Source organism: Phyllobates terribilis, unplaced genomic scaffold, assembly GCF_046119375.1.
Source record: "Phyllobates terribilis strain yellow unplaced genomic scaffold, ASM4611937v1 Scaffold_1__5_contigs__length_1240528914, whole genome shotgun sequence".
Lineage (NCBI taxonomy): Eukaryota > Metazoa > Chordata > Amphibia > Anura > Dendrobatidae > Phyllobates > Phyllobates terribilis.
This window is the reverse complement of record NW_027362761.1, coordinates 42,351,745-42,423,833: the sequence shown is the minus strand read 5'-3', so window position 1 is coordinate 42,423,833 and position 72,089 is coordinate 42,351,745. Positions and strand designations below refer to the sequence as shown.

The window sequence follows — 72,089 nt, the reverse complement described above, 5'->3', positions numbered from 1 at the left end:
TCCTAAGAGAGTCATCAGCAAAGCATTCAACAGAGCAAATCAACAAGACAGGAGGGACCTACTGAAACCAAAAAACAAACAAAATGGTAACAAGGATAAAATTCAGGTGATTACCACGTATAATAATCAGTGGCATAACTTTAGGTTTCTATTAAATAAGAACTGGAGCATACTATCTTCTGATCCTAAGCTCCAATGCATTGTTCCCCACAGACCGCTACTAACTGCGAGAAGAGCCAGAAATCTACGCGACAATCTAACAAGAAGTCACTACACAAGACCTTCTACGAGAACAGGAACAGGTACGTCTCTTCACGGATGCTTTCCTTGTGGAAATTGTTCAATCTGCCAGTTTATGCCAGTAACAAGTATCTTTGTCGAACAGGCCAAAAATAAAGAATATGTCTTAAAGAACTACATCAATTGCCGTACAAGCAACGTGGTATATGTCCTTACATGCCCTTGTGGAAAGAACTACGAGGGACAAACGTCGCAAGAACTACACGAAAGGATACAGCACCATTTTTCAGATATTGCTTTGGCAGAAAAATACCGAAAGAAAGGAAAGACCGTCTCTACTGTCGCTGAACACTATTTGGCGTGTCATAACAGTCGACTGTGGGGCACAAGGATTGTGGGACTGGAACAGGTCATTCAAAATATCAGAGGGGGCAATGTATCATACCCATTATTACGAAGTGAATCGCGCTGGATTTTTAAATTGAACAGCGTAGCACCAAATGGGATAAATGAAAATCTCCTATTTACAGGGTTTTATAAACGATAGGTAATTTTTGGATGTATGTACAGTATATGCACCCTTTATATTGGTATTTTGGCAGTACCCCTGTCTCTGTAGATATTCGTCGCCAGGCTTCTTCCCAGTTTATGCATCCGTGGCATATGAGCAGACTGCACCATTCTTCAGCTTCTGTACATGATGGTATTTTTCGTTCTTTCTTTTATTTCTCTGTATCTCTTCTAGCACATTTTTACATCTTTATTAGCGATCTGGATTGTATATTCAGTGGACTAATTCAGTAGCTCTTTATAATATGTTATAGCCATAACATATTTTTACTCAATCTATGTTTTCCAATCTCCACAGTTCAGTGGGGTGAGAGAACATTTTATATTTTGCAAATTTCTGAATATTTTTAGTGCATTTAACATGTTCAAGAGATCTGATTGCTCAGTTATGGGTTTCTACAGCAATACTCTTGTTGTATAGTACAATTTGATATGATTTAAGTAGCCCTATTTTTTACCTTGAGTTGGCTAAAGTGTTTTCAGATCAAAAAATCTCACTGTGACCAGTGGATTTGTACTGAATTGCGCCGTTATCTCTATATAATATGCATTTATTTAACCAGGAATGAATATTCCTTGGACACTTTTTTTTGTGTCTTGGTTCCCAGGGGTGTGTTTATATGTATTACACGCGTCTGGTTTCTGAGCTCAGAAACAAAAGTTGAGGGAACAAATATTCCTTGAATGTGTCTTGATTCCCGGGGGTGTGCTCACATGCGTTGCACACTTCTGGTCTCTGAGCTCAGTGACAAATGCTGAAGTAACAAGTGCGGCAGCAGTCAGGATGCAGTGACAGTGATTGCCCATAGGGGGTGAGTTGTGTGTTGATTAACACACCATGTGATCTGAATTTTTCATTTATTATTTAATCACATATGGTATAAATACCATGACTTGTATAATGTGGGGCTCATACCCCTGAGAAAGCCTGAAAAGGCGTAAGGCGTTGGGGTGTAAGGGGGAAGACTGGGGTGTAAGTACTTTCAGAACAAGGGATCCGGAACTGCCGGGGCCGTACCTCTGGTTGCAGGGGGAAGACAGACTGCGAGCACAGGAGTCAGGTGACTGGGAAGCTGGGGGTGTGTCCAGAGTGAGAGCTGGGAGGTCAGGAGACCGGGAAACTGGGGGCATGGCTAGACAGATGGGGAGACGAGGACTTTTGCGCGGGAAAGCGGCAGGAGGGTCCCGCTCAGGAGAGCAGTGTGAGAGGGTCCAGGCTCCTGGCTCCAGTACTTGGAGCAAGATCCGAGTGCAGTGGACCGGAGGAGTCAAGCCGACTAGAGGGAGAAGAGACGCAGGTTCCATGGAGCCGAGCATGTGAGGTGCTGTGTTATGGACTAGGGGCTCAGCAGGTAAAACAGGAGACCGCCCGCTGCCGCCAGAAGACGAAGCACGAAGCATTGTTTGGGCGGGGAAGCCTGAAGAAAGCAACACCGGTATCAGCTGGCAACTGCCTTGTGGAGGATATGAGTCAGCTAAGTGTAAAAACTGTCGATTACAACCGGTTCGACTCTGCTACATCTAGTTAAACTGTGAACTGTCAGTTATAGACTTTTACCTGCTACTTCCCTTGTGTTTCCCCATATTTTCCCCTGTTACTCCCTGTGTGGGGATTGACCCTGTTATCATAAACCTCCCCTGTTTATTAACCCTGTATTGGCTGCTCTGTGTTTCTGTGTCACTGCATCTAAAGTACCCGTGTTACAGGGGTTTCCCTTTTGTATCTTCAGGTTTCCACTCTTTTCTATTCACAGGTTGCTACAATGCCAGTTTATTCCATATATCTCTAGACACTCAATAGTCATGGGTGGTAGATAGGATCTGATTATTAATCTAGAAAAGGACCAAGGGGTACACTACTGGTCTAGGGGTATATTGATACTTGTATAGCTATAATATTTATGCTGTATAGTCCTGCATTAGAGTCGCACATGTGATATGTATTTTGAATGCATGACAGTTATACTTACATGCCCTTTTTAACATGTTATATGTACCTTAATATGCATGTTTGTTATACTGGTATGCAGGAGGCATTTGTTGCAAAAACCTGTATGCACAACCAACTTGTCATTTGTACTTGCAATCTTGTGATTAGTGGCTTACACAGAGGTGGAATCTTCACATGTACTCACACTTCCTCATAGAGGTTGTTTCTTTTTAATTGGTTTTTAATGGTGTCCATATGTTTACCTAATAAACTTTGTATATACTTTTTGGTTAACTCATGGTTTTATGGGCTATATTTATTGGTACTATAGAAATATTTTATGTTCTGGTGATTTATATTGCACTATAGTAGGTTACAGTTCAGGAGTTTCATTTGTGGGTGCAATTGCACGGAACATTCTTGTATACCTTTGTAGTATGCTGACCTTTCCTTTTGATTCGGCTACATGCAGGCATCGGGCAGGTTAGTAATGCAGATTAACGCCATATCTGCAGATTGAGGCTATGTGCCCACGATGCAGAAATACTCCGGATTTTTTTCCTGAGCGTTTCTGCATCTCCCTGGCAGAAAAAACGCATGCGGATTTTACATGCGTTTTTCCTGCCAGGGACAAGCGGAAGTGAAGTGTTCTTCACATGCATTTTCGCATGCGGGTTGTCAAGCGCTTTCCAAGCGATTTTAGCATCACTTGGAAAGTGCTTGACAACTTGGTCACACTATATAAATCCATGCAACCGGCATGGATTTATGTAGTGTGACCGAAAGAATGGTAAAAAATAAAATATATATATATACTTACCTTCTGATGGCCCCCCGGAGTCCTTGTCTCTGCTTGCCGGCAGCTCACGGTACATTTAAGGACCTGCTGACGTCAGCGGTCGCGTGACCTGTCACATGACTAAATGACGTCAGCGCAGGTTCTTTAGTCTACCGCGAGTTGCCAGCAAGCCAAGACAAGCCGAAGGTAAGTATAATATTTATTTTTTAATTTATTCTCTTTTTTACAGGTTCTATGGTACCCGGGTCCGGAGGAGAGTCTCCTCTTCTCCAAACCCGGGTACCATCCGCACATTGAAACGCATGGATTCCGCATGTACAGATCCAGTGATGCGGATTCCATGCGTTCCAATGCAAGTCAATGGCAGCGAAAACGCAGCGCTTCCGCAAAATAATTGGTGGTGCTGCGTATTTTTCCGCAATGATAATCCGCAGCGGAAATTTCCGCAGCATGTGCACAGCACATGGGAATTATCATTGGGGAACATAGCAGACCTTCTACCAAGCGTTTTTTAAGCATTTCTGCAGCGGAATTGCCGCTGCAGAAACGCTTAAAAAACACATAGTGGGTGCACAGCCTAATAGCATTTTTTTCTGGTGACAGGTTCCCTTTTAACAGAAGGATACAAACAATTTTGTCTGTGTATATCTGTTCAATTAGCTCAGATGTGGGCAATTAATTTTCCCAAGGGGCCACATGAGAGACCATGACTGTTGTGTAGGGTTCGACCAATAGGCTGAAATTAATTCTGCTCAATATTAATATCAACATATTAATTATAATTATTGTTTTATATTAATTGCATCACTTAATATTGAGCAGACTTAAGTATACTAACACCCCCTTATATACTGTATGTGTTAGAACCCTCCTGTTTGTCTTTTCCATCTTGTGTTTTGCGGTCACGTGACCACCTGCCTTTATATTCCAGCTCCGCCCTTCTGGCTGTGCTGGACTTCAGTGTTTGACTGTTTCTCTAGCCTGGTGCTTCGGTGCCTTTCTCTGTCAGTTCGCTTGGTCCTTCTGGGACCTCTAGTACCTTTTTGTTTGTTGTCTTTTTGTGTTCTGCAACAACTTCTCTGTTTAGAGGGTGTCCCATTTTTGTTCCAGTCCTTAGTTCTTTTAGGGACCCCTCCCCTTATGCTATAGGTCTTCGTTCAGACTAGAAGAGGACTAAGGCGGGTCTGTTCGCTAGGAACAGGCAGCTTAGTCTTACTGTAGGGACAGCTTTCCCCTATCTTTCCTTAGTACATGTTGCAGATCATAACAGTATGAGCATGCTCACAACCCCTTTTATACAGCATGAGTCCACATACAGCCCCCCTATATAAAGTATAAGCCCATACTCAGACCCACTAAATACAGTATGAGCCCACAAAGCCTCCCTATATACAGTATGAGATCACACACAATCCCCCCTATATTCAGAATGTTCCCCATAGACACTCTATATAAAGTATGAGCCCCCACAAAGCCTCCCTATATGTAGTGTTAGCCCTCATAACCCACCTTAATACAGTATGAACTCCCATACAGCCCCCCTGTATACAGACATACAGTACAGACCAAAAGTTTGGACACACCTTCTCATTTAAAGATTTTTCTGTATTTTCATGACTTTGAAAATTGTACATTCACACTGAAGGCATCAAAACTGTGAATTAACACATGTGGAATTATATAGTTAACAAAAAAGTGTGAAACAGCTGAAAATATGTCTTATATTCTAGGTTCTTCAAAGTAGCCACCTTTTGCTTTGATGACTGCTTTGCACACTCTTGGCATTCTCTTGATGAGCGTCAAGAGGTAATCACCGGAAATGGTTTTCACTTCACAGGTGTGCCCTGTCAGGTTTAATAAGTGGGATTTCTTGCCTTATAAATGGGGTTGGGACCATCAGTTGTGTAGTGCAGAAGTCTGGTGGGTACACAGCTGATAGTGTTAGAACCTTGCTCTTAGGTTTTTTCCTTTGCTGGTCACATGACCTTGTTGGCCTATTTAATCCTGCTCCGCCCTTCTGGCTTTGCTGGACTTCATTGTATAACTACTTTCTAGCTAGCCTGTGCTCTGTATCTGCTCTGTTAGTTTGCTTGGTCTACGGACCTCTGTGTTCTTTATATTTTGTTTGTTCGTCTGTCTGCTACTATTTCTGTTAGGAGGTGTCCCATTTTCCTCCCAGTCCTTAGTACTTGTAGGGATTCCTTCCCCACATCTATAGGTCTCCGTACAGACTAGCTTAGGACTTTAGCAGGTCTGATCGCAGGATCAGGTCCCCTGTTACATCGTAGGGATCAAGCTGAGTTCTATCGTAGGGACAGATCTCCTCTCTTTCCTTAGCTCTGGTAGCAGAACATAACAGATAGTCCTACTGAATAGACTGTTAGAATTTGTATTATGGCAAGAAAAAAGCAGCTAAGTAAAGAAAAACGAGTGGCCATTATTACTTTAAGAAATTAAGGTCTGTCAGTCCGAAAAATTGGGCAAACTTTGAATGTGTCCCCAAGTGCAGTTGCAAAAACCATAAAGCGCTACAAAGAAACTAGCTCACATGAGGACCGCCCCAGGAAAGGAAGACCAAGAGTCACCTCTGCTTCTGAGGATAAGTTTATCCGAGTCACCAGCCTCAGAAATCGCAGGTTAACAGCAGCTCAGATTAGAGACCAGGTCAATGCCACACAGAGTTCTAGCAGCAGACACATCTCTACAACAACTGTTAAGAGGAGACTTTGTGCAGCAGGCCTTCATGGTAAAATAGCTGCTAGGAAACCACTGCTAAGAACAGGCAACAAGCAGAAGAGAATTGTTTTGGCTAAAGAACACAAGGAATGGACATTAGACCAGTGGAAATCTGTGCTTTGGTCTGATGAGTCCAAATTTGAGATCTTTGGTTCCAACCACCGTGTCTTTGTGCGACGCAGAAAAGGTGAACGGATGGACTCTACATGCCTGGTTCCCACCGTGAAGCATGGAGGAGGAGGTGTGATGGTGTGGGGGTGCTTTGCTGGTGACACTGTTGGGGATTTATTCAAAATTGAAGGCATACTGAACCAGCATGGCTACCACAGCATCTTGCAGCGGCATGCTATTCCATCCGGTTTGCGTTTAGTTGGACCATCATTTATTGACAATGACCCCAAATACACCTCCAGGATGTGTAAGGGCTATTTGACCAAGAAGGAGAGTGATGGGGTGACCTGGCCTCCACAGTCACAAGACCTGAACCCAATCAAGATGGTTTGGGGTGAGCTGGACCGCAGAGTGAAGGCAAAAGGGCCAACGAGTGCTAAGCATCTCTGGGAACTCCTTCAAGATTGTTGGAAGACCATTTCCGGTGACTACCTCTTGAAGCTCATCAAGAGAATGCCAAGAGTGTGCAAAGCAGTCATCAAAGCAAAAGGTGGCTACTTTGAAGAACCTAGAATATAAGACATATTTTCAGTTGTTTCACACTTTTTTGTTAAGTATATAATTCCACATGTGTTAATTCATAGTTTTGATGTCTTCAGTGTGAATGTACAATTTTCAAAGTCATGAAAATACAGAAAAATCTTTAAATGAGAAGGTGTGTCCAAACTTTTGGTCTGTACTGTACATTCACACAAAAATGTGCTCTAATCTTTGCTATGTGCACTGACGCTCTGCCCAGCAGTCGCGATGTAGTGACATCATCATCACGTCTGCTGTCTGAATCGCATATGCTGAATGATGGAAGAAGGAGCTGGAGTCTCCCTCCTTTACCATTTTATTCACTGTTCTTTGCATCCTGAGGATGCAGATAGGAAAGAAATCGGGACACCGAATGTGGTGCGGCCTATGGGCCAGTGTTTTCAGCCCTTTGGCTGTCTCAGTCTGTGGGCCAGACTGTAACAGCCAGAGAGCCAGATGCGGCCCACAGGCAGCTCTTTACGCGTGAATGTATTAACTACATCCCATTCTTCCCATCTATACATTTTCCTACCTTCATTATATAGGAGTGTGGCAGGCTGAGAAGATGCCGAATCAACAATGGGTTACTAAGTTATGGTTTTAGATGTGTTATATGATTTGTGTTATTTATTTGATAAAGATGTTTGCTGTGTGTATCCCTATGGCCGTTATTGTATGTCGTTTCTCCTATAGGCTCTGCCTTAGGCTGTCTCTGGGATGCGAGAGGTCTGCCCTCTATACAATACAATAGGTAGGGATTTAGTTTGCACTACAGTACTTAAACATTAGATAGTTAATTCAGGGATTGCATCATTAGCTGGGAGGAACAGTTTTTACAGAAAACAATTCCGGGTTGCAGACAGTGAGTTGGAGGGAGTGAGAGAGACTTAGGCAGTGAGATTGCCAATCGGGGAGGTCTGTGGCAAGGCCACCCCAGTTCTGGGTTCCTGAACCGAATAACAAACCGGTGCAGGTCCTCTTCCATACCAGAGGGAGAAAGAGCGGAGTGTGGAAGACTAAACAGGAAAACAGATTCCAAGAGCAGTTACAGCAGTGAAGAAAATGTTTTAATGGTGCAAGTTATCAGAATAGAATGAGGACACATTGGATGCTCGATCTGGACGCCGGCATAGTCCTGGGCTTACAGCCTGTCAGAGTTGCTTAAGGTGAGGTCTCCATATCCCTTATAGGGAGATTTTCAGCTGGTTCGCAGAAGAAGTGGAAGTTGTTGAGTCTCAGGACAGGACGAGGACGAACACTGGGAAGGCACATAACCAAGGGTACTTCACTAACTAAAGACCATGTCTTAATCTGTATGCTGCAGCCTTGTTTGAAGTCGGTTCCGGTCCCATGGACACTAACAGTGAGTACAGAAAATCCTCCATTACACCACACACTCCTTTCTTGGTCTTTAACAGAAGAAGGGGCACTGTGCGAAGAGAATAGAGTTTCGGCCCACAGTGTGTCAGTAGCGGCCCTGTGTGCTCCCCCCTTCAATTACATGCTGCTGTGTCATACGATCTTCAGTCTGAAGACCAGTCCAGTTCATGTGCTAACGTGTAGACACAAAGTCAGGCTCTTTTCTGTGTACCACAGGATGACATCCTCACCTATCAGGTCTCTTCTGTTGGATCTCAGATTACTCCCTCCATTTCTTGCTGGAGTGCTGCTTCAATTGTAGAATAGCAGTGGCCATGTTGATGACACAAATCACATGATATCACAGACATCAAATTACATTTATTTTAGGACCTTACAAGGTTTATGACATCACAAGTGGTGCACGACAGGTCCTAAATCTAAAACAGCCAGTCTTGTTTCACTTCTACCTAAGAGCTTAAAGAAGCTTTGGCATGCCAGAGCCGGTGTGTCACTCTCCACAAGGAGAAACGTTACCCCTTAGACCTCAGTCCAGAGAGGCTCTCACCTAGCCAAATCAGTTCTCATACTTTGCACTGACGAGGGCCAACAGCCCAAAACATTGTGTCTGCAAATTGAGATTCTGATTTGGCTATTATCCTAAGTCATATTCAACGACTCGTTAAAGGGTTGATTGTGTGTCACGGGTGTGTCAGAGGTGACAGACAGTCGCCCGGCAGTGGTTTGCAGGAGGTCTCCACGTTTGGCAATGCAGACATCTGCCTAGATAGGAGGCTGTGTTTAGGACCCAGCGACTACCTCCCTTTAGTCTGGGTGTATATATACCTGGTGTGTCTAGGAGGGCGTCGCCAGTTATACTCATTTCTACTTGGAACTTAACTGAAGCAGCATCATGTCCTCTCTGGAGTCTTGAGGCCGTGTGCCCTGTTGGAGTTCTTCTAAAGCTGAGTTGTTGTTTCCCTGTGTTGTCTTCCCCTTTTGTCTTTAGAGTGCTAGCAGAGATTGACTAGTGCTCATCTCCTTCCACCCCCAGCTGTAGCCTTATGCCAGGGATAGTAGGGCGAGGCACATGATCGGCCACAGCTGCAGAGGCTGTATAGGGATGTTAGGGGGAGACAGGGTGACGCTAGTCCAGATTAGGAGGTCACCTCTTCCCCCTTTCCCTAGTGTCTGGGCTCCCTTTCCCTTTCCCCTCTGTGTTGCACTCACACCTGGCGTCACATTATAACCGGCTGAGCACGTTTTGGAAAGAAAAAAAAAAAACGACACAAGGTTGACATTTTGCTTTTTGTTTTTCTTTGTGTGTTTTTGGGTGTGCACCTTTTTTTTTCCTTACTTCCTTTAATATGGGATCAGTTGCAGAGCTCGCAGAGCAGTTCCGCTGTCTGTCTCTGGAGGTGAATGACCTCCGCTGTGAGGTTCAGCTGCAGTATCACCAGTTACTGGCCGCCAATATAGGGGTTTCCGCTGGTAGACCTGTCCAGTCTGAACCCAAGGTTGCCCTCCCGTACAGGTTTTCAGGAGGTAGGGACAAGTTTTTTGTGTTTAAGGAGGCATGCAAATTGTACTTCAAACTTCGTCCTTACTCCTCCGGTAATGAGGAGCAACGGGTTGGTATTGTGATCTCTCTACTGCAGGGAGATCCTAAGTCATGGGCGTTTTCGTTACCGCAGGACTCAGTTTGTCTCCAGTCTGTGGAGGGGTTTTTTGGAGCTCTTGCCCTCATCTATGATGACCCTGACCGAGTCGCCTTGGCTGAGTCTAAGCTACGTGGCCTTCAGCAGGGATTTTCGGTCAGTGGAAACGTACAGTTCGGAATTCCGTAGATGGGCAACGGATTCCAAATGTAATGACTCAGCCCTTAAAAGTCAATTTTGTGAAGGGCTTACTGAAAGGTTGAAAGATGCCTTGGCTGTATATGATACCCCTCAGTCCTTGGAGCCTGCCATGTCTTTGGCCATATGTCTGGATAGGCGTCTTCGGGATAGACGGGTGCAACCTTCTTCTCCAGGGCCTTCTTGTCGGGGTTGTGTACCTTTGCCAAGGGAGCGGTCTGGGGGTGAATCAGTACGGGGGGAGGAGGAGGAACCTATACAGTTAGAGGGTGTCTACATCATACATCTCCCCGGAGATTCACAAGAAAAGAGGCGTATGTTTTTTTTGTGGGAAAAAGGGACACTTTGTTGGGACTTGTCCTTCAATTTCTAAACAAAAGGAGACTCGTTTAACTCTGCAGTTCCCACTTTGTCCTGACAGCAGAGGTGGTGCTAGAAAGCAAAACCGAAAAAATTTCTGTGTTTGTTGATAGTGGAGCAGGGGTCAGCATGGTTGATGCTGAGTTTGTGAAAAAGCATGGTCTTGCTTGCTGTGCTTTAGCTGAACCTATTCCCATCTTTGCCACTGACTCGGCGCCAGTTGAACAGAAAGCATTTACTCAGATGGTACATAATGTAAAACTGAGGGTGGGTCAGTTCATTGTGAAATCATCCCTTGCTATGTTTTGGAAACTCTCCCTACTCCGATTGTTTTAGGTATCCCCTGGCTTGTTAAACATAATCTGTTGGTGGATTGGCAAACCGGGGAGATTATTGAACGGGGAGATTACTGCCATGAGAACTGTCTGAATGTTTCTATTGCTGCTGTCTCTACGGGGATACTGCCTGCTTTTCTGTCTGGTTTTGAGGACATTTTTTCTGAAAAGGGGTGTCAAGATTTGCCTCTTCATCGTGCTTATGACTGTCCTATTAACCTGACCCCAAGAGCTAAATTACCAAAGTCCAGACTATATAATCTTTCTGGCCCTGAGAGACAAGCCATGAAGGTTTTCATTGCGGAAAGTCTGGAGAAGGCACATATCAGACCCTCATCTTCGCCCGTGGGGGCAGGGTTCTTCTTTGTGAAGAAAAAAGATGGCGGTCTATGTCCCTGTTTAGATTTCCGGGAATTAAATCAAATTACCATCCGTGATCTCCTGATTTGTTCAGCCAGGTTGTGGAAGCTAAGGTATTCTCCAAGTTGGATTTAAGGGGAGCCTACAATCTGGTTAGAATCAGAGAGGGGGACAAATGGAAGACAGCGTTCAATACCCCGGAAGGTCATTTCGAGAGTCTGGTTATGCCTTTTGGTTTGACCAATGCACCTGCGGTATTCCAGCATTTCATAAATGATATTTTTCATCATTTGGTGGGGAGGTTTGTGGTGGTCTATCTGGATGATATTTTGGTTTATTCATGGCATGTTAAGCAGGTGCTCCAGATATTAAGGGATAACAAACTTTATGCCAAACTAGAAAAATGTGTTTTTAGCTGTTGAGGAGGTGCAGTTTTTGGCGTACTTGTTGCCATCTTCAGGTTTTTGGATGGATCCGGAGAAGATCCGTGCAGTCCTTGACTGGGAACGTCCTGAGAACCTGAAAGCCCTACAATGTTTTCTGGGGTTTACTCATTTTTACAGGAAATTTATCCAAAATTACTCGGTGGTAGTGAAACCCCTTACTGACATGACTAAGAAGGGGTCTGATTTTTCCAACTGGTCGGAGGCTTTCCTCCAGGCTTTTTCTTCCTTAAAGAAGTATTCTTCTGCTGCACCTATTCTCAGTCAACCCGATGTTTCTCAACCCTTTAGTGTGGAGGTCGATGCTTCAGATGTCGGGGTTGGGGCAGTGTTGTCTCAGGGTTCATCCCCTGGTAAATGGCGTCCATGCGCCTTCTTTTCTAAAAAATTGTCTTCGGCTGAGAGAAATTACGATGTGGGTAATAGGGAACTTTTGGTGATCAAATTGGCATTCAAGGATTGGCGACACTGGTTGGAGGGGGCTGTCCATCCTATTACTGTTATTACTGGCCATAAGAACCTGTCATATCTCCAGTCAGCTAAACTTCTCAACCCTGTGCAAGCCAGAAGATCCCTGTTTTTTACTAGGTTCAATTTTGTTTTCACTTTTCGTCCAGGGGTCAAAAACATCAAGGCTGATGCTTTGTCAAGGAGCTTCCCTGGTGGTGGTGACCATGAGAACCCTGACCCAATATTACAGAAAGGGGCAGTTATTTTGGCTCTTTTTCCTGAACTGGAGGGTGAGGTGCTGGAGGCTCAGGGGGACGCCCCTGCCTCCTGTCCTTCAGGAAAGTTATTTGTACCACCTGATCTGCGCAAAAAAAGTAATCAAGAAACATCATAACTCTGTGCTTGTTGGGCATCCAGGTGGTAAGGCAGCCAAGGACCTCCTCTCTCGTCGTTTTTGGTGGCTGGGGTTGCATCGGGATGTAATTCAACACGTAGCTGCTTGTAGTATTTTCGCGCGTTTTAAGGTTTCACACACCCGTCCATCTGGTACTCTTTTTCCGCTACCTATCCCTAGCAGGCCATGGACACATTTGTCCATGGATTTTATTACTGACCTACAGGTTTCTGCAGGCAAAACGCTGGTTTTGGTAGTAGTAGATAGGTTCAGTAAAATGGTTCACTTTGTCGCTTTACCTGCACTTCCCAATGCTAAGACACTTGCTCAGGTGTTCATAAATGAGATTGTGAAGCTTCACGGGGTTCCCTCCGATGTGGTGTCTGATCGGGGGACCCTGTTTGTTTTCAAGTTCTGGAAGGCATTCTGTTCTCGACTGGGGGTGCAGGTGTCATTTTCCTCTGCCCTCAGTCGAATGGTCAGACCGAGCGTGTCAATCAGAACTTAGAGACATACCTTAGGTGTTTCGTCTACGAAAATCAGGAAGATTGGGCATCCTCCTTACTGCTGGCAGAATTTGCCATCAATAATCATCGTCAAGAATCCACTGGCAGGTCACCGTTTTTCGGTGCATACAGTTATCATCCACAGTTTGGTACTTTCAGTGGAGGAGGAGCTTCAGGAGTTCCTGAAGAGGAACGGTTTGCTTCGTCGCTCTCTTCGGTGTGGCAGGGTGTTCTGTGTAATTTGAAGACCATGGGTGACAGGTATAAACATATGGATGACAGAAAACGCTTCCAGTTCCGGACCTGAATGTGAATGACTTTGTGTGGTTGTCTACCAAGAATATAAGATTTAAAGTTCCTTCTTGGAAACTAGGAACCTAGGTTTATTGGTCCCTACAAGATTACCGCCGTCCTTAACCCAGCAGCATTTCGTCTTGAGCTTCCTCGGGCCCTTAAGGTTCACAATGGGTTCCACAGGTCCTTACTCAAAAGTTACGTAGAACCTCTTGAGCCCTCACCTCTACCACCACCCCCAGTAATGGTTGATGGTAATTTGGAGTTCGAGATTTCGCGGATAGTAGATTCTCGTCTCTGCAATGTTTGGTGCACTGGAAAGGCTATGGTCTAGAGGAGAGGATGTGGGTTTCAGCATCAGAGGTGAACGCTCCCAGATTGGTTCGTTCTTTTCACACCTCTTTTCCTGAGAAACCCGGTCCTGAGTGTCCGGAGGCCACTCGTAGAGTGGGGGTACTGTCACGGTTGTGTCAGAGGTGACAGACAGTCGCCCTGCAGTGGTTTGCAGGAGGTCTCCACGTTTGGCAATGCAGAAAGCTGCCTAGATAGGAGGCTGTGTTTAGGACCCAGCGACTACCTCCCTTTAGTTTGGGTGTATACAGGTGCATCTCATAAAATTAGAATATCATCAAAAAGTGAAACTCGTATATCATATAGAGTCATTACAAACAGAGTTATCTATTTCAAGTGTTTATTTCTGTTAATGTTGATGATTATGGCTTACAGCCAATGAAAACACAAAAGTCATTATCTCAGTAAATTAGAATACTTTGTTAGAACCCTCCTGTTTGTTTTTTCCATCTTGTGTTTTGCGGTCACGTGACCATCTGCCTTTATATTCCAGCCCCGCCCTTTTGGCTGTGCTGGACTTCAGTGTTGTTTGACTGCTTTGCTAGCCAGGTGCTTTGCTGCCTTTCTCTGTCAGTTCGCTTGGTCCTTCTGGGACCTCTAGTACCTTTTTGTCAGTTTATCTTTTTGTGTTCTGCAACAACTTCTCTGTTTAGGAGGTGTCCCATTTTTGTTCCAGTCCTTAGTTCTTTTAGGGACCTCTCCCCTTATGCTGTAGGTATTCGTTCAGACTAGCCGAGGACTAAGGTGGGTCTGTTCGCTAGGAACAGGCAGCCCGCTACATCGTAGGGATTCAGCTTAGTCTTACTGTAGGGATAGCTTTCCCCTTTCTTTCCTTAGTACTTGTGGCAGATCATAACATTTATAACAGCAGCTTGAGAAATGTTTTTAAAATCTGAAATGTTGGCCTACAGTGATACTGTTGTTTTTAAACCAGGTAGTGGTATTTTGGCAGTGTGGACAGGTGCCAAGTTCTGCTGGAGAATGAAATTTCCATCTCCAAAAGCTTGTTGGCAGAGGGAAGCATGAAGTGCTCTAAAATTTCCTGGTAGACGGCTGCGCTGACTTTGGTCTTGATAAAACACAGTGGACCTACACCAGCAGATGACATAGGTCCCCAAACCATCACTGATTGTGGACACTTCACACTAGACATCAAGCAACTTGGATTGTGTGCCTCTCCACTCTTCCTCCAGACTCTGGGACCTTGATTTCCAAATGAAAATTGGAACTTTGGGACCTTGTGGAGTTTGTCAATGACTGCCTTCTGGACATCTGTCCAGTCATCAGTCTTGCCCATGATTGTGGAGCCTATGGAAACAGACTAAGGGACCTTTTAAAACACTTAGGAAGCCTTTGAAGGTGTTTTTTGTTAATTATTTTAATTTACTGAGATAATGACTTTTGTGTTTTCATTGGCTGTAAGCCATAATCATCAACATTAAGAGAAATAAACACTTGAAATAGATCACTCTGTAATGACTCTATATAATATATGAGTTTCACTTTTTGTATTGAAGAACTGAAATAAATTAACTTTTTGATGATATTCTAATTTTGTGAGATGCAACTGTATATACCTGGTGTGTCTAGGTGGGCGTCGCCGTTTATACTCATTTCTACTTGGAACTTGACTGAAGCAGCATCACATCCTCTCTGGAGTCTTGAGGATGTGTAACCTGTTGAAGTTCTTTTAAAGCTAAGTTATTATTCCCCTGTTTTGTCTTCCCCTTTTGTCTTTAGAGTGCTAGTGGAGGTTGACTAATGCTCATCTCCTTCCACCACCAGCTATAGCCTTACGCCAGGGATAGCAGGGCGAGGCACATAATCGGCGACAGCTGCGGAGGCTGTATAGGGACATTAGGGGGAGACAAGGTGACGCTAGTCCAGATTAGGAGGTCACCTCTTCCCCCTTTCCCTAGTGTCTGGGCTCCCTTTCCTTTTCCCCCCTGTGTTGCACTCACACCTGGCTTGACATTGTGACTTGTAGGATTGCCGCTTCCAATAGGTGGCGCTATAAAGTTCAAGTCCTCTTTTTCTCTGAAGAGGCAATTTGCAAATTAAATTTCCCATAGGAGCATTGCATGGCGAATAAGCCTCCTTACTTTGGCATACCAGAGAAGGTGTGTCACTCTCCACAAGGAGAAACGTTACCCCTTAGACCTCAGTCCAGAGAGCCTCTCATCTAGCCAAATCAATTCTCATACTTTGCACTGATGAGCGCCAACAGCCCGAAACACCGTGTCTGCAAATTGAGATTCTTATTTGGCTTTTATCGTAAGTCATATTGCACGACTCGTTAAAGGGTTGATTGTGACTTGTAGGATTGCTGCTTCCAACAGGTGGCGCTATAGAGTTCAAGTCCTCTTTTTCTCTGAAGAGGCAATTTGCATATTAAAGAAGACAAGTAATGAATCTATTCATACAATCTTAATAGACCTCATGCATAGTGAAGCCTAGGGTATGTGTGTTCAAAACTGCACTATTAATTCACTAGAAATCTCCAGAAAGACAGAGACAACAGTGTTCTTGTCAATAGTGTGGTCCCAGAGGCTGGACCCACACCAAACTTATTTTTATAAACCATTTGATTGAAGGATAAAAAATTGCCAAAGGACAACATGTTTAGTTATTTTGCATGGAATGAAAGGCTTTTTTTTTAGAGGTGGTGAAATAAACCGTAATTACACAATTTTGGAGGATTTGCTTTTCTCAAGTCTTTTCCATTACCTTTTTTTTCATTTATTTCTTGTCTTATTTGTGTGAAAGTTTGTTTTTTAAACTACGACATTTTCATTGATACCATTTTCAGGTTGTTTGGTATTCTCAGCAGTACCAATTACATACACTTTTTTTCCTATATACATTTTGACATAGAAAGACATTTTGCAATTGCGATAACTGCAGTTGTTCACAGAAGGGTGTCTTCAGCAGGAAAGGGAGAGCACTCTAATAGCATAAGAGTAGGTGGTTGATAGACCTGATGTTGCAAACATTTATAATTGAGGAAGATTTTTGGGTGTAGTTTTGTATACATTCTAAGGAAAACTGTTTGTGCTGTCAACTCTTTTTGATCATTTTGGATCTGAGTGTCTTGCAGACACCTTGGAACAGCAGAGCCAAATATTCAGACTGGCACCTTGGACCAGCAGGGCCATAAATGTTGACAGGCACTTTGGAACTGCAGAGCCAAATATCTAGACTGGCCCTTTGGACCAGCAGAGCCAAAAATTCAGACAGCCAACTTGGAACAACAGAACCGAGTACGTTGCCTGGCACCTTGGAACAACAGAGCTGAATATGCGGACTGGCACTTTGGAATAGTAGTGCCGAGTATGCGGACTAGCACTTTGGAAAAGCTGAGATGAGTATGCAAACAAATGAGTTGTGCTGGTCAGTAGACTCATTAGAATATATGCAGCAGAACTCAGCTGAGGCATAACAGAGTCCAGAAGTATGGTAGTGGTGCATTCCTAACCACCTGAATACTCGCACAGCGTGCCGCTGCATGAGCCAGTCTGAAAGGGCTAAGCATGTGGCATCACAGAGGTGCATCAGGTCACTATAGTAATGACTCGCCCCCAGGGCCGTGGGGTACTCTTTGGGAGGAATCACAGTGGCTGGCCCAGGGCGGTCAGTGCAGAAAGGGGTATCACTTATTAGTAAAAAGTTCAGAGAGTTCGTGACGCCACCTGTGGTGTCTAGTGAGGATCACCAGCACTGCAACAGTCCTCTGAGGCAGATGTCAGGGCAGCTAAAGATGGTACGGCTCCCCACAGGCAGAGCGGGCCTCAGGGCAGTGTAAAATAGATGAATGGTGCGCTGGGCGTTGTAGTGCGGGGGAGGAAGAATGGCGCCGGTGAAGAAACAGTCAGAGGCCGTTCGATGCAGTCGTCCAAGATTTTACTTACAGTTCTTAGGCAATTCACAAGTGCACTTTACAGGTGAAGGCCTCCCTCGTCGCGCCGTGTTCACCGGACAGGGGTTCAATCCCTCCTCAAGCAGCTTAGGAATGCCTGGCGGAACCCCACTTTCTCGTGTTCCTAATTTGACCGTCTTCACACTTGGTCCTTCTCTCCGCTGCCCTACGCTGCCCACACTCAATCCCGCTCGGATATGCTGAAATCCATCCTGTACGTCGGATCCGGGACCAACCTGACCCCCTGGAGATAAGAATGAATCAACCAATCCCTCCTGACACCTGGCAGGAGCGGGGCGTACGGGTGCCGTCCTGCACGCGCCGTACCCCCTGGGATCCTTTCTTTAGAACGGAGCCTACTCCCTGCTCCCCTCCGGGGCCTCTGTCCTGGGCCCTAACTTGTGGAGCAGAGCTCCTGATGAGCCTCTGCTCCCAGACTGTTCCTCTGAACAACCCTCACTAAACTCCAATCACTCCACACTCTCCACCACTGAACTCACTCTAATGGCTTCCCTTTTTAGATCTACTATATAAGTGCTTCCTGTATCTGCTTCCTCCACCCACACCCATTATTGGTTCCTCCTACCTTTGGGTTCCCCCCATTCCAGCCAGGGACAGGGCTCACCAGCTGCGCTCTGCATGTTGCCCCTCCGGCCGGCCTGGAGCAGTGTAGTGGTGGATGCAGGTGTTTGGGGTTCCGTGCAGCACTCCCTCCTTACCTGAGAGAAGGGAGACACCACACCTCGGGGTGAGGTGCAGTATCTCTGTGGCGACTGAACCCACAGGGGCGCCACAGTAACCCAATGAGCAATGGAGCAGAGGGAGTTGGCCACTGAGGAAGGACAACATAGAGCCCAATGCAAGAGCCAGTTCTGGTGAGTACAGGTAGATTAGATACTGGCGTAAAGCAGTGGAGTGACTCATACAACAGGAATGTACTGTGAAGCCTTTGTGAGCAGATGCTGCTGTAACGGGTCTGGGAGGCGGAACCTCTGGGCTACTATACAAGGGGGCGGTCCTTGTAAGGGAGCGGGTGGCGACCAGGCAGGCAGTCACAGCAGGTGAACGGGACAGTCTCTGGAAGAACGGGCAGGAGGTCACGGCAAGTGACCGGGGCAGTCTCTGGATGAACGGGCAGATGGTCACGGCAAGTGACCGGGGCAGTCTCTGGGTAAAGGGTTGGTACGACCTGTGGCGGCTGATGGTAGACGTGAGCTCCCAGGTGAGCAGGCGAGAGTCTCTGGATAAACGGGTGGTCACAGCATGTGACGGCGGAGCCTCCAGGAAGACCAACAGACAGGCGGCAGATGAGCGCTCCCAGGTGAGCGGGCAGAAGTCTCTGGACAGGCGGGTGGTCACAGCACGTGACGGCAGAGCCTCCAGGTAGGCTAGCAGACAGGCAGCAGATGAGCGCTCCCAGGTGAGCGGGCAGGAGTCACTGGACAGGCAGGTGGTCACAGCACGTGACGGCGGAGCCTCCAGGTAGGCTAGCAGGCAGGTAGCAGATGTGCGCTCCCAGGAGAGCGGGCAAGCTGGTCCATAGACAGACTGACAGGAGTTGGAAGGCAGACCGTCGGACCTCAGGCAAGCAGGCAGGTAGCTGATGTGCGCTCCCAGGTGAGCGGGCAAGCTGGTCCTTAGACAGACTGACAGGAGTTGTAAGGCAGACCGTCGGACCTCAGGCTAGCAGGCAGGTAGCAGAATAACAGGCAGGAATAAGACAGCAAGCTGGCAGGAATCTGGCAGGTATCTGGCAGGTAACTGGCAACGGGACCTGAGGGCTGAAGCAGCGTAGTGAACAGTGCAACAACATTGCTCGGGCACCTCCATTTTGGAGGAGGTGCCTTATATATGGTGAAGTCCTCCGGCCATTGGCCGGGGACTCCTTAGGACGGCGCGCGCGGCCCCTTTAAGAGGGAGGGAGAGCGCGCGCGCGCGCCCTAAGCACAGTGGCCGGGAAGGAGCGCGCGCTGCCAGCAGAGCGGGAGGAGGACGCCGGGCACAGAGCAGAGAGGTGAGGGGAACAGCGTCCCTGCCTAGCAGAGGGCAGGGACGCCGGCACTACAGTACCCCCCCCCTTTAGGCCCCCCCTTTTTTAGGCCAGACAGAAATTTAGCAAGGATAAGAGGGGCTTGGATGTTCTCCCGGGGCTCCCACGTTCTCTCCTCAGGACCAAACCCCTTCCAATCTACTAGAAAAAAGGTCTTTCCTCTTACCCTTTTGGTGGCAAGAATGTTCTCTACCTCAAACTCGTCCTCAGCAGAAACCGGAGCAGGAGGCGTACCTGTAGACTTGGAAAAAGAGTTAAGTACCACAGGTTTGAGGAGAGATACATGGAAGGAGTTAGGGATCCGTAAGTTGGCCGGGAGTTTCAATTTATAGGCCACCAGGTTGAGCTGACTGATGACCTCCAGAGGACCGATGAACCGAGGCCCTAACTTGTAAGAAGGTATCTTGAGTCGGACATATTTAGATGAGAGCCAGACTTTATCTCCAGGACGAAATTGTGGAGGATCCAGGCGTTTTTTGTCAGCGTGTCTTTTCATCCGTTCGGACGACTGAAGGAGTGCGGATCGGGTACTCTCCCAAATGGAGGAAAATTTGCTAAAGAGAGATTCCGCAGCCGGGTTGTCCACAGAGGTGGAGACAGGAAAAGGAATCCGAGGATGCTGACCGAAGACTACAAAAAACGGGGATTTGGAGGAGGATTCGCTCTCGTGATTGTTATAAGAGAACTCGGCCCATGGTAGGAGATCCACCCAGTCTGAATGATGGGCATTAACGAAGTGCCGGAGGTAACTGGTCAGGTTCTGATTGATCCGCTCCACTTGACCATTGGACTGTGGATGGTAAGCGGAAGAGAAGTCCAGGGTGACGTCTAGCAGTTTACAAGTGGCTCTCCAGAAGCGTGAGGTGAACTGTACCCCACGATCCGACACGATGTGGAGGGGCAGGCCATGAAGACGAAAGATGTGACGAATAAAGTCTTTAGCTAGCTCGGGTGCAGACGGGAGGCCTGGCAGGGGAACAAAATGAGCCATCTTGGAGAAGCGGTCAGCGACCACCCAAATGACCGTACAACCGGCAGAGACTGGGAGGTCAGTTATAAAGTCCATTGCTATATGCTGCCAGGGGGCAGCAGGTACAGAAAGCGGAAGGAGGCGACCGGCTGGCAGATGTCTCGGAACCTTGTTGCGGGCGCAGGACACACAGGCAGAAACAAAGTCTATTACGTCCTTGTGCAGGGTAGGCCACCAGTAGTGCCGGGTAATAAGCTGGAGGGTCTTTTTCTGACCGGCGTGGCCAGCCAGTTTAGACGAGTGACCCCAGTGAAGGATCTTCTCCCGATCAGGTACTGATACGAACGTCTTTCCGGGAGGGAGACGATTTATACTCACGGGAGCCACCTGCATTACTCTGGCGGGATCGATGATGTGTTTCGGATCTTCCTCGAGATCAGACACCAGAAAGGATCGAGACAAGGCGTCCGCCTTGACGTTTTTGTCAGCCGGGCGAAAATGAAGAACAAAATCAAAGCGAGCAAAAAACAAGGACCACCGGGCTTGGCGCGGGTTAAGTCTCTGGGCATGCTGGAGGTAAGCCAAGTTCTTGTGGTCAGTGTAAATTATTACCGGGTGAAGAGCCCCCTCGAGCAGGTAACGCCACTCCTCCAATGCCAGTTTGATGGCCAATAACTCTCGGTCTCCTATGGAATAATTGCGCTCTGAGGAGGAGAAGAGTTTAGAGAAGAAGCCGCAAGTTACCATCCTCCCGGAAGATGATTTTTGAGTAAGTACCGCTGCGGCTCCAGAGGAGGAGGCGTCAACTTCCAGGAAGAACTGCTTGTTGCCGTCCGGGCGATGCAGCACCGGGGCGGAAGAGAAGGCCTGTTTTAAGGAAAGAAAGGCCTCCTCTGCTTCGGGCGGCCACTCTTTGGGATTAGTACCCTTACGGGTGAGCGCGGAAATTGGGGCAGTCCGGGAAGAGAAGTGCGGTATGAAGAGGCGGTAGTAGTTGGCGAAGCCCAGGAACCGCTGAATGGCCTTCAACCCCTCCGGTCGAGGCCATTTCTCGATGGCAGACAGTTTCTCTGGATCCATTCGTAGGCCGGTCTGAGAAATAATGTAGCCCAAAAACGCAAGCGAGGTCTGCTCAAAGAGGCACTTCTCGTATTTAGCGAAGAGGTGATTCTGCCTGAGCCTGAGCAGGACCTGACGAACGTCCCTCCGGTGAGTCTGGAGATCCGGAGAGAAGACCAAGATGTCGTCCAGGTACACCACTACGCAGGAGTAGAGAAGGTCCCGGAAGATGTCATTGACCAACTCTTGAAAGACGGCAGGAGCGTTACAGAGACCAAAGGGCATTACCAGATATTCATAGTGGCCGTCCCGGGTGTTGAATGCCGTCTTCCATTCATCCCCCTGACGGATACGAACCAGGTTGTACGCCCCACGGAGGTCCAGTTTGGTGAAGATTCTAGCCCCCCTCAGACGATCAAATAACTGCGGAATGAGCGGAAGGGGGTACTTATTCTTCACCGTGATCTGGTTAAGGCCTCTATAGTCTATACAGGGACGGAGAGAACCGTCCTTCTCTTTGACGAAAAAGAAGCCTGCTCCCGCAGGGGAGGTAGGTTTCCGGATGAATCCCCTGGCCAGATTCTCCTCAATATATTCGGACATCGACCGGGTCTCAGCAGCGGATAATGGATAAATACGCCCACGGGGAGGAGTAGTACCGGGTAACAGGTCGATAGGGCAGTCGTATGGTCTATGAGGGGGTAGTGTCTCTGCCTCCTTTTTATTAAAGACATCAGCATAAGACCAATAAGGAATCGGAAGTCCAGGTAGATTAGCTGGGGTAGGAGAAGGACGGACGGGATGGACGGGAACCAGACAGGTCTTATGGCAGTCCTGTCCCCAGCGAAGGACTTCTCCGGTCTGCCAGTCAAGCACGGGTGCATGTCTCTGGAGCCAAGGTAGACCTAGCAAGAGGGCGTGAGAGAGTCCAGGCAGAACATGAAAGGAGATACTCTCAGAATGCAGCATTCCCACCTGCAGAGTAATGGATTCGGTGATGAGTTGGATGGGGCGTGGTAAGAGACCCCCATCCACGGCAGCAACAGACAACGGTACAGCCAGAGGTTTGGTGGGGATGCGGTATTTCTCTACCAGGGACTGTGAAAGAAGATTCCCGGCTGCTCCAGAGTCAAGTTGGGCTAGTTCGAATTAACGGTTCTCCCCGCAGACGATTGAGACTGACAGCAGCAGAGATGGAGAGGATTTATTCTTGTCTAGGTCGACCTCTCTGAGCGAACCTAGACACAGGCGTTTCCCGACCTCTCCGGGCAGGCACGGATCCGGTGCTCCTTACTGCCACAGTAGAAGCAGCTCCCCTCGGCACGGCGTAAGTCCTGACGGGTTTTGACCATCTTGGTCTGGTCGACCTGCATAGGCTCAGGAGAGTGTACCTGGGGAGAGACGGAGGGAGTGACGGGTTTCTGAAAAGTAGGAGCTAGACGTGGAAACCTCCTCTCACGGGTGACCTCTTTGGCACGCTCCTGGAACCGTAGGTCAATCCGGGTGGCAAGAGTTATTAGGTCATCGAGAGTGGTAGGAATGTCCCGACCGGCAAGTTCATCTTTAATACGGCCGGACAGACCCTCCCAGAAGACGGATACCAGAGCGTCGTTATCCCAGGCCAGCTCCGAGGCAAGGGTACGGAACCGTATGGCATATTGGCCCACGGTGAGACTTCCCTGACGGAGGCGTAGCTGTGATGATGCGGATGAGGTCTTCTGTCCGGGTTCGTCGAAGACTTTCCGGAAAGCCGTGAGAAAGGCAGGCAAGTCAGACACCAGGGGGTCTCCTCTCTCCCATAGAGGATTTAGCCAGGCCAGGGCCTCCCCGGTGAGATGGGACATGATGAAGGCAATTTTGGCCCGGTCGGAGTTAAACTGGTGGGACAGGAGTTCAAAGTGCAGGGTGCACTGATTTATGAAGCCCCGAGCCTGGGCGGAGTCGCCTCCGAAGCGAGGAGGTGCAGAAAGCCGGGGTCCGGGGTAGGATACCATGGTATTAGTGGGCAGCGGAGCTGTCGGATTGCGAGTCATGGCACTGGCGGAGGTTGCTGGCGGAGCAGTCAGAGTGTCCAGGCGAGAATTGACATTCCGCAGGTGACCCAGGATGGACTCCTGTTGGGACCTCTGACGGGACAGTTCATGACACAGGTCCGAGAGCGAGGGAGCTTGGGTGCCACCGGGTTCCATGGCCCGAGCAAACTGTAACGGGTCTGGGAGGCGGAACCTCTGGGCTACTATACAAGGGGGCGGTCCTTGTAAGGGAGCGGGTGGCGACCAGGCAGGCAGTCACAGCAGGTGACCGGGACAGTCTCTGGAAGAATGGGCAGGAGGTCACGGCAAGTGACCGGGGCAGTCTCTGGATGAACGGGCAGATGGTCACGGCAAGTGACCGGGGCAGTCTCTGGGTAAAGGGTTGGTACGACCTGTGGCGGCTGATGGTAGACGTGAGCTCCCAGGTGAGCAGGCGAGAGTCTCTGGATAAACGGGTGGTCACAGCATGTGACGGCGGAGCCTCCAGGAAGACCAACAGACAGGCGGCAGATGAGCGCTCCCAGGTGAGCGGGCAGAAGTCTCTGGACAGGCGGGTGGTCACAGCACGTGACGGCAGAGCCTCCAGGTAGGGTAGCAGACAGGCAGCAGATGAGCGCTCCCAGGTGAGCGGGCAGGAGTCACTGGACAGGCAGGTGGTCACAGCACGTGACGGCGGAGCCTCCAGGTAGGCTAGCAGGCAGGTAGCAGATGTGCGCTCCCAGGAGAGCGGGCAAGCTGGTCCATAGACAGACTGACAGGAGTTGGAAGGCAGACCGTCGGACCTCAGGCAAGCAGGCAGGTAGCTGATGTGCGCTCCCAGGTGAGCGGGCAAGCTGGTCCTTAGACAGACTGACAGGAGTTGTAAGGCAGACCGTCGGACCTCAGGCTAGCAGGCAGGTAGCAGAATAACAGGCAGGAATAAGACAGCAAGCTGGCAGGAATCTGGCAGGTATCTGGCAGGTAACTGGCAACGGGACCTGAGGGCTGAAGCAGAGTAGTGAACAGTGCAACAACATTGCTCGGGCACCTCCATTTTGGAGGAGGTGCCTTATATATGGTGAAGTCCTCCGGCCATTGGCCGGGGACTCCTTAGGACGGCGCGCGCGGCCCCTTTAAGAGGGAGGGAGAGCGCGCGCGCGCGCCCTAAGCACAGTGGCCGGGAAGGAGCGCGCGCTGCCAGCAGAGCGGGAGGAGGACGCCGGGCACAGAGCAGAGAGGTGAGGGGAACAGCGTCCCTGCCTAGCAGAGGGCAGGGACGCCGGCACTACAGCTGCCAACTAGTGATCGGAGGCAATAGAGGTAGGAACCAAAAAGGAAACGGGTACTAAAAGGAGGAGTGCTGTTTCAATGGGATGGAAGGAGAAGCTAGATGCACAAGGGGATATGTGATCTGCTGTGATGCAACAGAAAAATCTAAAAGCCACAGGGGCAAGGAGAGGAGCTCAGTCATCTGGACTTATAACAAGTCACCTCTGGAGCAAGACCTGCGCTAGCTTACCGGAAAACTCTGAAGAAGCGTGGTTGGAAATGCATAGCCAGTATCGCAGGTCAGTGGAACAAGAGGTGAAGAGCCTTTCCGGAGAATAAGGGATTCTGAATATGGAGGCCTGGTTAAAGGGACGGAACCTCGACTGTTAGTGGGGGCCTGGTTAAAGGGACGGAACCTTGATTATGTAAGCGGGGGGCTCAACCAAAATAATGAAATCTCGATCAATACGGATATGGACGTGGGTTGTCTCTTAGGAACTGAAGACAACGGGAGCAGTTGTGTGGCAGAAGGAATTGTCCGCAGCCTTCAGACTTGCGCCCTAGCAGGAGTGCATAGTTTGGCTCCCGATAGGGCCTGGAGCGGTTACTAACATTAGAAGCTAAAGCAGCCAGGAGAATGCCCCTACAGACTCAGCTCAGACACTAACAGTTGGCAGTCCGGTGTATCCATGATATTATGGTCTAGTGTATATTCATATTAAAGTTATAGTGCATATAAAGAATACTGACGTTATTGTTGTAGTTGTATGCAGAATATGTTCCTAGTAAATAGCTCTGTAGGAGTATAACTGAGTCACGCAAGGTGAATTAATTTGGCAGACTGGTTATCTGTATTATGGAAGTTAGGGAAGTCTACAGTCATGGCCAAAAGTATTGAGAATGAGACAAATAGTAATTTTTCCAAAGTTTACTGCTTCATTTTTTGTAATGGCAATTTGCATATACTCCTGAATGTCAAAGAGTGATCAGCTTAACAGCAATTACTGTACTTTCAAAGTCAATATTTGCCCAGAAAATGAACTTTAACCCCCAAAACACATTTCAACATCATTGCAGTCCTGCCTTAAAAGGAGCAGCTAACATCGTTTTAGTGATTGATCCATTAACACAGGTGTGGGTGTTGATGAGGACAGGGCTGGCGATCAATCAGTCATGATTAAGTAAGAATGACATCACTGGACACTTTAAAAGGAGGCTGGTTCTTGGTATCATTGTTTCTCTTCAGTTAACCATGGTTATCTCTAAAGAAACACGTACAGCCATCATTGCACTGCACAAAAATGGCCTAACAGGGAAGAGTATCGCAGCTACAAAGATTGCACCTCAGTCAACAATCTATCGCATCATCAAGAACTTCAAGGAGAGAGCTTCCATTGTTGTCAAAAAGGCTCCAGGGCGCCCAAGAAAGACCAGCAAACGCCAGGACCGTATCTTAAAACTGTTTCAGGTGCGGGATCGGACTACCAGCAGTGCCGAGCTTGCTCAGGAATGGCAGCAGGCTGGTGTGAGTGCTTCTGCACGCACTGTGAGGCGAAGACTCTTTGAGCAAGGGCTTGTTTCAAGGAGGGCAGCAAAGAAGCCACTTCTCTCCAGAAAAAATATCAGGGACCGACTGATATTCTGCAAAAGGTACAGGGAGTGGACTGCTGAGGACTGGGGCAAAGTCATTTTCTCTGATGAATCCCCTTTTCGATTGTTTGGGACATCTGGAAAACAGCTTATTCGGAGAAGAAGAGGTGAGCGCTACCACCAGTCTTGTCTCATGCCAACTGTAAAGCATCCTGAAACCATTCATGTGTGGGGTTGCTTCTCAGCCAAGGGAATCGGCTCACTCACAGTCTTGCCTAAAAACACAGCCATGAATAAAGAATGGTACCAGAATGTCCTCCAAGAGCAACTTCTCCCAACCGTCCAAGAGCAGTTTGGCGCCCAAAAATGCCTTTTCCAGCATGATGGAGCACCTTGCCATAAAGCAAAGGTGATAACAAAATGGCTCATGGAACAAAACATAGAGATTTTGGGTCCATGGCCTGGAAACTCCCCAGATCTTAATCCCATTGAGAACTTGTGGTCAATCATCAAGAGACGGGTGGACAAACAAAAACCAACAAATTCTGGCAAAATGCAAGCATTGATTATGCAAGAATGGACTGCTATCAGTCAGGATTTGGTCCAAAAGTTGATTGAGAGCATGCCAGGGAGAATTACAGAGGTCTTGAAGAAGAAGGGGCAACACTGCAAATATTGACTTGCTGCATTAACTCATTCTAACTGTCAATATAACCTATTGGTACTCATAATATGATTGCAATTATATTTCTGTATGTGATATAAACATCAGACAAACACTAATAAAAACCAGAGGCCAGCAGATCATGTGAAAATATAATTTTGGTGTCATTCTCAAAACTTTTGGCCATGACTGTAGTCAACAACTAGCCTATTGGTGTCGCACTTTTTAGAGAGGCAGCGTCAGGATTATTATTTTATAGGGCAATGGTCAGGGCAACAGGGCAAGAATTACGGATAGACAGTAGAGAGATGGCAGGAATTGTGCTGCATTTGCATTTTTATTAACATAAGAACTGGCAGTTGTTTGATATTGCACCTTGTCTTGCTAAACTTGTACGTAGTTAATAAATAATTGCTTGTTTAATTGTACCACTGAGCCTGCGTTCTCTGTGCCGCTGCATTCCTGCACCTGTTAACACTGGTACATTAGGAGATCTGGCATCAGATGCAGTGGGAGGTTAAATGAACTATATTACATAGCCTGCATCTTTGTCTAACCGCAGGATCCAGAGCTGAGCTCTTATCAGTGCTGTTAACAATTTAAATGGAGACATGATGGCGGGGCACCGATGGGTTGCAATAACAGCCGGGGGCATGCTGAAGATGCCCGTTGTGCTTTTCTACCTGTTTAGATTTATTGGGCTTTTTAAAACCTATTTTCTCACTACAGTTTTAGTTTCTTAGTTTACTACCTGTGTATTTAAAGGTTAACTACATTGCACTAAAATCCTGAGGTGTAGATTTACTCACAAGGGGTTAATTAAGGGGAAGGGGTCATAATTAAGGGTTTATAAGGGGCAGCTGGTTGGGCATCAAGTCCTTTGGAAGTGCATTGAGGTGAAGGGTACATTGCTGGAAAAGGAAAAAAATAAAAAAAAAACTCTTTCAATCTCTTAGTTTGCGAGTGTGAACGAGCTGCGTGTGTCCGGAGCGTAAGTGCGAACGAAAGTAAGTGTGTGACTTGTTTTTCAGTGAAGAGGTATTGGGAATCCTGCAGAAAATACCTGTGTGAATTGCGTTTGCGAGTGTGAACGAGCTGCGTGTGTCCGGAGCGTAAGTATGAACGAAAGTAAGTGTGTGACTTGTTTTTCAGTGACTTTGGATTCAGGGAGTTTGGAAGGGAGGACTTAGGACTGAATTGCTGACTGTATTTCATTCTTTCTTTACTTTACTTTTTACTTAATTAATCCACCTGACCTACTTATCTGATTCCCCCGTCCATACTTGATACTTAATTGATCCCCCGTGCATACTTAACTGATCCCCCGCCGATATCTAATTGATACACTTGCACATCCCTAATTGATCCCGTCCATACACCTATATATAAATAATTGTGTTTTGTACTTGTGTATATATATACTGACTGTATCCCCATATTTAGAATGACGTCCATGTTGGCCGGAGCCGTGCAGTGTACATCTTGCGCAATGTATGCATTCCGTGAGCAACCGCTCGAGGATCCATACTGCTGCGAGAGATGTGAGCATATCATGCACTTGGAAGCCCAAATTCTGGATCTAAGTGCTCAGATAGCGATACTGAGGAGCATCGACAACATGGAACGGAGCTTGCTGCTCACTGTGCAGACACTCAATGGGTAAATACTGGGGGAGGAGCATAGAGGGGAAGTGCAGGCTGAACAGGCAGGGAGCTGGATAACAGTTAGGAGGGATAGAGGGAAGAAATATAGGAAGGCTGGTTCAGAACCGGCATTATTGGAGCACGACAGATCCTCTGACCGCCGGGGGAGTGTATGCTCCAGTAATGAGGGGGAGGGGGGAAGTGTAGGGCAGGCAAGACAGGTTCTGGTAGTGGGTGACTCTATTATTAGGGGGACAGACAGGGCAATCTGTCACAAAGAGCGGGATCGCCGAACGGTGTGCTGCCTCCCTGGCGCTCGAGTCCGGCACATCGCGGATCGGGTTGACAGGTTACTGGGTGGGGCTGGTGAAGACCCAGCGGTCATGGTCCACATCGGCACCAATGACAAAGTGAGTGGTAGATGGAGGGTCCTTAAAAATGATTTCAGGGACCTAGGTAGGAAGCTTAGGGCAAGGACCTCCAAGGTAGTTTTCTCAGAAATACTACCAATCCCGCGAGCCACACAGGAGCGCCAACGGGAAGTTAGGGAGGTGAATAAGTGGCTAAAGAGTTGGTGCAAGGCAGAAGGGTTTGGGTTCATGGAGAACTGGGCCGACTTCGCAGTCGGCTACAGGCTCTACCGTAGGGACGGGCTGCACCTCAATGGGGAGGGTGCAGCGGTGCTGGGGAAGAAGTTGGCTAATAGGTTGGAGGAGTTTTTAAACTAGAGACGGGGGGGGGAAACCAAGGAAATAGGTGGGATGTGAGGCAAGCAAGGGGGAAGGGGAGAAATGAATATAATGAGGGTGGAGAGGGGGGTGGGGATAGTACAGTTAGATCGTTAGAGAAGAATAGGATGCTAAATAACCCCAAAGTTTTATCTTGCATGCTGACCAACGCAAGAAGCCTGACCAATAAGGCGGATGAGCTGCGGGCGCTTATATCGGAGGAGAGGTATGACATCGTAGGTATAACAGAGACGTGGCTAGACGATAGCTACGACTGGGCGGTAAATTTATTAGATTATAGTTTATTTAGAAGGGACCGGAAACAGGGGAAAGGCGGAGGAGTCTGCTTATATGTAAAGTCATGTCTAAAACTCAGACTAAGGGAAGATATAGGAGAGGGAGAAGAGGGGGTCGAGTCCATGTGGGTAGAGATAGAGGGGGCAAAAAATAATAATAAAATATTTCTGGGGGTCTGCTATAAGCCACCAAATATAACAGAGGAGAATGAGAATCTGCTATTAGGACAAATAGACAAAGTAGCAAAACATAATGAAGTGATTGTAATGGGGGATTTCAACTACCCGGATATTGACTGGGAAACAGAAACCTGTAGATCTCAGAAAGGAAAAAGGTTCTTGACAAATATTAAGGATAATTATCTCTCCCAACTAGTGCAGGAACCAACGAGAGGGAAGACCATGTTGGACTTAATATTGACTAATAGGCCTGATAGAATAACTGAGGTTCAGATAGGGGGGCACCTAGGTAATAGCGATCATAATATTATCGACTTCAAAATGCCCTTCAGTAGGGTTATCAATAAGGGAACAACAAAAACATTAAACTTTAGGAGGGCGAAGTTTGATCAGCTGAAAGAAAACCTTCAACTTATTGACTGGGACAAAGTTCTTAATCAAAGGAATACGAATAGTAAATGGGAAACCTTCAAAAGAATTCTGAATACTCAGTGCGAGAGGTATATACCGTATGGGAATAAAAGGGCCAGAAATAAGAGGAAACCAATATGGTTGAACAAGAACGTAAAAGGGGCGTTAAATAGCAAAAAAGAGGCATTCAAGAGATTAAAACAGGAAAACAGTAAGGAGGCACTAATGTGTTACAAGGAAAAAACGAGAACCTGTAAAAAACAAATAAAAATAGCGAAGGAGGAAACAGAGAAACGTATTGCTAGGGAAAGTAGATCAAATCCCAAACTGTTCTTTACGTATATAAATAGTAAAAGGATGAAATCGGATAATATTGGACCGATAAAAAGTGAGGAAGGCAAAATCATAGAGAAAGATGAGGATAAAGCTAATCTACTAAATAATTTTTTTTCGACAACTTTCACAAAGGAAATAGAACTAACAGGAGAAATGAGAAGTGACAAGCTTAATCCTCCACTAAGTATGACTAATCTAACCCAAGTTGAGGTACAGAAACGCCTCAGTAACATTAAAATAAACAAATCACCAGGACCTGATGGCATACACCCACGGGTACTAAGGGAACTAAGTAATGTGATAGACAGACCCTTATATCTTATATTTAAGGACTCTGTTGAGACTGGGTCTGTACCACTTGATTGGCGACAGGCGAATGTAGTGCCAATATTCAAAAAGGGAGCAAAAAGTGATGCCGGAAACTATCGGCCGGTGAGTCTGACGTCCATTGTGGGCAAAATTTTTGAAAGCTTCATTAAAGAGGCAATTACGGAGCATCTTGATGCTAATAATCTTTTAATCCCGAACCAACATGGATTCATGAGGAATCGCTCCTGCCAAACAAACCTGATTGACTTCTACGAGGAGGTTAGCTCTCGAGTAGATCAGGGGGAACCAGTGGATGTCGTGTATCTCGACTTCTCAAAAGCGTTCGATAGCGTGCCACATAATAGGTTGGTATACAAAATGAGAATGATGGGGCTGGGGGAAAATGTCTGCAAGTGGGTAGCTAACTGGCTAAAGGATAGAAGGCAGAGGGTGGTTATAAATGGAATATACTCAGATTGGGTAAGCGTCACTAGTGGGGTACCACAGGGGTCTGTACTAGGCCCAATGTTATTTAATATCTTTATTAACGACATAGTCAACGGGATAAATAGTAAAATATCAATATTTGCAGATGACACAAAGTTATGTAAAACAATTAATACAAAAGAGGACAGTGCAGACCTACAGAGGGATTTGGATAAGCTGGGTAGGTGGAGCATTAAATGGCAAATGAGGTTTAACGAGGAGAAATGTAAGGTCATACATATGGGAAGGAAAAATGGAAGTCACCAGTACTCACTGAATGGGAAATCATTGGGGAATTCAGAGATGGAGAAGGACTTGGGCATCTAGATTTATAGCAAACTAAATTGGAGTGCCCAAAGTCAGGCCGCTGCTGTAAGGGCAAACAGGGTAATGGGATGTATCAGAAGAGGTATAGCTGCAAAGGATGAGAACATTGTTCTTCCACTGTACAAAGCACTGGTCAGACCACACTTGGAATACTGTGCTCAGTTATGGGCCCCAATATATAGAAAGGATATAAATGAGCTTGAAAAGGTACAAAGGAGGGCAACAAAATTAATAAAGGGAATGGAGGGACTGCAATACCCAGAGAGGTTGGCAAAACTAGGACTATTCAGCCTGGAAAAGAGAAGGTTGAGGGGGGACATAATAAATGTGTACAAATATGTTAGGGGACAGTATAGAGATCTTGCCCGGGATTTGTTCAAAAGGAGGGATATTACGGTAACAAGAGGGCATTCACTAAGACTGGAAGAGAAAAGGTTTCAGCACCAGCATAGGAAGGGGTTCTTTACGGTAAGAGCAGTGAGAATATGGAATTCACTGAGTGAGGAGACGGTAATGTCAGATTCACTACACCAGTTCAAGCGGGGACTGGATGCATTTCTAGATACCAGGCAGATTTCAGCATATACTTAAAAATAAAATAGTAGGTTGATACAGGGATTTATTCTGACTGCTGGTTTCAGAGTCGGGAGGGAATTTTTCCTCAGGTGAAGATTGGCTAAATCATTTGGGGTTTTTGCCCTCCTCTGCATCAACTTTAGCAATTACAGAACTAACAGGTCGAACTTGATGGACGCAAGTCTTTATTCGGCTTTACAAACTATGTTACTATGTTACTATGTTGTGCTATACTGGTACTCCTGTGAAGCTCAGACATGAACTTAGCTTCATAGGAGACTGCAATTTTAACTCATACTGCAATATTGTGGTATTACAGTATATAGTATGAACAATCAAACGATCGAAGGTTTGAGTGTCCCAAGCGTACTAAAAAAATATAATAAAAAATGGAAAAAAATGTTTCAAAAAATGAAAAATTTGACCCTGATTTTCTGCTATTAAAAATAAAGAAATTAAAAAAAAAACATATTTGGTACAACCGAGTACGTAAAAGTCTGGTTAATTAAAATATAAAATTAATTAACCAGTACAGTAAATGCCATGAAGAGGAAAAAAATCAAAACTCTAAAATTGCGTGTTTCTTTTGGTCACCACACCTCTCTCGAAAAATGCAAAACTTCGATCGAAATGTTCGTTGCTGGTCTCAGAAAATGGCAACACAAATCAAAATTTGTTTTTTTTATTTTTACAAATTTCAGAATATTTTTTCACCACTATTCACCACTATATTTATAGTTTTTTAAACTTTAATGAAAGTTTGGTATTGCCCTAGTTGTACTGCCCTGCAGAATAAGGCTATGTGTCCACGATGCAGAAATGCTCCGGATTTTTCCTGAGCGTTTCTGCATTTCCCTGGCAGAAAAAACGCATGCGGATTGTACATGCGGATTGTACATGCGGATTGTACATGCGGATTGTACATGCGTTTTCCTGGCAGGGACATGCGGATGTGAAGCGTTCTTCACATGCATTTCCGCTTGCGGGTTGTCAAGCGCTTTCCAAGCGATTTTAGCATCACTTGGAAAGTGCTTGACAACTTGGTCACGCTATATGAATCCATGCAAACAGCATGGATTTATATAGTGTGACGGAAAGAATGGTAAAAAATAAATATTATACTTACCATCTGATGGCCCCCGGTGTCTTTATCCGATCCGTCCTGGCTTGCCGGCAGCTCATGGTAGACTAAAAGGACCTGCCATGACGTCATTTAGTCATGTGACGGGTCACGCGACCGCCGACATTAGCGGTCGCGTGACCCGTCACATGAATAAATTACGTCATGGCAGGTCCTTTTTAGACCATCGCGAGCTGCCGGCAAGCCAGGACGCATCGCTATGGACACCGGGGGCCATCAGAAGGTAAGTAGGTAAGTATAATGTATATTTTTTATTTTATTCTTTTTTTTACAGGTACTATGGTACCCCGGTCTAGAGGAGAGTCTCCTCTTCTCCAAACCCGGGTACCATCCACACATTGAACCGCATGATATATCTGCATCTGCAGATGCAGTGATGCGGATGTCATGCGGTCCAATGCAAGTCAATGGCGGCGAAAACGACGTGATTCCGCAAAATAATTGGTAGTGCTGCGGATTTTTCCGCAATGATAATTGATTATCATTGGGGAACATGGCAGACCTTCTACCAAGCGGTTTTTAAGCTGCGGTGTAATTGCCGCTGCGGAAACGCTTAAACGCAGAGTGGGCACACAGCTTTATACTGCCAGATAAATTCTACAACACAATGAAACAATGAAAGACGTAAAAGACTTCTTTAATTCGCCCTGACATGCTGGATATCAGCTTCTAGGCCAAATCCTGACTGATTACAACCCATTCTTATGTAATCAGTGCTTGGTGTTTATCACAATCTCTGTGTTTTTGTTTGTCCACCTGTTTTTCTAGGACTGACCACAGGTTCACAAAGCGATTGAGACCTAATCTTGGACACAAAATGTCAATGTTTTGCTTACCGAGCGACCTTTTTATCACTTTTGGCCTGTGACATGGTCTCCATCATGCTGGAAGAAGCATTGTTCATCACCAAATTGCTCCTGGATCATTAGGAGAAGTTGCTCTTGGAGGATATTTAGATACCATTCTTTATTCATGGCAGTGTTCTTAGGCAAAATTGTGAGTGAACCCCTCCCTTGGATGAAAAGCAACCCCACACATGAATAGTCTCAGGATGCTTTCTTTTTGAAATGACACAGGACTCACCTTTTCTTCTCCAGACAATCATTCTTCCAAATGTCCCAAAAAGTCTGAAGGGGGCTTCATCAGAGAAAATAATTTTACCCCAGTCTTTTGCAATCCAATCCCTCTACTTCCTGCAGAATGTCAGTCTGCCTTTGATGTTTTCCTTAGGCAGAATTGGCCATCAATTTCTAGAATGATTTAATTTTTTCAAATGAAATGAAAAAATGTCTAACTTACAACTTCTGATATGTTCTGTTGTGAATAAAATATGGCTATAAGAGATTTCTAAATCATTGCATTCTTGTGTTCTTTATATTTTTCACAGCGTTCCAACTTTTTTGCTTGAATGAAAGACCATAGCAAAATAGAAAAAAAAATCAATTTATTTTGTAGGCTTGGATTTACCAGGGAGCCTGAATCATCTATATCAGTAAAGCCCATGGGACTCAATGGAAACTCATCTTTCCTTAAGTTCTCATGTAGGATATTCCTTCAGTATCCCACGGGCAGGTTTTCAACACGACAACACCATGTCATATGTTGCTCATGCAGCGGATCTTGCTGATTTGTGTGCCTAACTGCATTCAGCGTGGCAGAACATTCCACATTCCACAACCACTAATAACCTCAATGATCGCATGTCAAGGCGTGTAAGTACATGTATTTCAGTGCACATACTTGATACTGAATAAACTGAAATGTCTTGAAAATGTTCCATTTTTTCATAATTTACATATCACTAACATATTTATAGATCTAGTGATTCCCATAATTCCATGACCTTTCCTTCTTATTGTTGCAATTTCATTGTTGAGGAGAGTGTGTGTGTGTGTGTATGGGTTGTAAGATGGCCGCCGGACAGGTCCTTGAGGGGAGATATATATCACCGAGGTTGGTAGCTTCGGTGATGTAACCCGGGAAAGCATGCTCTAGCACGTATAGTGCTGAGAGGGTTAATAGGGCGTATCGGGGCTGATTTTTACGAGCAGTCATAAGAGATGGGACTGATTGGATGCTCACATATCCCCACCCCAGAGCAACGTTTTTGTACATAAAATGGAGTGTCTCATTCATTGTCTGAGGCTGAAGGTGTGGAGACCTCCAGCGTGTTTGTGCTAAAGGGCACTGACTGTGATCGGGCGAACCCGCAGCACTGTATGGACTGTTTATTTTCTGTTTTGTTACTCTGTGCCGGACAAGGCTGTGTTTTGTTTTGCTTATGCGGAGCGGTTTATGAAGTTATAATAAACCTGCCTTGGAAATTTTTAAAGAAACCGCTTCCTGTGCCTACCTCCAAAAGCAGCTGAGTGAGTACAAACCCTACAGGGTATATACAGTATATGTGTTGTACTATGCAACAGATACTGCATAATGAGAATGCTTTCAGAAATAGAAGTGTTAATATTTGATCTTTATCAATTAACAAAATGCAGAGTGAGTGAACAAAAACAAACTTAATTAAATCAATATTTTGTGTGACAACCCTTTGCCTTTAAAACAGCATCAATTATTTTAGTTACACAAAGTCAGGAATTTTAGAGTATTTTAGTCAGCTGTATGAGTAATCATTTATACCAAAGAGGTGATAATGATCACTATTTTTATATGTAGCACAATCATTAACTGAAACAGAATTAGCAGTGTGGGAGGCATAAAAATTTGTGAGGAACAGCCAAACACTGCTATAAAGGTGAGGCTGTGGAAGACAGTTTCATGTCATAGGTCATACAACATGGCAAGACTGAGCACAGCAAGAAAACACATGGTAGTTATACTGCATAAGCAAGATCTCTCCCAGGCAAAAATATCAAAGCAGACAGCAGTGAAGCATGGTGGAGGTTCCTTGTAAGTTTGGGACTTCATTTCAGTAAATGGAGTTAGGGATTTGCTCAGTATTAATGATATCCTCAATGCTGAGAAGAAATACATGCAGATAATTATACATCATGCCATATCATCAGGGAGGCATCTGATTGGCTCCAAACATACAGCCAAAGTCATTAAGAACTATTTTCAGCGTAAAGAAGGACAAGTCCTGGAAAAGATGATATGGCCCCCACAGAGCCCTGATTTCAACATCAAGTCCAACTGGCATTACATGAAGATACACAAGGATTTGCACAAGCCTACATCTACAGAAGATCTGTGGTTAGTTCTCCAAGGTGTATAGAAAAACTTCCCTACTGTACTACTATGTATAAGTGTACCTAGAAGAATTGGCAGAGGGTGGTCACACCAAATATTGATTTGATTTATATTTCTGTTTTGTTCATTCACTCTGCATTTTGTTAATCGATCAAAATAAACTATTATCACTTCTATTTTTTAAAACATTTTTACTTTCTTTACCACACCTGCTTAAGACTTTTGCACAGTATTATGTGTATATCTTTAGATCACTGTATAGTATTTTAGTTTGACGTGTAAACATTCATTGACAATGCTTTGACTAAATCTGATGGAGCCCTTTGATGGAGTCAGGGGGCGCATTTGATGCCCCCACAATATATCGAGTTGATCATTGCTGGTCTGAGGTTGATGTACCAATCATTAGTAATCATACCACAATTATTTTCAGAGTCTTAAAGAATAAAAAGTCAGAAACGTCTTATAAATGACATGTTTACTTTGATTTAATACTGCCTTCAAACAGCCTCCATTTTTACAACAGAAGAAGGAAAAGGACAAGGCAGTCAAATAAGAGCCACAGAAAATACATTATCAACATTATTTATATCTCTTTACATATCTTCTATGTGATTTATGCAATTTCTACAAGTAGTCTCTTATTATCCATTGGACCTGACATGAGATGGAATATACACCACTACTTAACCATTGTTCTGCCAGAGATTGAGTTTGGCAAAAAGGCATAAGCAGCCATCTGTCTACGTATACAGCTACTTTACAGATGGATTATATCATGATTTCTTTTAGTATAATTCTGCTTTCTCAGCTTTTACCAATGCTCAGCATTTGAAAACCATTCCTCTTATATGACCTGTGACCAGCAAGGTTCTTTAAAAGGTAACATACCACAATTCTACAATATTGGTCAATCTGATGTGTTACCCACAAGGGACCTTCAACAACCAATATTCGTCCTGCAAATTATTATGGCTGAATAGGAGGTCGAATGGTGGGGGGACCTCTTTTAAAATTGTATTATCTAAATTTCCTGAATTATCAGCAGCAATATTCTCCCTGGACACCATCTGTGCTGCGAACCACAGTCTAAAACCTTGGCCAGTTGCTTGCGACCATCAGACGTCTCATCCAAACAAAGACTTATGTCGCTTTTTGAGCAATCACCAGAAAAGTCTCTTCGGTTTCTCCTTAAGATCAGCAATGACTTTCCTCTTCACTCGTTCACAGCTTCTTCTGCACTTGTGTTCTGTGCCTCTGGCTCCCATAAGAAGAACTCATGAAGCAAAGTGTTAACGGTTTCTGGACACTCCAACATGACCATGTGACTGCCCTCTTCTATGATCTTCAGAAAGCTGACTAGAAGGATCTGGGGGTGTGAATAAAGAAAATGTGTCATAAAAACAAAAACACAAAATCATCTAAGGGTTTTTATAGTTATATGCTTTATTACAATTGCATCCTGAGTCTCAGAGCGTCTCTACAATATACAGTAAAGAGAATCTAAGCATCGAACAAGAAATAAACAATAGGACCTGATCCATCATTTGTGAGGTTAAGTCCCTTCTTTTGTCTTTCTTTTCTTCGCTGGAGAATTTTGCACCAAATCCATCAAAATGGTGCAGAATGTTCGACACACACTCTTCTGCCTATTTTGCACTTTTTAGAGTAAAAAGTCACAAGGCATTTTAAAATTTTGCATACTAGTCTTCAAAAAGTCAAAATAAAGTTTGAAGCAAGTTTGCGAAAAAAGGAGCATTAGGAAGAAAAAAAAAAGCGTCAAAAAGCTTAAAAAATATGTAAAATAAATAATGGTTTAGGCAAAAAAATAGCAAAAAAGGAAAAAAAATAACAGAAAAAAGTCGCAATCTCAATGATGAATCGACCCCAAGGACTGTAAAGAGTCTGCAATCCATTGTTGTATACGGCACTTCTAGTTTTGACCACAAGGTGTCTCTAAAGTTGCATGCTAAATAACAGGAGCTGCAGCAATTCAGTGCCTCATTTCTCAAACCTATGTCTCTATTTCTAGCTTCCTGAAGAAAACCTTGCCCAACATGTCTTTTATATTATCTAATGATAACAAATGCTTAGCAAGACATTTCTGATCTGACAGCTATGTAGATTTAAAGTGAACCTGTCAGCTGACACATGCTGCACAATCCGTTTCAGAGAAAAACATATGTTAAAAGCCACTGAGGACCGAGATCACGCTGTAGACTAGTTGGGCAGGCTAGTCCCCGGCGGCTTCTCTACACCCGATGCCCTGGATTGACAGATCTCTGCCAGTATGCACATATAAGCAGAGACTTGTCACTCAAGGACAACAGGCGCGGAGAAGTCGCCGGTGACTAGTCTATAGCGCAGTCTAGATTCTCGGTGGCTTTTAAAGTATGTGTTTCACTGAAATGCTGCAGAGTTTCAGAGTCAAACCTACCTGGCTGAGAGCCACGAATAGGGTAACATGTATCAAATGTCAGGTTCACTTTAAAGATTAGAGTCCATTTGAGAAGACTTGTTACTAGTGTTGAGCGATACCTTCCGATATCAGGAAATATCGTATCGGATTGGATCGGGCCGATACCCAAAAAGTATCGGATATCGCCGATTCCGATACCGGAAACCAATGCAAGTCAATGGGACACAAATATCGGAATGAAAATAAACCCTTTCTTTCCTTGTAGGTTAATTCTACATGAAGTAAAACAACTAAGAATAATGTAGAATGACATGAAAAGCCGGCAATTCATCAGCGGCATTCACCGGTACCCGACAATTTACAACAGAAAGAATAGAGCTTCACACATAGATTAGATAGATAGAAACATGTCAGTCACATATATATGAAGTACAGTGACAGTGTTGCTTACTGTACTTGTCATTTAGTGTAAAGGATTTATTAAAAAAAATATTAGTGTTTTCGTGCACCGTCTCTTTAAAAAAGCCGGCCGGCAATTCAGCATCTGTACCCGACAATTTATAACAGACAGAATAGAGCTTCACACATAGATTAGATAGATAGAAACATGTCAGTCACATATATAAGAAGTACAGTGACAGTGTTGCTTACAGAACTTGTCATTTAGTGTAAAGGATTTATTTAAAAAAATAATAGTGTTTTCATGCACCGTCTCTTTAAGAAAGCCGGCCGGCAATTCAGCATCTGTACCCGACAATTTAGAATAGAAGGAATAGAGAATCACACATAGATTAGATAGATAGAAACATGTCAGTCACATATATATGAAGTACAGTGACAGTGTTGATTACTGTACTTGTCATTTAGTGTTAAAATAAAGGATTTATTTAAAAAAAAATTGGCGTGGGGTTCCCCTTAATTTTAGGCTCTAGCGGAGGTTAAGCAGACAGCTGGGGCAAATGTTTGAAGCCTGGGAAGGGGGTAATACCCACGGAGCTTCCCAGGCTACTAATATCAGCCCCCAGCTGAATACCTAGCCTTTACTAGCTATTAAAATGGGGGACCCCCCCAAAAAAATGACGTGGGGTCCCCCCTAATTTAATAGCTAGCACAGGCTAGGCAGACAGCTGGGGGCTGATATTAATAGCCCAGGAAGGGTGCCATGAATATTGGCCCCCTCCCAGGCTAGAAACACCAGCCGTCAGCCGCCCCAGAAATGGCGCATCCATAGGATGCGCCAATTCTGGCACTTAGCCTCGCTCTTCCACGCTGCCCTGGTGCGGTGGCAGGGGGTAATAGGGTTGGGGTTGATGTCAGCTTATAATGCCAGCTGACATCAAGCCCAGGTTAGTAATGGAGAGGCGTCTATAAGACACCCCCATTACTAACCCCATAGTCAAAGTTAAAAGAAAACACAAACACCCAGAGTAAAGTCCTTTAATTGAAATAAAGACACAATTCTTTATTGTTCTAAATTAAACCATACTTACCATCACGCCCATTCCAGCTGAAGCCAACGATCTCCTGCAATAAAAGAAAAATAATAAAGCAACCTCATCCTTACCTTTCGATGGTTCCCAGGACAGCTCCAGCTCTGCTACATCGAGATGACAGGCTGGACCGCAGCAGAAAGCTGCCATCCAGCCTGTCATCCCGCAGACACTGAGAAGCGCAGGCATGCTTGCGCTCCTCAGTGTCTCTCTGTGACGTCATCCAGATGAGCCGAGTTCATGTCCAATGAACTCAGCTCACCTCATGCACGTCACTGACAGCGTGGGAAAATTCTCCTGCACTCAGCGCTTCAGCGTGAGAATTCTCCCACGCTGTCAGTGACATACATGAGGTGAGGTCATGTCCAATGAACTCAGCTCACCTCATGCACGTCACTGACAGCGTGGGAAAATTCTCACGCTGAAGTGCTGAGTGCAGGAGAATTTTCCCACGCTGTCAGTGACGTACATGAAGTGAGCGGAGTTCATTGGACATGACCTCGGCTCATCTTTATGCCGTCACAGCCAGACACTGAGGAGTGGAAGTATGCCTGCGCTTCTCAGTGTCTGCGGGATGACAGGATGGATGGCAGCGTTCTGCTGCGGTCCAGCCTGTCATCTCGATGTAGCAGAGCTGAAGCTGTCGTGGGAGCCATGGAAAGGTAAGGATGAGGTTGCTTTATTATTTTACTTTTATTGCAGGAGATCGTTGGCTTCAGCTGGAATGGGCGTGGTGGTAAGTATGGTTTAATTTAGAACAATAAAGAATTGTGTGTTTATTTCAATTAAAGGACTTTTTTCTGGGTGTTGTGTTTTTTTAAATACTTTACTAGAAATTCATGGTGGTCATGTCTAATATTGGCGTGACCCCATGAATTTTGGGCTTAGGGCCAGCTGATAATGCCAAGCTGGCCTTAACCCCTTTATTACCCAGTGAGCCACCGCACCAGGGCCCTGGATGAGTTGGGTACAGCGCCAGAAGATGGCGCTTCTATGAACGCGCCATTTTCTGGGGCGGCTGCGGACTGCAATTTGCAGCGGGGGTGGCCCAGAAAGCTTGGGTCTCCCTGCGCTGCGGATTCCAGCCCCCAGCTGCCTAGTTGTATCTGGCTGGGCACAAAAATAGGGCGAAGCCCCACGCATTTTTTTTTAAAATTATTTCATGAAATTCATGGAATAATTAAGAAAAAAAGGGCTTCCCTATATTGTTGTGTCCAACCAGGTACAAATAGGCAGCTGGTGGTTGGGGGCAGCCCATTCCTGCCTGCTGTACCTGGCTGGACACAAATATAGTGCGAAGCCCCACGTCAATTTTTTTTTAATTATTTCATGAAATAATTTTTTTAAAAAAGGGCTTCCCTATATTGTTGTGTCCGGCCAGGTACAAATAGGCAGCTGGTGGTTGGGGGCAGCCTGTTCCTGCCTGCTGTACCTGGCTGGACACAAATATAGGGCGAAGCCCCACGTCAATTTTTTTTAAAATAAGTCCTTTATTTTAACACTAAATGACATTTGAGGAGTTAATAAAGATGCAGTCCCTAAATTATTATTTATTTTTTAATTAATTTTTCCCAAAACTTTTGACGTGGGCTTCGCCATATTTTTGTATGCCAGCCAGGTACAGCATCCAGCTTCTATGAACGCGCCATTTTCCGGGGTGGCTGCGCACTGCAATTTTCAGCGGGGGGGGGGAGGGGGGGGGCAGAAAGCTTGGGCCTCCCTGCGCTGCAGATTCCATCCCCCAGCTGCCTAGTTGTACCTGGCTGGACACAAAAATAGGGAGAAGCTTCACGTATTTTTTTTTTTTAATTATTTCATGAAATTCATGAAATAATTAAGAAAAAAAGGGCTTCCCTATATTGTTGTGTCCAACCAGGTACAAATAGGCAGCTGGTGGTTGGGGGCAGCCCGTTCCTGCCTGCTGTACCTGGCTGGACACAAATATAGTGCGAAGCCCCACGTCAATTTTTTTTAAATCATTTCAGGAAATTCATGAAATAATTTAAAAAAATTGATGTAGGGCTTCGCCCTATATTTGTGTCCAGTCAGGTACAGCAGGCAGGAACGGGCTGCCCCCAACCACCAGCAGCCTATTTGTACCTAGCCGGACACAACAATATAGGGAAGCCCTTTTTTTCTGAATTATTCCATGAATTTCATGAATTTAAAAAAAAAAAAACGTGGAGCTTCGCCCTATTTTTGTGTCCAGCCAGGTACAACTAGGCAGCTGGGGGCTGGAATCTGCAGCGCAGGGAGGCCCAAGCTTTCTGGGCCCCACCCGCTGCAAATTGCAGTCCGCAGCCGCCCCGGAAAATGGCGCGTTCATAGAAGCGCCATCTTCTGGCGCTGTACCCAACTCATCCAGGGCCCTGATGCGGTGGCTCACTGGGTAATAAAGGGGTTAAGGCCAGCTTGGCATTATCAGCTGGCCCTAAGCCCGAAATTCATGGGGTCACGCCAATATTAGACATGACCACCATGAATTTCTAGTAAAGTATTTAAAAAAAACACAAACACCCAGAAAAAAGTCCTTTAATTGAAATAAACACACAATTCTTTATTGTTCTAAATTAAACCATACTTACCATCACGCCCATTCCAGCTGAAGCCAACGATCTCCTGCAATAAAAGAAAAATAATAAAGCAACCTCATCCTTACCTTTCCATGGCTCCCACGACGGCTCCAGCTCTGCTACATCGAGATGACAGGCTGGACCGCAGCAGAACGCTGCCATCCAGCCTGTCATCCCGCAGACACTGAGAAGCGCAGGCATACTTCCACTCCTCAGTGTCTGGCTGTGACGGCATCCAGATGAGCCGACAATGAACTCGGCTCACCTCATGTACGTCACTGACAGCGTGGGAGAATTCTCCTGCACTCAGCGCTTCAGCGTGAGAATTTTCCCACGCTGTCAGTGACGTGCATGAGGTGAGGTCATGTCCCATGAACTCGGCGCACCTCATGCACGTCACTGACAGCGTGGGAGAATTCTCACGCTGAAGCGCTGAGTGCAGGAGAATTTTCCCACGCTGTCAGTGACGTGCATGAGGTGAGCTGAGTTCATTGGACATGACCTCGGCTCATCTGGATGACGTCACAGAAAGACACTGAGGAGCGCAAGCATGCCTGCGCTTCTCAGTGTCCGCGGGATGACAGGCTGGATGGCAGCGTTCTGCTGCGGTCCAGCCTGTCATCTCGATGTAGCAGAGCTGAAGCTGTCCTGGGAACCATGGAAAGGTAAGGATGAGGTTGCTTTATTATTTTACTTTTATTGCAGGAGATCGTTGGCTTCAGCTGGAATGGGTGTGGCGGTAAGTATGGTTTAATTTAGAACAATAAAGAATTGTGTCTTTATTTCAATTAAAGGACTTTTTTCTGGGTGTTTGTGTTTTTTTTAAATACTTTACTAGAAATTCATGGCGGTCATGTCTAATATTGGCGTGACCCCATGAATTTCGGGCTTAGGGCCAGCTGATAATGCCAAGCTGGCCTTAACCCCTTTATTACCCAGTGAGCCACCGCACCAGGGCCCTGGATGAGTTGGGTACAGCGCCAGAAGATGGCGCTTCTATGAACGCGCCATTTTCCGGGGCGGCTGCGGACTGCAATTTGCAGCGGGTGGGACCCAGAAAGCTTGGGTCTCCCTGCGCTGCAGATTCCAGCCCCCAGCTGCCTAGTTGTACCTGGCTGGACACAAAAATAGGGCGAAGCGCCACACATTTTTTTTTTTAATTATTTCATGAAATTCATGGAATAATTAAGAAAAAAAGGGCTTCCCTATATTGTTGTGTCCGGCTAGGTACAAATAGGCAGCTGGTGGTTGGGGGCAGCCCGTTCCTGCCTGCTGTACCTGGCTGGACACAATTATAGGGCGAAGCCCCACATAATTTTTTTTTAATTATTTCATGAATTTCCTGAAATAATTAAAAAAAAATTGACGTGGGGCTTCACACTATATTTGTGTCCAGCCAGGTACAGCAGGCAGGAACGGGCTGCCCCCAACCACCAGCTGCCTATTTGTACCTAGCCGGACACAACAATATAGGGAAGCCCTTTTTTTCTTAATTATTCCATGAATTTCATGAAATAATTAAAAAAAAAAAAACGTGGAGCTTCTCCCTATTTTTGTGTCCAGCCAGGTACAACTAGGCAGCTGGGGGATGGAATCTGCAGCGCAGGGAGGCCCAAGCTTTTTGCCCTCCCCCCCCCCCGCTGAAAATTGCAGTCCGCGGCCGCCCCGGAAAATGGCGCGTTCATAGAAGCTGGATGCTGTACCTGGCTGGCATACAAAAATATGGCGAAGCCCACGTCAAAAGTTTTGGGAAAAATTTATTAAAAAATAAATAATAATTTAGGGACTGCATCTTTATTAAGTCCTCAAATGTCATTTAGTGTTAAAATAAAGGATTTATTTAAAAAAAAAATGGCGTGGGATCCCCCATAATTTTAGTCTCTAGCGGAGGTTAAGCAGACGGCTGGGGCAGATGTTTGAAGCCTGGGAAGGGGGTAAAACCCACGGAGCTTCCCAGGCTACTAATATCAGCCCCCAGCTGAATACCTAGCCTTTACTAGCTATTAAAATGGGGGACCCCCCAAAAAAAAATGACGTGGGGTCCCCTCTATTTTAATAGCTAGCAAAGGCTAGGCAGACAGCTGGGGGCTGATATTAATAGCTCAGGAAGGGTGCCATGAATATTGGCCCCCTCCCAGGCTAGAAACACCAGCCGTCAGCCGCCCCAGAAATGGCGCATCCATAGGATGCGCCAATTCTGGCACTTAGCCTCGCTCTTCCACGCTGCCCTGGTGCGGTGGCAGGGGGTAATAGTGGTGGGGTTCATGTCAGCGCCAGCTGCCATGAAGCCCAGGTTAGTAATGATGGCCGTCTATATGACACCCCCATTACTAACCTACAAAGTGTTAAAAAGAAAAAACACACTACACCCAGAAAAAAATAATTTATTTGAAATAAAACACCATTTTATTTAATTCTTAGTTTACTAAAAAAAAAATAGTTACCTGTCCACGTTCCTGCGCTGATCTCCCATGCACAGCTGTCACATCTGGAGATGGTGACAGCTGTGCATGGCTGCTGTAAGCTCACGCTGCCGGGAACACGTCCGCTCCCGGCAGCGGGAGCCACTGACTGAGGTCACCGGAGTGCATTCAGGCAGCGCAGCTCCGGAGACCTCCTTTACGGCAGTGCTGTACCGTGGGAATTTCTCACGATACAGCAGTGCCGTAAAGGAGCTAACCGGAGCAGCGCTGCTTGAACTCCGGTGAACCCTTACGGCCCCGTCATTCTAGCGGCGGCAGCGGTTCAGAGCGGTCACATTCTATGTGGCTGCTCTGAACTGGAGATCTTCGTGGGACACTCGTGGACTACTACGGAGGGGTAAGGATAAGGTTGTGGTTTATTATTTTATATTTTATTACAGGAGATCGATGGCTTCGGGGAATTAGGTGTCTAGGTGAGTATAGGTGTAGTTTTTTATTTTTTACTTTATTTTAGGTGGCGATCGGCGGGGACAGGTAATGTATGAACTAATTTCTTTTAGGTAACCACTGGCCACCAATGACATGTATTTAACATTTATTGGGGACACAGTAGGGCAATTTAAATAGCAGGATCAGGCTGATGGGAACTACTGCTCCCATCGAGCTGATCCTGCTGGCAGGAGTGGACGGGGGACAGACATAGGCCGATGGGAGTAGTAGTGTCACATCGGCCTATGTCTGCCCGCACACACACCCGCACACACACCCGCACACACACCCCGCACACACACCCGCACACACACACACCCCGCACACACACACACACCCGCACACACACCCGCACACACACACCCCGCACACACACCCGCACACACACCCCGCACACACACACACCCCGCACACACTAATCATGACGGGTCCGGGAGGTGAGGCTGACCTGTGCGGCCGTGGGAAAGTTGATGTGAGTTCATGCAGTCAAGCATGAACTCACATGAACCCTCTGAGGGCACCGCGGCTACTTCAAATGAACAGCTGATCGGCATCACCTGATACCTCAGCTGTTCATTTGAAATAACCGGCGGGAAAGCGCAGCACAGAACGGGAAAGCCGGCGGTGAAGTCTTTTCACTGCCGGCTTCCCCGCCCGGGTCCTTCGCTCCTTGGTGCTGCGCTCCCCGCCCGGTCCTAATTTACGATCGGGATGGGAGGTGGCGAGGGGAGCGGAGGATCGGGGTGGGAGGCTGCGGGGAAGCAGTATGGGGCTGCGTGATTGTTTAAAAGCCGGCGGCTTTTTACCGCGCGCCGGCTTTTAAACAATCAGGAGAATTCTCCCACGCTGGGATGGCATTCTGATGACAAGCTGGATCGCAGCTGAGCGCTGCCATCCAGCTTGTCATCCTTCACAGACACTGCAGAGCGCAGGCATTATGGGAACTTCCGATTCCGGTATTCGATATTATAAAAGTATCGGAATTAAGTATCGGAATTCCGATACAGTGAATATCGGCCGATACCCGATATTTCAGTATCGGAATGCTCAACACTACTTGTTACACAAGCATTTGGTGTGGCTACTTTATAGGCAAGACATACCTGTGATGACATACAATGCAAATGTATGGCCTTCATTACAAGTGTAGCAATTTTTAATCAATTTACCTCTGCCATCCTTTGGTCCTCATCTAGTGGAACAAACTTGTCATGCATGCCATGCACCAGCAGGATTGGGACGGTTAATTCTGCATGGTAAACCTCATCCCCCTCTGGCCAGTACTGGCCGCTCATCATGGCTCGTAATACAAAGGATGACACATTGAAGGCATTACCCTCTCGTAAGAGCTGCTTCTCTTTGGCACCTTGTCGAGCAAAGCCAGCCCTAACAGAGAGAAAGAAGGGATTATAAAAAAGGCAACTCACATTCAGTGATCCAATCATTTTACTATATCGTACTGTGTACTCTTTTTTTTTGTGTAGGCACTTGTCAATTTCTTAAAGATGTCACTTTACAAACACAATATACTCAAAAGAAATAACTAATAGCAGTTTGCCCATATGTTGTGAATGTCAAAGACCACTGTTTTATTAATTTAAATGGCTGTTCCTATTAGATCATCTGAAGTATCTAAATGTTTGGCCCCAATAAAATAAAAAAGCTTACACTCTCCTCCCATGCCGAACCCGTTCCAGCGGTGTCGGCACTCGTGGCCCCCCCGGGGCACTTGTGTGGTTGATATGACATGTGACCCTGGCGCCCAATCAGAACTGGAGTCACTGTCTCTGCCTTTGGACAAATCAAACATCAAGAGGAAGTGAGAGATCAGCCGCAGCCCGGACTTCCTCTTGATGTTTGATTTGTCCGAAGGTGGGGACAGTGACGCCAGTGCTGATTGGGCGCCAGGGTCACATGTCACAACAACCACATGGGATCCCTGGGACCGCGAGTGCCGACACTGCTGGAACGACGCCAGCACGGGAGGGGAGTATAAGCTTTTTTACTTTATTGGGACCAAGTGTCGGGTATGAGAAGGGGTTGTCCAAGTAGTGGACAACTTCTTTAATTAGTATTTGAAATGACCACTTAATTTAGTTGCCTTTTCCACTCTATTGATCAGCAGGATTCCCTGCTGTTACTACTGTCAATCACTATGACACTAGTATAGTAGGTAATTGGACACCATAACACTTTTGCTACATGATAGCATGGCGACGGTGGGGACCCCTGATGAGCTGCAGTGTGGCCACTATATCAATTTAAAAAGGATCAGTGTATTAGGAATTAGAAATATCAGAGTCGTTTTTAAGATTCTGACCTTTGGAACTACTTTTTAAAATCAGGAAAATAAATCTTAAACAACCGTAAACTACTGTATGTGTGGATAACTGAGATAAAGATTCTTATCTTTGAAGTTATTTCCACTCACCCTCCAGCAGACTTGAAAAAAGTCTGTGTTTTGCATTATATTACATGGACTCCTAAGCTCAGGCAAGCATGGCTGGACTCCTAGATGCCTCGTTAGCATAGAGAGCACATCTTACTACAGGGATGTAAAAGTGAGTTCAGAGAAGAGGAACTTGTCAAGCACTTCATGCTGCCCAAACCACGGGCAGCATGAATCAGAGCCTGGCTGAGTGATTGCAGCCAGGCATATTTTTCTAAGAAACGTTCCGGCATTTCAGTGAAAATATAATTCAAAGATCTGGCCAGACACCATAACCAGAGTGCAGACTAGTCCAGGGGCGCCCTCAGCGTTGCTAGCGGTAATTGAAAGGTCCCTCACTATGACAGAAATCTATCAATCACTTTCAGAGGCCAGAATAGTCTCATCTCCAGCTATGGTCCCCGGTTGGGTTTTCTAAATATGTTTTTAGTTACAAGATCTAAAACACCCTGGCATTTCAGAGAAGAATAACATTCAGCCAGACTCTGATTCACGCTGCCTGTGGTCCCTTGTAAAAAGCCTTTCCGGACACATGTAAATAATAATCACTCAATGAAAACCTCTACCATTTTCTAATAAACTTTGGCTCCAATTCATTAAAGGGAATCTGTCAGCAGGATTTACACCCCAACCTATTAATATCCGCATGTAGTTCTTTCAAAGACAAGTCCAGCAACAGCAGTCTGTAACATGGCCATCTTCTACTCATTAACTGACTGTTCCTTTGCCTGATGTCACACAGCATAGAGGCTGAAGGTGAAGCAGGAGGAAGCGGCGCTGGGTGAGGAATAGAGCTGGAGTGACAGAGACTTTAGATCTTCAGCCTCATTTGCATATCAATTTAAACTCTGATCTCTCAGTAACAGAGGAACGGACTGGCCATGGAAAGGTATTGCTGGGCTAGTGTTTGAAAGAGCTGCATGCACATATAAATAGTTTGGGGTGTGAAATCCTGCTAACAGATACCTTTAAGAATGACATTTTGTACACGAGTCTTAGGGTGCATTCACATTGCGTTAAGGCACTCGTTTAGTAGCTCACATAGGGGCTTACATCAGAACCCCCCGCAAAATGAGATTTGAACGTATGCACAGACGGGGCTATAGAGTATAATGGTTACGGCAGAGCACCGTGCACCGTGACGTGCATAATTTTTGGGAGTGTACGCCTACTGAAGGCGGACACTCAGAAGTAATCTACTACGTCTGAGTGTCCACCTCCAGTAAGTGTACACTCCCGAAAATGATGCACGGCAGAGAGCGCACGTTCACTCTGCCGGCACCATTATAGTCTATAGCCCCGTTAGTGCATACAACCAGAGGAAGCAAACCTGCTCATAAGAAGTGGATCTAATTGTCTCCTGTTCAGGCAATACTCTCTAAAATAAAGAACCTTGACTCAAGACTAATACATTGTAACAAATGATGTAAACAGGGTACTCCTTACAGTATTCTCACACCGCTGACTGTGATATTGTAGTGTCTCCCCAAGGAAGAAACTGAACTTAAAGAATGTATAATTTGGTTGGGAGCTAGGATAGAAAGGTCACAGTTGGTACTAAAGGATTAAATTCAACTCACTTGAGGAAGCTCCACGCAAGGCAAGGAGACAGACAATGCAACACACAAGTCGGCATGTTGAAGATGGAGCAGAGGCTGGGTTCTAGAGCTGTGGGACCACCACCATTTATCATGACCACCTTGTGGACCAAATCAGGAAACTCATGGGCCAGGAAAGTGCAAAAGGAAACCCTGTAAACCCACAAAAAAAAGAGAATATTGAAGTATTACCCCGACAAAATAATCTGAATGTTCAGCTATGTATATCCCCATCAATGATTTAGTACAAGTATTACATAAAAAAATTTTTGACATACATAACAAACTATAGTAATACATTCCAATATTAGCTAGCTGACTAACAGTTAACACATGCTTATCATGTCCATGACCGTGCATTAGCACCTCCACGTGTGTACTGGTAGTAAATGCAATGACTGGTCTGGTTGTATCTTTCATGTTTGACACAAACCCTTCGTCATCTATGTATGATTCATTCTCATTACTCTGCACAAGTAGAATCCAACAAACCATATTGCATCATCTCAAATGCAAACCATGTGATCGTCTCATTCATATTTGTGACATACAATGATGCTCATAATGGGAAATAGCAGAACGAATGCCATATGTATAGCTGTCATTGTCCTTAAACAGTTGGCTAGATTTCATCATTTTCACCCCATTCAATGCTTTTTAATAGACAACCCAATAAAAACTGATGTAATATTTTTGTGTTATTTTTTCATAACAGATAATACTTAATTTTTAAGCAACATATTTACTTTGTTATACACAAAGAGCTTTTCAATGAAAATAGATGTTCCTATTGCCTATCTAATAATAGATTCTTACTGCTTTTAGTAACACAATGTTCCCATTTTTAATGAAAAAATGTATAAATTGTCCTATTTAGGGGGATTCCTTTACAGTGGAGTGGAGGAGTTAAACTTTCCATGAATAATTAGTTTTTTTTATTTCTCAACCCCCGAATCATCATTGTTGATTTTCACTTTTCTGGAGTAATTTGCTCATTTTTAGTGGCTTTTGTATTTGCGCCTTATTCTCTATATGTTTCGCTCCACCTTTTAACTGGTCTTTCTTTTTTTATTTTTTTTTTTGTTTTTCCAGGTGGTTTATACAGATTGATGACATGCGACTTTTACCAAATGCCCCATTTTTTGGCACTTCTCGCTCCAAACTCTCTCTCCTTGGAGTATGGAAGGTTCTGGAGGAATTTTCATTCTGGCACATTTTTGCTACTGTTTTGCAACTTTAGTGCTGAAAATTTTCAAAAACGGTTTTAAGACTAAAATAGAGAGTATTTTTTGATCTTGCATCGAATTTATGAACTGCATGCATCATCTTGAAGACTTTGGCGCAAACACCACAAGTCAAAAAAAGAAAAGTGACTTCAATGAATCACAAACGATGAATAGTGCCGCATGTCTATGAATACATTTTGTGGGAATGATTAGCAATTATCTAGGTAACTCATTGATTTACATGGGTACTGTGTAATGCTAGCATCTCCCTGTTTCGTTCAATATAGTAAAATATAAAAACAATATGAATATGGCATGGTCATAACTACCCACAGAATAAATTAAATATGTAAATTTAAATGTCATAAAAACAAAAAAAGACATAAAAAACAATTGTGGAATTCCTATTTTTGTTTTTCAGTTCCACCCTAGAAAGAATTTTTTTCTTAGACAATTATGTTGATCAGAATTTGAAAAAGTAATGGCACTAGGAAGGCAGGGAAGAAAAATGGAATAAAAAAATGAAAACTGTCTACATCCTCAAGGGAATAAGTTACAGGGGTAAATGGTGCTTGAAAATTAGAGCAGTGTTTGGATGAGTTAGCACTGTTGTGCTGGATCTAGCAGATGAATCACATAGATAAATGGTGAAGTGGTACTGCTGCATTCACAGCACTCAGAACTGTGTATCTCACAGCAATTTAGAGCTATGCACCTAAAAAATAGCAAAACTTGTAAAAAAAAAGCAGCTGCGTGACTCTTCATGCAACTTCACTTACTGCTACTTAGTCTTAAGACTTGGAAATCTGACTGTGACGTCAAAAGAGAGTGTGCAGTCAGTACAAACCAAAAATTTTGAAGTGTCTTCCAGAGAAGATAAATTATCTCCTATTCGCAGGAGAAATGATAGTTTGTTAACTGGCACAGTTTTAACCCGTTATTCCCATTTAGAATACAGGTCAAGGCATATGCCCGGCAGACACTTCATTCATTCCCTGTGGGTCTGCCGAGCATTCCACTCAACTTTTTCTGGCAGCTCCATGGAGAATGAATGAAGTGGCGGTTGGCTATGCACGCTACCGCTTTATTGTAAAAAGGGCATAATGGGGATAAAGGTGTCCCATTCTGCCAATCAGTGGGGATCACCCACTGATCTATAGGTTATCTCCTATCTTCTAGATCGGTGATAACTTATCTTTACTGGACAACCTCCTTAAACTATGTTAAAATCTAATGCTTTCAAATATAGACTTGAAGAAATGCATCAAGTCCATTACATGCTATCCTTGAAAAACATGTTATTGTTGTATCCCAAAGTAAGTATAATAGGAACATGAAAAGCAAATAAACACATTCACAACAAAATGTAAAAATGGATTTTAGTTTTCTATCTTACCCATACGAATGTCCCACCAAGATATTTCTCTTCTTGCCATAGCGCTTGAACACACATCTCATGTCCTCGGCAAGAGCATAAAAGGTATAAGCTGCACCTATCTGTGGTGCTGCACTTGAACCATGTCCCACCAAATCGGGTGCTACAACTTCATACCCAAGTTTTGAGAAGAATTCAAGTTGTTCTTTCCATATGTCAAGAGAACCTCCAACACCATGAATGAAGAACAGAACTACATCAGAATGTGTGCCTTTGCAGCTAGTAACACGTCTTTGGCAGTCAACCTGCACCACTTTCTTCGGCTTGCGTTTCCTGCGCCTCCCAGGTGGTAAATCATTCTCCTTTCCTGCAGCACTTTCATTACCTGTGCTGGTATAATCTGAAAGCTCCACTTCCAATGTTCCAGCTGGTTCAGTATTCCCACTGCGGCAGTGCAAGATCTCAGAACGAAGAGCGGTACCAAGATTTTCTATCACGAGCTGCCCATTGCGATAGACAGTTATTCGACGCTTGCATTGGATCTGTCCTCGGCCTGGTTTCTTCACTTCCTCTATTTCCTCCTCCACTCCAGCTCCTGATCGAGAGGGCAAGATGTGTCGTACTCTTAAAACACGGCCTGGCTTTACCTCGACAAAATCGAAGCCATCGCTGGTTTCGGACATGTCTGCAGGACCCACAGAATTTGGTGTTTTGCCTGTTAGGCAGTACATTATACGTTCTGCTATGCTGGTCAACATGATGTGTCCTGTAATGAAAACAAATAAGGCATTAATTGTGATCTCTGATGATTACCATCAGACCATCAGATTTGGAACAGTGTTTAATTACTAGATTGTTTCTGTAGCTGCAGAGACTAAAATAATTAATACAAATCAGTCAAAAAGGGGCCACACCGTGGATTGGTGGTTTTCATTGTTACCTGTAGTCCTAGTTTTGAATCTGACCAAGGACTACATCTGCATGGCATTTCTAGGTTCTCTGTATGTATACATACAGTTGGCATTCTCCAGCTTCTTCCCACATGGTAAAAGCAAACTTGTAGGTCATCTGGCCCCTTGTGAAATTGGCTATAGCGTGTGTTCATGTCTGAGATAACAAAATTGGTTTGGATACTGAGACTGATGAGAGTAGTGAGAATCTTTTTATAGCACAATGGAATGGGTATATTGTATAGGAAATGGGTATATTGTATAGGAAATGGGTACGCTGTATTAGAAATATTAATACATTTGAAAAAAGGAACATCTACCATCTGCTTTGAGGGTCACTACCTCAGTGTTGTAACAATAAACGCCTGGGTCTACCGGATACGTGCAGAAAAAAACAATAGCCGTATGCACTGTACTGAACTTTCAATAATAGTGGTCCTCTTCAGCCTCTGGCTCTCCAGCAATCACATGCTGCCAGTTGCAGTTGTTGTGAAAGCCATACATTGAGAACCAATTTTCGGGATGATGGATCTGTCCAGTTAATGGCTTCAATCAAACATCACCTTTCCTCTGTTCATTCTGATCTTCATGTTTGCAGTTGACAAGGACAGTAGAACAGTTGTCCAGAATAGAACCAGAATTCTATGCTATAAATTTAGCCTATTTTTTTAGCATAAGCAACACTGTTCAAGGATATTTCAATGTAACTTGTCCTTTTGTATATCAATTATGTTTTATTTTGCAGATTTCAAAATTGTGTATCTACAGGGTGGGCCATTTATATGGATACGCCTAAATTAAATGGGAATGGTTGGTGATATCAACTTACTGTTTGTGGCACATTAGTATATGGGAGGGGAAAAACTTTTCCAGATGGGTGGTGACCATGGCGGCCATTTTGAAGTAGGCCAGCTTTATTTTTTTCAATGGGAAGAGGGTCATGTGACACATCAAACTTATTGAGAATGTCATAAGAAAAACAATGGTGTGCTTGCTTTTAACGTAACGTAGAATAACTATTCAATGGATATATAAATATACATATATATATAAATACCAAACAAGATTGTCTACCAAGGGCGCGGAGTGATGGTAGCATCTACTCTTTCAATATACAGCAGAATTCACAGATAAGTTGAGTATCACGCTCCATCTAGCATCCAGGCTCTAATTTAGGTCGTTTGGATGGAAAAAGATAGATGTTGCAATAAGTTTTTCATTCCATGCCAACAAGACTTGGTGCTGTCCTTAAAATCATGGAGGTCATACAAAATACTAGATATAATAGTTTTCGACGTGGGTGTATTTATTTTTGCATCAAGTAATTTGAGTAAAACTGAAAATTTTGTAATGAAAGCTATAATATTAACCTATCATGTTATTAGTTAAAAAAAATTTCAATGAAACTCTGTCTCATCAAAATTTTGGAAATTGTTTGTGTTCAGTGAGCTATTGATTAAAATCTTAATTATCAAAGGGGGTGTACTCATTTATGCTGAGCACGGTACACATGGCATAAATAATATACCGTATTTTTCGGACTATAAGATGCACCGGACCATAAGACGCACCCCAAATTTTGGGGTGGAAAATAGCAAAAAAAAATTTTTGATAAGATGGGGGTCCGTCTTATAGTCGGAATAGGTATCTTACCTGGATGGGCCGTGTAGCTGGGGCACAAGAGGCAAGGTCCTTCAGGAAGCCGGGTCTGGCGGCTTGCGCTGGTCGCCTGGTGGCCTGGGGCTGGGCGCCTGGTGGCCTGGCTGCCTGGTGCTGGTGGCCTGCACTGGGCACCTGGTGGCCTGGCTCTGGAGGCCTGGGGCTTGGCACCTGGTGGTCTGGCCGCCTGGTGCTGATGGCCTGCACTGGGCACCTGGTGGCCGGGCGCTGGTGGCCTGGGGCTGGGCGCCTGGTGCTGGTGGGCTGGGGGCCTGGTGGCTTGCCCTGGGCATCTCCTTGCTGGCGCTGGGGGCTTGGGTGCCTGGGTGAGTGGTGGCTGGCGCTGGGGACTTAGTGCCTGGGTGAGTGGTGGCTGGCTCTGGGGGCTTGGGGCCTGGGTGAGTGGTGGCTGAGGGCTTGGGGCCTGATGGCGGGGGGCTTAGGGCCTGGGTGAGTGGTGGCTGGGGGTCTGATGACAGGCGCTGGGGTTTGGGGCCTGGGTGAGTGGTGGCTGGGGGCTTGGGGCCTGGGTGAGAGGTGGCTGAGGCCCTGGGACCTGGTACCGGGGCCGGTGTCTTCCTGTGAGTAGCGTGGCAGAGCGACGTGAGCGGCTTCCGATGCTCGCGCCCATCTTTCTGAAGCTGAGATCTACAGGAAAATGGCCGCCGGCGTAGCAGAGCGCATGTGCCGGCTCCTGTGGCCATTTTCCTGTAGATCAGCTTCAGAAAGATGGGCGCGAGCATCGGAAGCAGCTCACGCAGCTCACATCAAGAAACCGGTACTGGGCAAGGCCCCGACTCCCAGGCAGATACCTCTTCTGCTGCTGCCGCCGCCGCCATCGGCTGCCGCTGCCGCCGCCGCCGATCCCGCTCCACCACCACTGGTAAGTTACTTTCGGACCATAAGACACACCCCCATTTTCCTCCCAAATTTGGGGGGAAAAAAGTGCGTCTTATGGTCCGAAAAATACGATAAATGGTATTTATGGCACTTATCCTGTATGTTTTTCATTTAGCTGTAATCTTCAATGATGCTGTTTCCAGGTGACACTTAAGGTGTATGAATCTTTTACCTCCCCCGCAATACACAATGTTCAGACTTTTCTCATTTGCAATTTAAATCCATCTAGAATCAGTCGGCAGTTCTGGCAGATACAGTCACTGTATTCTCAGATTCTTATATTCCAAGAAATATCAACTAGAACATGTGTTATATTTCTCAGCTACTTACGATTCATGGAAACACTTTAACAAGAGACAAGTCAATAACATTGGACTAACTGTACACCTCTGTGTATTTAGACCATTACAAGAAACATAATTACTGCACTTTCTACATGATGATAATGATAATAAGGTACATGAAACTTACCTGGGTGGACTCCATCATAGACCCTGACTGTAGCCACTGCATTGTGCCTTGTGCAAGGCTGATGTAGCTGGCAGCCTGTATTTCTATGTTCAATCAATAGGCATTGAACACTATGTAAACATAAGCTCACTATGAGAGTGACGAGCATAGCGTGAGCTCTATCACTTAGTGCCCGCATTGGTGACCTTGGACCCACATAAGCTTAACCAGCCGACTTTATACTATAGTGCATCACTTTGTACACAACCAGTCTACTGTGTGAACTTATGTACTGACCTTTGTTTCTAACCTTGTTCCACACTTACTAATAGTGTTGTGATAGGTCAAAATTGGGAAAAATTGTGCTCAATGCCTGAAAGTTGTGTCTCTTGCTCTTTTCCTAACTATACATCTTGTAGAGTTTTGGTTCAGTTGCTTAATAATGCACCCCTGACTTTTGCTTCCAACGACTGGATCCACAGTAATAGTGTGTAGTGTTGAGCGCAAGTGCTCGGTACTCGAGTTTGCCGAGGGTGCTCGGGCACAGAGTATCGCAGGTGCTCGAGTGACATGTTCGATTCTCTGCGGCCGCATGTTTCACGGCTGTTAGACACAAAACATGCGGGGGTTGCCTTACAAACACGAGCAATCCCCGCATGTCTTGTGGCTGTCTAACAGCCACAAAACATGCAACCTCAGGGATTCAAACATGTCACTCCAGCACCCGCAATACTCTGTGCCCGAGCACCCTGGGCAAATTCGAGGAACGAGCACTTGCGCTCATCACTAAGAGTATGTTGTTAGCCTTTATTGCCACTTCTGGATAAGAGGTTGTACTTGAATGTCAGTGAAGACAAACAGTTCATTCATAGATCAGATAGCATTGAAGCTTCTACTGAAATGTGATCGCGCCAACAATAAATGAACTGATTCTATTATATTACATTGACTCATATAAGCTATATGCTGCATCTGTTAAATATAGTATGGTAACATTATCAGGTCTGAGTAGTTGACCAATGTTCGGTAACTCTCTCCCATGCTCGCTCAGGGCATCTTAAAGGCATCGCAGGAGATTCAAAATACACAAGTGATGCCAATTTGTGTTTTTTTCCACTGTGAGTCAGTGCCTTACTAAAAATATACGCTCTTTTGAGTTTTATTTGTCCAGTTTCATCTCTACATTTCCTAGAGAATTTGAGATCAGGAAGGTCTCTCTACCAGTCTATACTTTCTTTCATAGGTTAAAGGGGAAAAAAGGTACACGTTCCTATGTAGTTCTACTTTAACTCCTATGGCATCAAGCAGGCACTTTTCAAAGAGTCTGGCATCAGGAAATGACTATTCAAACCTAGCTCAGGCACTGAGAGCATCCTTAGCATGGCCAAGCAGTTTTGTATACCTACTTATTTTGCAATAATTTCCACACTCCTCTTCCGTTAGATGGAAAACAATTAGGTGGGTAGGAGCATTGAAGTGTTTTCCCACGTTAATGCTACACCGAGCGCCTATGCTTGGTTTGAACAGTCATTTTGGTCTTATGGCCTTTTTTTAAAAAAGAGGCAAAACACCTCAAGGCCTCAAGGCTCACCATAGCTTTATTTTGTGAAACTTTGGTACACATTTCTTTCTAATTATTTGGAAGCACAGACTATCTTCTTATGGACAATATTATATTTTTCTTTTTCTTGCGTGACTTAAAACCTTTGTGATTTTTGCTTAAATATTCACTTTCTAGCTAGCCAACTCAATACGTTTTTACTTTGAATTTATTTAGCAGAACGATGCCCTTTATGTAACTCCTGCCAAGTAAACTGAAAAGTAACACATGTGGATGGATGCTGATGGAAAAAAAAGTGTTGCCATAGTGACAGGATGCAGTAGCTATGGATATAGTTTCCATGATGTAAGGACCAATTGGCCTGAACTGTTCTTTTTCGTGACCTACTTTATGTCTGCACCAGAAACATTTTAATTCACGGCTGAATAGTATAAAAGGTATGTAATTATAAATTATTACTCTCTTAACTACCACAATATAACAAGAGACCTTATACAATAAACTGGCAAGAAGATAAAGTCAAGATCTGTATGGCCTAATGTCATAGACATGTTAGCTAATGATAGCAGCAGAACTTTTACCAATAGTCTCAAATCTGCCACCACGCTCACAAATGCTATTCCTCACAAAGTATTAACCATCTACCTGTCGTAAAAAGTATCTGGATAGATCTAAAATGTCATAAAGCAAAAGGAAAATAAAAGAATAAAAAATAAAATACATACAGTACTGGTCAAAAGTTTGGACGCACCTGTTCATGCAATGGTTTTACTTGTTCTTATTGGAATGTGCACGTTGTAGATTCAGACTAAAGGCAGCAAAACCACAAAGGAACAAATATGGAAAGAAACACGTGATAAATCTTAGATTCGTCAAAGTACGCCTTTCACCATGATGACAGCTTTACAACCCCTTGACATTCTCTCGAGCAGTTTCATTAAGTAGTCACATGCAATGGCTTCCAGTGAGCAGGTATACCTTGTCAAGAGTTGATTTGTAGAATCACCGACCTTCAGAAAGTGTTTGTGACTATCAGGATTGTTTTGTTTTGTTGGAACATTGCTGAGCCCTATTCTAGAATAGTTCCAAGCCAGAATGCATTAAAAACCACTCAACTAAGTAAAGGGAAATGACATTCCATCATTACTTTAAGGAATGAAGGTTAATCAATCTGGAAAAAATTGCTAGAACCTTGAAGGTATCCTCAAGTGCAGTCATGAAAACCATCAAGGCTATGACGAAACTAGCTCTCATGAGGAATACTGCAGGAAAGGAAGACCAAAACTTACCTGTGCTGCAGAAGATAAGTTCATCAGTGTTACCAGCCTCAGAAGCCACAAACTGACAGCATCTCAGATAACATCCGTCAAAAATTATGTACATACATCAAGTTTCAGACATAGCTCAACTAAGTTTTCCAGAGGAGACTGCTATGAGCAGGCCTTTATGGTTTAATTGCTGCAAAGATGCCCCTACTGAGGACCGCAAACAAGAAAAGACTAGTTTGGGCTAAGCAATACATGGACTGGACATTAGATCATAGAAAATCTGTACTGTGGTCTGAGGTGTAAAAATGGAGTGTGGATGCTTTTCAGGTGACATTGTTAGTGATTTATTCCAAATTTAAAGCACATTTACACAGCATGGCCACTAAAGCATTCTGCAACGACATGCTGTCCCATCTGGTTTGCACTTAGTGGGACCTTCATTTGTGCTGCAACAGGACAATGACCTACAATACACCTTCAGACTGTGTAAGGGCTATGTGATCAAAGAGGAGAGGGATGAATGCTGCATCATTTGACATGTTCTTCACAATCACCAGGCTTCAACACTAGTGAGATAGTTTGGGATGTGTTGGACCGCCAAGTGAATGCAAAGCAGAAAACAATTGCTTAGTAACTCTGGGAACTCCTTCAAGACGGTTGTAAAGCCATTCCAGGTGACTATCTGAAGCTGCTTGAGAAAATGCCAAGGGTGTGGAAAATTATCATCAGTGTAAAAGATGGGGTACTTTAGGAATGTAATGTTTCACAGATATTCCGGTTTGATTCACATGTATTTCTTTACTTTTTTCACGTGTGTTGTTTTGTAGTTTTGCTTCCTTCACTCTGATTCTTCAATGTGCACCTTCTAGTAAAAACAATAAAAGCCATTGCATGTACAAATGTATTCAAACCTTTGAAATGGTACTTTCCTGATTCTAAAAATCACAATCAGAATAAATCCCTGGATCAAACTCTCATCTATACTAATCTAGTAATTTATCATTGTCAAGAAACACTTGTAGACCTTTTTTAAAACCAATTAAGATGACTATGTCCTCTGGCAGAGAGGGTTACACAGTCTCGCAGCTCTTATGGTAAAAAATCCCTTTAGACCCTTTTTGTAGTTCCAGCCCCAAACTGACCTTTGCGATATCAATGTATTGTGATCAGGTCTTCTTCATAGTATGTTTTTTCCAAACTACAAAGCCTATCAAAAATCATGGAGTCACCATACTGAGAGGACGTTCACCCGGATTTGTTTACTTTGTTGTAAATGCACAAATAGTACATGTAAATGTACAAATCACACAAAAGTTACCGCGTCATCTCTTTAGCCATTGCAGATTTCTGATTCATCACTGAATATCTCTAGGATTGCTTCTCTAGTCCATTGTTTAATATTTGCTACAACGTGAAAAAGCGGAGTCAGCATCCTCTAAATGTGGTGATTGCATAATTTTTCTCTATTTTGACTGAGTGCTGTAATCCACTCAATAATTTGAACAATGATAGACTTAGTTTTGTATACCAAATGAGCAGTTATAACAACAATACACTAAGAAGTCACTTTCATATACCGTATTACTTTATTTCTACTATTAAAAAGAATGAGGCAGCTACCTGTCTACTGGAAGGGTGATAACTATTAGCGTACTCTTGTTCTTACCTGTATGTGCCCTGCTACTCCATTACAGTCTATGACACTTGCAAAGATAGCAGAGCACAGGGCTCTATATATAGGCTATCTTCTGATATTTTCAGTGTCAGGACCCATCTATGTCCTGCTGCTCTATTCACCTCTTTCTGGCCACAGTCTTCTGGCTAGAGGAGAATAGGAAACACAAGCCCCCAGTCTGATAAGTGGGGCTCCCGGTTATCACCTATACCTATCCAGTTTTTAGGCTGGAATACTACGTTTAGCCATATTAGAAGTTAGTGGATGGCTTCCCAGAATCAGACTTCAAGTCCACAATAAAGACCAACTAACGAAAAAAGAAGTTGTATGCTAATATCTTCAATAGGATGATCAAGTTTCATTCCCCCATAGTCTTACATCAACATGTTATAGCTCTAATGATCCAAAATCATGTCATTTTTGCTTTGTTTAACGTTTTCTAATCTGATTTTATTTTAAATATATACCTATACATATGAGTATTTGAATACTGCAGTCACAATTGAAATTACTCAAACTCCATTACAAGTTAGGTTTATTAGCAAAAGGTCCAAACTTTCCTGCAATAAACTAATAAAACAAAAAATCTCTTGACTTAGGGTCTGTTTACACAGGCCGACCGGTAGCACGATACGACCGCCGATTGGTAAACGGTCATTTGAACGCCTGTTTACACAAGCAGACCAAAGTAGACGGTGCGCACTGAGCGATCTCTACTAGATCTATACTAGATCGCTCAGTGCCCATACAGTATACTGCCATTGTTCTCAGCAGTGTAAGTCCCATTTACATAGGACGATGCACCAACAAGAACAGTGATCTTTTACGCTGCATAAAAGATCATTTCACCCAATGAACGAGCATTTTGCCCGTTCATCGGGTGATTGGCAGCCTGTTGACATGGCAAAATAATAGTGAAAAGAGCGGTTTTAACAATGTTCACGATTATTTTGCAGTGAACATGGCATTTTCTAATATGCAATAAAATGTTAGTCAACAAACCCATTGCCAGACCAGGATTTTAATGTGTTTCAGTTCAAGCTTACCTTTTGCAACTAATGAATCAATTGCATCAGGTGTGATTGAGCCAACACCTGCCTGCAGATAAGTGCTCTTATCAGGGAATCTATTCAAGGGGTTAAAGAATTCTGAGACTACAGTACTACAACAGTATTTTGTGTTCAATTTGGAGAAACCAGTTGTTATATTCCTTGTGTTGACTTGTTTAAATTGTTCTTCCTTCATTGGTTTCTGGAAACTTTGGAAACTTTTGCTGAGACACCTCACTTGCAGTGGGGGTTGAGTAATTTTGACTGCAACTGTATATTTCTTATAAGTGTTAACAAACAGGTTTTCCTTCCTACCCTCCACATGTATGCTTGTCTTGGCCAAGGGTGCAAGTGTTTTCAATAGGGGGAGGGGAATAAGTCACTGTCGGACATGTCTGAAGGCAGCTTATCTCCAGAGAGAACAAGTGATCAAACATGTTTTCCTTGAACATCTTCCATCAGGGTTGAGTTGTTAAATCCCCATATACATTATATGGTAGGTCAGTCCCGCTGAAATAGGTGGACTTGGTCAACACTGCCTAATGTGTATGGGCGGCACATTAACCTTTCATTGTAATCCTGTTAGATGGTAACATGGCAAATTAAGGGGAAAAAAAAATTTTTTTTTAAATAGTAATTTCCTGATGAAACACTCCCATGAATGACTTCACCATTAAATGAAGTCTCAAATGAAATCAATCTCAAAACAGATAACAGCACTGAGCAAATGCATGTATTTTGAAGGAGATGAATAGGAGTGGGTTTTGGGTAAAAAAAAAAGTCAGATAAAAAGAATAATGCCCATTGTTATGCTTGACTTTTTGTAAGCAGACAACATAATTCATTTAGAAAAAAAACTCTTGTCGTTTGTGTTGCCAGAGAGTGGGCCGTGCTGGATGTGATGATTCCTCTACATATAATCAGTGCTCCCAGACATAGTACTGACCTACTTATCGAAAAAGAGGCTATGCAGTAAAACGGAGGGGTTTGCATAGCACATAAATATGTCTTGACTCTTGATACCTATTTTTCTCATATCTGCCCATCTTCCTTATACCTAATATATTTTATCTATCTCCTATCCATCTATATATTCATATCTATCTATCCATCTCCTATCCATCTATATATTCATATCTATCTATCCATATCTATCCATCTATCTATCCATCTCCTATCCATCTATATATTCATATCTATCTATCCATATCTATCCATCTATCTATCCATCTCCTATCCATCTATATATTCATATCTATCTATCCATCTCCTATCCATCTATATATTCATATCTATCTATCCATATCTATCCATCTATCTATTCATATCTATCATCTATATATCTATCTATCCATCTGTCTATCCATATCTATCTATCTATTCATATAATCTATCCATCTATTTATCCATCTATCTATCCATCTATCTATCTATCCATCTCTCCATTATCTATCTATCTATCTATCTATCCATTATCTATTTATTTATCTATCTATCCATATCTATCATCTATCTAACTATCTATCTATCCATCTGTCTGTCTAGTTTATATCTTTCATTAATATCTATCTTAAACCTTGTATTCAATTCTGTTATATAATGTCTATGAGTGACTAATCTCAGTGAAGTCCTTGCCTTTCATCCAATATTTGGTCAGAAGAGGCCATCACACGCTGTCCAAAGTGAGCTGTGGGATATTGAATACTTCAATACATCATGTAATGATCTAGACACCTTCCAAAAGAATAATTGGTGTCAAGTTTAAAAGATACTACTGGGCTGATACCAAATATTCCTAACACTATTACAGCATTTCTAGCTAGAATTCCATATGTATTATGTAAGTTTCCTACAACGCTCCTTTATATACCACAACAACTCAAGCCTTGAACTGAGATCTGATGCACATTAACCAATCGAAATTAACTAATTTGCATCTATATACCAAAATAAGTGAGGATGTCCACTGACCCTCTGCAATCAGATGTCATATTTACATTGCTAGAGTTTATTCTTCATTTGCACATGGTAACACCATCATTGATACCATGCTTTACCAAAGGTCTGTAACATGAATGTATTTGTCTTGTCATTTCTTGTAACCTGTTTTGTTATCATCTGTCCTAGCTGTTCTGCAAAGCACCCCCTTAAGGCCTGCACCACAGCATTACAGTGCAATTTTCCCTCTTTCCTTCCCAGCCAACTATTTCTGCTGCAAAACAACCTACCCACATTTTTTCAATAGGTATACAGATGCTTTCTTTTCTACAGAAGTTATATTAATGCTTTTAATGACTATATCCTTGCTAGACATGCTTACTTACATGAGACCAAATATACATGTCTCTGGTGTACTTGTATGTAACCTGCAGAGTAATGACATATTATTTTCTTTGCATTAATGCATTGCAGAAATCCACTTTAGTAGCCTGCATATTAAATGACTGCGCAGTCTATTTACCCTGTATATGTATTGTTCTCTAGAATATAGCTAATGCAGAGTATATATGCTTTCTGATAGATAACTTTGGTTATACAATAGCATTAATATACACAATGTTGTGGACATAATAAATACCTAAATATTCAATATTAACAATCATGATTGGCAGCACAGCTAAATACATAAAATCTCCTGCGTATATATCTCCCTGTGTTACCTCTTCCCAGATAAGTAGGTCACAGAGGAACATGTTAATATATATGTGAATCATCATTACCAGTGCAGCCTACTCAGTGTCTGCAGCAATAGCACTCACCAATAAACACATTGACTATGTAAATTGCAACATGCTGCAACGATGTAAATTCCTTTATGGCCAAAAATGACACAAGTATTCTGCAAGTGATACCTTTATTGGCTAACCAGAAAAAAAAAAAAATATATATATATATATATATATATATATATATATATATATATATACACAAGCTTTCACAGCACAGAGGCTCCTTCTTCAGGCAATATTGCAAATTGTATTGAACATCAACATGCTGCAACCAAAGATAAAGGAGAAATAGTCTGCAAGCCCAAAGTTTAAATACCCAGAAAGTTAAAACACCCCTTTAAACAAATCCAATATCATTCACGGTGCTGGACGAACAGATTTTCTGAGCTTTTAATGCATGACTATGTGTATTTATTCCTGGAGAATACAGTGCAGTCTCCATAATCTAGAAACAGATCATTTCAATGACACATTGCAAATACCTAAAATGAGCCAAACACTATTACGCAGCTGCCATGTGAATGCAACTTACAATAACACCATTGTGATAATAGTACAGCTGATAATACACATAATAACAGCACAAAAGAAAAACATTCTGAAATATTCTGCCAGCTCGCTATAATAAGGTCAAGAATGTCATAATAGACATGATTAGGTAGGGTGGCATTTGTTATGGCTAACCGTTTCCTCCAGCCTGTATGAGGAAAGGGTTAACGTTGGCCATGATCCAGCTAAATAACAAACAGCACTGTTCTTGTGCCTTCAGACCTGGGGGAGCATTATGGATTTGGAGGCATTGGTAGAAGGATGGGGATCGCTTACCTCATTTATTGTCACGATTTTTGGTGCTTCTGAATTGGATTTGTTTGCAGACAAGGATCAGGATGAAGGATGGATAAAGAGAGAAAATCCTGCAGTGGCAATCTGCTCCTGAGGCTAATTCTCTTATCCTGCACCCAATGCCTGTGTCTACAGCCACACAGAATGCAGCAGCCTGGATACTTGCTGGTTGTTACCCATCGAAGCTTTCCGACACCCCCTAAAGATGTAAACCTTCTCCTGCCCCCCTACATGCTGTTGCCATACAGAATCTCCCTGTATCCCTCCTTAGAGGTGTGCGCACATCCCAGCACAGGGGATGAGGCTCCTATCAGAAGCCATTGCAGACAGGAGACATCCTCCAATAGGATAAGGAAAGGAGAGTAACTTAGTAACAGTGCTGCATCCTGTCATTACAATGGGATGTGACAGTTAACTCTTCGGCTGCTACAGCACGACAGTCTGACGGTAAAATGACCTGTAATTATCGTCTTTTCCGGCTATATGGATTAGAGCACAATGTGTCCTGGCAATTATTCTCTTGATTGCATAAAAGTATCACATTATAATAACTAATGACCCAGGTGGGAATCAAAAGTCACGTATATGAATCTAAAATGTGACATTGTATTATGAGGCGATAAGTAACCCCATGATTGCTGCTTACATCTAAATAACTGCTGCCTGCAATATAGCAATTTTAGTCCAATGTAATCGATAACCAGTTCTCCTACTCATATAAACGATCATTTGATGTGGCTTACAACTATAAAACGAACCAAATAAAAAAATCACAAAGGAGTCAAACATGTCACCCCATGTTTTAAAATAGCATATAAATCAACCAACATGTGCCAGAAAATCCAAAAAAGAGGCTTAGCTAGGCAAAAGTGAGATCGGGGCGAGCAAAAAATAAGCAGCAGCATTATGTATCGGGAAGCTTTCTTTATTCCCCTACAAATATGTATGTTCACGTGTGCCAAGGATGCACATGAAGAGGAACATGACCAGCACCCAAACACTTCCAAAAGCGCTTATCTTCTGGGAGAACAGAGGAGTCCAACATGCCTGGGTCTTTCCTTCTTCCAGACGCTGGAGACAGCCTGGCTGCCCCAATTACCATTATATTTCCAGGTGAACACACCAATAGGAGCAGATTTGGCCTATACTTATGTAACAGGTATGGTCAGCTCCGATATTGAATGTGGCAATGAAAGGCAGGTCACCTGGGTGAAGGTTAGGGCTACACGGCGACGTGTTGCACAACACTGAAATCACAGTGTCACATTGTGACATCACATCTAATGATTTCCTATCGTGTCGCATTGGAACCTTTGACCTCCTGCAAATGCAACACAGAATTGCAGATGTCTCCAAATGTCTTGGATTTTCCGTTGTTGGTCGCAAGCTGCAAGCGACACACTTGTCATAGACTTTAATGCAAGTCAGGTGCGTCTGTGAATTGCATATGGCTTCTCTGCAATTTTGCCATTTTTACTACAAAATCACAGACGAGTTACACAGATGTTTTTTGTCGTACAACTTTTTTAAGAATTGCACTTACATGACATGTTGCTGCATAGCCCTAGCCTTACTGCAATCATACCTTAAAGGGAACCTGACAGCGGATACATGCTGCCCAATCCGTGAGCAGCATGTATCAGGCACTGGCTGTATGGTCTCAGCCAGGGATGTTATTCTCTGAAATGCTACGGCGTTTCAGAGAGAAACATAATGTAATAGACACCAGGGACCAAGACTATTTGGACAGTCAGGTCCCCGACGGCTTCTCCCCATCCATTGCCCTGGATTGACAGGTCTCTGCCTACGTGTGTGTATACGCAAAGTCCTGTCAATCTAGGACATCGGGAGAAACCGCCAGGGACCCCCTTATCCGATTGAGTGCAGCTCGGTCCCTGGCGGCAATTAAACTATGTTCTTCTCTGAAATGCCGCAGCGTTTCAGAGCCATACCTTGCTGAGATCATAAAGCCAGTGCCTGATATATGCAGTGAAAAAAATGATGTCTAAAATTTTATTTCTCCGGATTGGAATCAAAAAGACATTTCAACATTAGTAATAAGTATAAGTATTAATATGTAGCTCACCACTTTGAAAGAAGCCCTCCCAAAAACTTTTTAGTCACTAAACCTGTCTAAATATGTGTGTAGTATAGGTGAAACGGAATGGTCACTGATCGCCGTCTTCCCTGGTTTCCAGAGTCGCTCTGGTCCTTTTGTCACCCACGTGACTTGAAATTCCGACTTGCCAGATCTCACTCCGTGAACCGGAAGTCGCATTTACAATGTAAGTTTGTGTAGCATCAGAACGTGGCTCCATAGGCTTACGTTGTAAAAGCCACTTCCGGTTCACACATGGAAGCGAAATGTGATCTGGCAAGTCAGAATTTCAGTCACTTGATTGAGAAGAGAACTAGAGCTCCTCTGGAAACCGGGGAAGACGGCGATCAGTGACCAATTTATTTCGCCGACATTATACAACACACAAATTTAGTCAGGTTTAGCAAATACAAAGTTTCTTGGGAACATTTCTTTAAGTATCACTGAAAAACAAATTTCCAAGCAAATGCTAACACTATCTTTTTCATTAATATGTGGTAAAAATGAAATACTCTGATCTTATGCTCCATGCCATAGAGAAGAGTTAATGTCAAATCAGAAACCAGTAGTAAAATATGCAGTAAAATGTATTTAAATTGATTTATGTTGTATTTCTCTGACAATTCTATGACGGTTTAATGATATAGAATATGTATTGATCTGTCACCTCATGGATCCTATAGATGCCTTATTAAAGGGAATCTGTCAGCAGGTTTTTGCTATTTAAACTTAAAGCAGCATAATATAGGGGCAGAGAGCCTGATTCCATGGCTGTGTCACTTATTAATCCATGTGCGATAATTTCAATACAATTAGTGTATTATCAGCAGGAGATTATCACTGCCAGACTAGGTCTTGTGCCTCAGGCAGTCCTGCTAATCTACATAACCCCGCCCCCACTACTGATTAGCAGCTTGCTGACAATGTACACATGAAGCTGCTAATCAGTGGTGGGGGCGGGGTTATACAGAGCTCAGCATTCTGACCACTGCTATATCTATAGCAGAGAAAACAGGGATTCTATCAAAATTAGACCAAGCAGCCTAGTAAGTGATACATCATTGGAATCGGGGTCTCTACCCCTACATCATGCTGCTCTCAGATTATATAGCAAAAACCTGCTGACAGATTCCCTTTAATGGAATTTTACTGCAGTACATCAATTGCACTAGATCCTTTTGTTGGCAAAATATGCATATAACCTTAAATACTCCAAGTATAACCAATGTACTTGAAAATAAACTCTTATCAATACCAGTCTTGTTAGGTGATTTTTCCATTGTGACCATTATTCCAAGTAACTAAGATGCATATATACTTGTATACAGACAGTAAAATCCCACAGCAGAGTTAAATAAAGTAAAAATATAATCTCTGGTGTCATAAACTGTACCAAAATACCATATTGTCTAAAAAACCAACATCTTAAAATTGTTACCTTGTAACAGCCATGTTCTTCTAATCCTGAATAATCCTTATAGACATGTAATACAGATTTACTAGAAACATACTACTGTTATGTGTACAGTAAAATTCATTTCATGTATAATTTTCTGTAGACTGTCAGATAAACTGGCATTTCGTTCTCCCACAGAAATGTAACCTCAACATAGTGTGAAGTTTGACAAGACGGTAAGCAGGAGATTGAGCAGGGGGAATCGATTAGCAGGTTTCTCTACAGTAGATACGTTTCTTTCTGAAGGTCCTATCCTATAGTATTTGTGGTAATTCACAAAATCTAGATATATCCTTATTATAAAATAATAGAAAATGATGTAAGATTTCAATATTCAAAAATAGACATTATAAGTGGAGAATCACCTACTGTACCTGAACTCAAGCAGTACCAATATTGACAGTATGCCTACTGCTCTTTACTGGAAATGGAATGGCAAAGGAAACTCATTTCTCTCCTCTTTATTAGCATCACTGATCCTCATGGTTGTAGAGATTAATCACTATGTTCTGATTTCATAGTGCATAAGGAACACTGTGTTGATATGACACTATTATTACAACATGTGAAGAAAAGTGATCATTATGATTAGGACTGGCAAATATGTAAATGGACGTTACTAACTACTGTAAATGACTAAGAGTATAGTATATAAAAAATATTAGGGGTGGTCCGAAACGAACTTTCATTTCTACCTACAGTATTTAGTATAGTTATTTAATCCCTTTTCTTATACATTTTAATTAAAACATCCCTACCGTTTTCTCTCTACTCTGTTTATTTATTTTTTCAACTTTAAGTAAGATTGGTATGACTTTGCCTTGAGAAGGCCTCTTCATGGAATTGTTCTTGTGGTCTCTAGACCAATCTCTGATTATCATTGTGACAAAAAGACAACAGAGGGACTCATTGCTAAAGAGAATAGATCTCCATTCCATTCTACATTGCTGCCTTGCTTTGCACCATATTAGCCTTTGAGAGTGGTGGTGGTAGGTGAAGAGACCTTCACGAGGGAAAGTCACACCAGTCCTTCTCCCAGGTTTATGGTGTGGGGTGGCATAATTTACTGTAGCTGGGCCCCTCTAGTCTTCATTCTAGAGAGACGAACAGCTCGGCATTATAATGACTTGGTCATGGAGAGAGGGATATGTCTGTTTCTCCAAAGTGTCCCAAGAGCAGATTTTCAACTCAACAACACCAAGCTACATATTGCTCATGCTACTGTGAGCAGTTTTTGTGGCCTAAATGTGCTAATATGTCCTGCAGCATCTCCAGACTTGTCTCCCATTGTGCACATCTGGTATTTCATTGGTTGGCAATTGCAATGGGAGCTGCCAGCAGCAGATCTTGATGATGTTTGTGCCCAAGTGCATCCAGCGTAGCAGAACATTCCTCAGACAACTATTAATAACCTCATTGATGGTTTGTCAAGGCGCGTATTTCTAGCTCGCATACACAATAATGAACAAATTGAGATTTTTTTTAAATGTTTCCATTTTTTCATCATTAACATACCATTGACATTTCTATTGATCCTGTGAATTTGCATGACTTTTCCTTTTTGGTGTTGAAATTTCAATGTTGATGAGTTTATTTTACTTCACCCAGTAATAGTATATAATATATCAAAACTAGAGATGATCGAATCTTTTACATTTTCGAATTCGACGGGTTTGTAGAATCTTTCCCAAAAATTTAATTTACAGCAAATTGACTCACCCCTAATTACAATACTGCAAAGCCTCCAACTATCCTGAAAAGATGCATATAAAGTTTGGACCCGCAGAAGCGCCAGTTGAAACGGCTGTTGTCGGCCTTCTCGTCTCTCCCTGCCTGCCGCATGTTTGTCCCAGATTATGGAATAAAGGAATGAAAAAAATGTTTCAAGGAATGGTGAGTGCCGCATTTCTTTCATTTTATATGCATTATTGTTGGCCTTTATCTAACAAACAGCTGAGCACCACCATCAAACCTTATTGTTTGCCTAAGTTCACAATAAAGGTGATATTCTTCTTAGTGTAAAGGTTGGTACCGATATCATCCTGATTAGTTAATCCTGTAAAGATGTTTGTAACACTCTAAGGTCTCTAAGGACTGTATTCAACCACTTTGAAGTACTTTATCACAATATCACAAACATAGCCTTAGTAATGTCAATGATCTTACCAAAGAAACATGTGGTAACTTAGTAGTAACCAACAGCCCATTAATTAACACAGTAAACTGACAGACTTTTCATGTTCTTTTTTATTACAAAAATGGTCCAAAAATTATCCCCATTAGTCATAGGTGATCAGATAGAACACTGACCCAAAAGGACGATGCTGAAACCGACCCTTGCCAAAAACGACGTAATGAAAAATGCTAGGTAGGTACTTGTACAAAAAACAAAAGGGGCAGCAGGCTGCAAAATAGGCAAAATTGGTGTGGCGTGTATAGTACAGTTGGCAAATTGAATTAGTAAAACAAGTGTGCAAAAACAGACATCCACAGTTAAGTAGCTATAGTTTTAAACTTTTTTTAAAATTTTCTTTTAACAAAATTCAACCCCTTTCCCAAAATCAAG

General features: G+C 43.9%; 1 protein-coding gene across 1 annotated transcript; it reads right to left on the bottom strand.

The window, feature by feature from the left end:
• Window positions 1-37,303: 37,303 nt before the first annotated feature.
• Window positions 37,304-66,323, bottom strand: ABHD8 (abhydrolase domain containing 8). Its single transcript, XM_073651684.1, has 5 exons — window positions 65,952-66,323; window positions 52,907-53,651; window positions 50,267-50,437; window positions 47,407-47,623; window positions 37,304-38,212 (listed from the first exon to the last, which is right to left on the bottom strand). The coding sequence occupies exons 2-5, from the start codon at window positions 53,641-53,643 to the stop codon at window positions 38,060-38,062; spliced, it is 1,278 nt and encodes a 425-aa protein (XP_073507785.1). The 5' UTR covers window positions 53,644-53,651; window positions 65,952-66,323; the 3' UTR covers window positions 37,304-38,059.
• Window positions 66,324-72,089: the final 5,766 nt, after the last annotated feature.

Coding starts and splice junctions, on each gene's coding strand:
- ABHD8 (XM_073651684.1), bottom strand. CDS start 53,643: ATGTTGACCAGCATAGCAGAACGTATAATGTACTGCCTAACAGGCAAA. Junction 47,624..50,266: donor CTTGCGTGGAGCTTCCTCAA/GTGAGTTGAATT, acceptor TCTCTCTGTTAG/GGCTGGCTTTGCTCGACAAG. Junction 38,213..47,406: donor AGGACCAAAGGATGGCAGAG/GTAAATTGATTA, acceptor TCACACCCCCAG/ATCCTTCTAGTCAGCTTTCT.